At 37.8% G+C, this 72,089-nt stretch overlaps 5 protein-coding genes and 1 long non-coding RNA gene across 7 annotated transcripts; 3 read left to right on the forward strand and 3 right to left on the reverse strand.

Annotated features, from left to right (window-relative positions):
• Nucleotides 1–614: 614 nt before the first annotated feature.
• On the reverse strand, nt 615–1,175 carry LOC109185264. Its single transcript, XM_019335244.1, has one exon. The coding sequence runs from the start codon at nt 1,173–1,175 to the stop codon at nt 615–617; it is 561 nt and encodes a 186-aa protein (XP_019190789.1).
• Nucleotides 1,176–20,640: 19,465 nt separating this feature from the next.
• Nucleotides 20,641–22,222, forward strand: LOC109185265. The gene is made up of 5 exons (XM_019335245.1): nt 20,641–21,072; nt 21,234–21,425; nt 21,569–21,619; nt 21,695–21,808; nt 21,881–22,222. The coding sequence occupies exons 1-5, from the start codon at nt 20,641–20,643 to the stop codon at nt 22,220–22,222; spliced, it is 1,131 nt and encodes a 376-aa protein (XP_019190790.1).
• Nucleotides 22,223–31,618: 9,396 nt separating this feature from the next.
• LOC109185266 lies at nt 31,619–32,332 on the forward strand. Its single transcript, XM_019335246.1, has 3 exons — nt 31,619–31,784; nt 31,864–32,087; nt 32,240–32,332. The coding sequence occupies exons 1-3, from the start codon at nt 31,682–31,684 to the stop codon at nt 32,330–32,332; spliced, it is 420 nt and encodes a 139-aa protein (XP_019190791.1). The 5' UTR covers nt 31,619–31,681.
• Nucleotides 32,333–53,832: 21,500 nt separating this feature from the next.
• Nucleotides 53,833–55,927, forward strand: LOC109185399. The gene is made up of 2 exons (XR_002054974.1): nt 53,833–53,935; nt 55,377–55,927. It is a non-coding gene; the product is annotated as an uncharacterized LOC109185399 (long non-coding RNA).
• Nucleotides 55,928–56,208: 281 nt separating this feature from the next.
• LOC109185398 lies at nt 56,209–59,253 on the reverse strand. Of its 2 annotated transcripts, XM_019335410.1 has the most exons (3): nt 58,990–59,253; nt 56,836–57,378; nt 56,209–56,235 (listed from the first exon to the last, which is right to left on the reverse strand). In XM_019335410.1, exons 1-2 carry the CDS (start codon nt 59,135–59,137, stop codon nt 56,852–56,854), a joined length of 675 nt encoding a protein of 224 aa, XP_019190955.1. In that variant the 5' UTR covers nt 59,138–59,253; the 3' UTR covers nt 56,209–56,235; nt 56,836–56,851. The 2 variants fall into 2 exon arrangements, with proteins under 2 accessions (XP_019190955.1, XP_019190954.1); XM_019335409.1 differs by lacking the exon at nt 56,209–56,235 and having other exon boundaries at nt 56,777–57,378.
• A 6,863-nt stretch (nt 59,254–66,116) lies between these two features.
• On the reverse strand, nt 66,117–70,627 carry LOC109185176 (aluminum-activated malate transporter 12-like). Its single transcript, XM_019335158.1, has 6 exons — nt 70,291–70,627; nt 69,964–70,104; nt 69,222–69,494; nt 68,721–68,848; nt 67,587–67,730; nt 66,117–66,761 (listed from the first exon to the last, which is right to left on the reverse strand). Exons 1-6 carry the CDS (start codon nt 70,574–70,576, stop codon nt 66,174–66,176), a joined length of 1,560 nt encoding a protein of 519 aa, XP_019190703.1. The 5' UTR covers nt 70,577–70,627; the 3' UTR covers nt 66,117–66,173.
• Nucleotides 70,628–72,089: the final 1,462 nt, after the last annotated feature.

Consider the following 72,089-nt stretch of genomic DNA (forward strand, 5'->3'; position numbering starts at 1 on the left):
TACAACCTTGACTTTGGGTTGACTAGTCAATTACTAGTCCCCGACTATTGTATTTTCAGGAATTTAAGGAATTAAATTACCAATTGGTTTACCAGGACTATGTGGTCTAATGGTATCCGGGTTGGACTTCCATTTGGAAGATTATGAGTTCAAGCCTCAGTGGAGGCGTTATTGGTTCTTCGTGTTTCAGTAGGTTGAGAAAGTATATGAACAGATACTACAATGTAATAGAGCCAGTAACTTTCAAAAAAAAAAAAAATACCAATTGGTTTAGGATTAATCACTTAATCGAATTTTGGATTACGGGGTGCCACATCCTCTCCCCCTTCAAAGATGCTTCGTCCCCGAAGCTTGGGTACGACGAATTAAAACAAACGGTGAAATGAAACAACCATGTGACAAGAGTGCCAAGAATAATATCTTTTGGTCAAACCCAAAGGATTCACAAGACATCAAAGCAAGCAAGAAAGTATATCAGAACAAGGATTGGAGAAACGAAACCAACGGGGATATGATGAGCATATCAAACTCTAAACCAAACACCACTACCAACTTCTAACCAACAACCAAGAACTAACAACTAACTCAAAGCACCAACCAACAAAGCTAACTATTCAACTAAACAAACAAGCAAGAACAAGCACACAAGGCAAGCAACAAGCAACTAACAAACGGTAGGACAAGGTACCTGCCGAGAACAACTCTGGGTAACGCTCCCTCATGGTCGATTCCAACTCCCAAGTAGCTTCTTCTACACCGTGATGTGACCACCAAACCTTCACCATCTTCACCGACTTCCTACGCGTATCCCGGGTTTTAAAATCCAGGATCTTGTGTGGTCTTTCTTCATAAGTCATATCATCGTCCAAAGGAATCACTTCCGGTGGTAGAACATGTGTCGGGTCGTGAACGTATTTCTTAAGCTGAGATACGTGGAAGACATTATGGACTCGCTCCAACTCCATGGGTAGAGCCAACCGATAAGCTAGGTTCCCAACCCTCTCAAGTATCTCATAAGGTCCTATGAAACAGGGGCTTAGATTGCCCTTCCTTCCAAACCTCATCACTCCCCAGGTGGGAGATACTCTTAGCCAGACCTTATCTCCAACCGCGAACTCTACTTGCCTTCTTGCTCGGTCAGCGTAGGACTTTTGACGATCTTGTGCCGCTTTCATCCTACTCTGAATTTGTTTAACCTTTTATGCGGTGTCAAGCAAGAACTGCGGTCCCAAAACTACCGGATTGACCATATCCTCCCAGCACAACGGACTACGACAATTTTAACCGTAAAGAGCTTCATAAGGAGCCATGCGTATACTCGAGTGATAACTGTTGTTATAGGAGAACTCTATTAAGTCCAGGTGATCCTCCCATGATCCTTGAAAATCCAGCATGCATGCCCTCAACATATCCTTGATAGTCTGAATAGTCCTCTCTGTTTATCCGTCTGTGGCCGGATGGAAGGCGATACTGAGATTCAGCTTGGTCCCCAAGGCTACTTGTAAGGACTTCCAAAACTGTGACAAGAACCTTGGATCCCGATCGGAGACTATATCTTTTGGTACTCCATGATACTTCACTACTTGACTAACATAGGCTTGGGTCAACTGCGTCATTGTCCATGTTTCTTTCATCGCGATAAGGCGAGCGGTTTTGGTCAAGCGATCAACTATTACCCAGATTTTATCCTTACCGGAACGGGTTGCCGGCAAGCCTCCCACGAAGTCCATAGATATGGAGTTCCATTTTCCTTGTGGAACCTCCAATGGCTGTACTAAGCCTTTGACACTGCAACGTTCCGCTTTCACCTTTTGACAAGTCAAGCATCTGCCCACAAACTCCGCCACCTCCTTCTTCATGTTAGGCCACCAGAAAAGCTTCTTCACGTCTTTGTACAATTTGTCGCCTCCACGATGTACAGAATAGGGTGTATTATGGCCTTCTTCCAAAATCTGATGCTTCAACCGATCACAAGATGTAGGTACACATAGACGGCCCGCGTACCTCAACTCTCCGTCCGTGGACAACTCAAACGGTCCCCCCCCCCCTTCCTTTTTCCAGGTCATCTCTTGCCTTCATCAAGCTAGCATCCTTCCATTGTCCCGCTTTGATCTCCTCCAAAAGCGTAGGTATGACTCTTAGGTTGAAAAGACAGGTTTTCGACTCAACTTCACCTTGTTCCACCACTTCTAAGTTCATCCTTTGAAATTCCTTGCAAAGCTCGTCAGCCACTACCCAAATGGAACTAACGGCATGTTTGGTCTTTCTGCTCAGAGCGTCCGCCACAACATTTGCCTTCCCTTCCTGATATTGTATGTCCAAATCATAATCTTTAATGAGTTCCAACCACCGTCTTTGACGCATGTTGAGATCCTTTTGGGTGAAGATATACTTGAGGCTCTTATGGTCCGTAAAGATCTTGCAACGCACGCCATACAGATAATGCCTCCAAATCTTCAGGGCGAAAACTACGGCTGCCAACTCTAAATCATGCGTGGGGTAGTTCTCTTCATGTACTTTAAGCTGTCGCGATGCATAAGCTATCACTCTCCCATTTTTCATCAACACACAACCTAGTCCTTTCTTAGATGCATCACTGTATACCTCGAACTCCTCTGTCCCGGATGGTAAGATTAGTACCGGTGCGGTCGTGAGCCTCTCTTTCAACTCCCGGAACGCTAATTCGCAAGCTTGATTCCATTGGAAGGGCATATCCTTCTTTAACAGCTTTGTCAACGGTTGAGCCACCTTAGCGAAGTACAACACAAACCTTCGATAATAACCTGCTAAACCTAAGAAGCTTCTTACTTCCACCACGGTTCTCGGCACGGTCCACTCTTTCACCGCCCGAATCTTATCTGGATCCACCGATATACCTCTGCTGTCTATCACATGGCCCAAGAACGCTACGCTATCCTTCCAGAACTCACATTTCGAAAGCTTGGCATACAACTGCTTTTCCCTCAGAATCTGTAGTACTGTCCGAAGATGACCCACATGTTCTTCTTTATCCCGAGAATACACGAGGATGTCATCTATGAACACGATCACGAAGTCGTCGAGATGAGGCTTGAATACACGATTCATTAGGTCCATGAACACTGCTGGCGCGTTGGTTAACCCGAACGGCATTACTGTGAACTCGTAGTGGCCGTAGCGCGTTCGGAACGCCGTCTTAGGTATGTCCTGGTCTGCCACTTTCAACTGATGGTAACCTGATCTTAAGTCAATCTTGGAGAACACCCCGGCTCCTCGGAGTTGATCAAACAAGTCGTCGATCCGCGGTAGGGGATACTTGTTCTTGATTGTGACTTGATTCAGCTTGTGGTAGTCGATGCACAGCCTCATGCTCCCATCTTTCTTCTTCACAAACAGCACTGGCGCTCCCCACGGTGATGTACTCGCCCGGATGTAGCCTTTGTCTAACAGCTCTTGCAACTGAGTCTTCAACTCCTGCATCTCCTTGGGCGCTAAACGATAGGGAGCTTTAGATATAGGCGCTGTACCTGGTACAAGATCCACTGAGAATTCAACTTCTCTCGGAGGAGGCATTCCCGGAATCTCCTCAGGGAAGACATCAAGGAATTCACATACAACAGGTATGGTCTAAGCCACATCTCTTTTGGCCTCCAAGTTTTCAACTGAGCACAAGAAGATCTCGTGGCCCTTCTCCACGTACTTTTTCATCTTCATCATGGACACTAACTTGATCCCTGGTTCTTCTGTTGATCCTCGGTACGACACCCTCTTTCCACTTGGTCCTCTCAAAACCACTTTCTGTTCACCACACAAGATCTAGGCTCTGAACCGTCCTAGCCAGTCCATACCCAGGACCACATCTACCCCGTCCAGGCCGAACTGTATTAGATTACTAGAAAACTCTTCTCCGCCGATGGCTATCTTAACGTCTTTGAAGAGACAGTCACAAGCCTTAACTTCTCCAGATGCCACTTTGACACTTAGCTTCACCCCGACGCCTTCGGTTAGGCCCAACTTCTTCACGAGTCCCAGGGATATAAACGAGTTGGACGCCCCGGAATCGAACAAGATTACCGCTGGAACGGCATGCACCAAAAATGTTCCTATCACTACATCACTGTCCCCCGCCCGAGCCTCGCTTAGAATGAGGGTCCTCTCTTGGGTTAACTCTTCTGACAAACTCTGAGTCCCCAACCCACCACTTCTTCTTAGATCACGGAACGATGGCAAGGTAGCTGTGCTGGGGCTTATCCGAGTGGACGTGCCACTTCGAATCCATTGCTCGACTACACTAGGAGTGTTACGAACTCCTGTTGTTCTGGGTCTCTTGGTGACATCACTCACTTCTTCGAACGACACGATACGCCGACGAGGAGACATCGCAAAGCTTCTACAACAACAACACGGTTACCAAAAAGACAACAAACAGGCAAACGACTATAAACAACGCTCAGCTCACCGCGCAACCTATAGTCCTAAGCCTAACAGTTAGATTCTTAAGGTCACTTTAAGGTCTCAAATCATACTTAGCCACTTAGAAGTCTAGACTTTACCCACCTAGGCTCTGATACCAACTATAACACCCCCTAATTTCCATGCTAATTAAAGCCTTAAACATGCAGATATCTAAACAAAACATCAAACACAGCAGAAGACTGAAAAGGATTATATAAACTGGAAACGAAAGGGGTGCTATGCCACGCTCACCCAGAGGTGAACTCACAGGCTAACATCTGCATAAACCACAATCTAAAATCCATACATGTCCAAAGTACTAAAGTCTATCCTTGGCACACAGGCCATAACAACAAAACATGGGAGCTAAACTAGCCGGTTCTAGACCGCGCTCACGTCTATACATCACCTGAAAGAGACACATAAAAGATGGGACGACGCCCGGTCAGCGAATAATGCTGGTAACCCACTAATACATGTGAAATATCATACATAGATAAGATATATATACAAAATCATTTGCGAAACGGAATATGTATATATAAGTTCAAAACCAAGAGCAAAAGTCAACACAAGACTCTAAGCACTCACAATCAACAATACGGGAACACATCCCAAGACACAAGATGTAATAACGACTCACAAGAACGGCTCAAGGCATAATCTACCATCACACAGTAGATTAACAGCTGACATGCATAATTCAAGAGAATAAGGACACAACCAATGGCAACACATGCCTTTGTGACTACCCATCACGAATTGATATGCCTTCCTTATGCCCGGTTCCAACCTTATGGCTACTCCCAACCTTTTGTCTAGTTCCAACCTTTACCTCCAGGACCCCTGTACACCAAGTCCAACCTTTTCCCTCCGAGGACCGTCGTCCCCATCCGCCAACGACCGCCAACAAAATCACCAATTTCATAGTACACGAGGGTACCGATCACACACACGGCAACACATGCCTTGTCAACACATGCCTCCCAAGAAATACGTGAACCCGACACACAGGTCACAAACTCCATAATCACATCATAGCCACCACGAGGACCACTGCCGTACCTTGGTGACTAATGTCCCATACCACTAATCGTGCAATCCAGGTACAGCCACACACACCGCACCTCAACAAGAATCAATCAACGGATCACAACGAAGATATGAAACCATACTCAATCAAGGAATGGATCACAGTCCAACAACAACGATGATTAACACAAGTTATCATCAACAATAGGAAGGTACAAACAACACACACGCTAGCATTTAAACACCGAACTAGCATGCTTATCAAACGGGTAAACCAAACATAGTTCCGAAGAACACAAAAAGACTCGTCACGGTTCAACGAATCACAATGTTGAACACTTAGCACGATTCAAAGCACCAAAACCTACATAGATTCCTACCATATAGTTCTAGACATATGAAACATCAAGAAGACGCTCAAATAGTTCCACAAAAGAACATCAGAAAGTCAAAAGACCAAATACCGAGTCAAAAGAATCACGGGGAACAAATCCCCGAACAACACCAACATGTTCCCCTGCGGGTGGACCCACGGGTAGACCTCCACCCGTGGTTCCGCCCGCGGGTACACACCCACGACCACATGTACCCCGCGGGTGGGCGGCGGGTGGATGCCTACCCGCTGTTCCGCCCGCGGGTACGTACCTGTACACCAAAATAATCCCTTCGGGGATTTTCAACACCAAGCTCAAATTCAAGTCCAAAACATGCCAAATCTCACCAAATACAACAAAATGACATGAATCAAAGGAATAGCCAAGCAATGGCATACATGAACCCTAATAACAAGCTCTAGATATGCATTTTCATAAGACAATGCATAAACACTCAAATTTCATAGCAAAATCACATGTAGAATCCAAGAAATCATCACATAGGTAAGCAAAATAGATTTTGTAGAGCATGGGTTACCTCTTGTAGACAAAAACCTTCACTTAACACTTCACCAAGCTCCTAATAAGGCTCACCCTCCAAACCCACTTCAAGAACACACCAAAAGATCATAAAGATTCTATCTTTAAGAAAAGACACCTTAGAAAACACTAAAAACACAAGATGAACATAGATCTTATCCTCCAAGATGCTCAAAGGTATGAAAGGTAGAATCTTGAAGACAACCCTTGAAGATTTGACAAAGCTTCAACTTGGCTTGGAAGAAAAGCTATCTAACTTTTAGAGAGAAGGTAGAGCTAAAGTTTGGAAAGTGTAAGGAGAAAGAATGAGGAGTGTCTACTAGGTTAGCTTGCATTACTAACACAAGGTGAAATGTCATGAATACCCTTACTAAAATGAAGAGGTGTAAGGGAACAAGGGAATTCCTCACAAAGCTTAAGGTACAACCTTGACTTTGGGTTGACTAGTCAATTACTAGTCCCCGACTATTGTATTTTCAGGAATTTAAGGAATTAAATTACCAATTGGTTTAGGATTAATTACTTAATCAATCCCTTAATCGAATTTTGGATTACGGGGTGTCACACATATATTATCAGTACGTGTACGACACTGTTGTTATACCAGATTCAACCCTATATTTCCAACAATATTTATATTTTTGCATTCCGTAATTTATTTTCAATAGCTTTAGTTTGGTGCACGAACTTTAGTCATCTAGTGCAGTCCTGGTACAACTTACTACATGTATCCTGTGTTATCACATGAGAGTATTGTTTAACATGGACATTGAGGGTAAAATATAATATAACCAGTTTGAAACTTGGCATCATGTGGATCAAATAACAATAGCAATACCCAAATAGCCCATCATATATTGGTTGTCTAAGTAGCCCATAAAAATCATATATTAGCTAACTCGTGTATAAAATTCCTTCAAGCAATTACTCGATCTTCAAGTCGAGATAATATTTGGATTTCCCAAGCATTTCATTTCAAAATCTCCATCTTTAGTCATGAGCTAACATCATCAAGATCTTTAAGTATTTCAATGATGTTTATACCATCCATATTGACTAAGATAATAAATAAATAACTCCATTAGAAACTCTTTTAATGAGCTCATAATGACACATATTATACGCATATTTCTTCTTTAAGAAGAAAAATACTCAGTCAATCATCAATTGTTTCAAATCATATAAAGACCTTAATGCTTTTCATGTTGCGATTTTCACTTTTTCTCATTTTGAGAATTTTTAAATCCATCACGAATAATTTTTAAACAATATACCGTCCAATGACCCATAAGTAATTAAATATGAGATCATGACGTTCATCAATTGCATATTATTCACTGACAATGATGAGAGTTAGCGGAACTTAATGTCATTTGTTATGGGAGAATATAACATATCAAAATCAATTATGGGTCTCTGTGTAAACCCATGAGCTCCAACCCTCGCTTTATATCACACCACATCATTATTCTCTTTCATACCAACACCCACTCAATGGTGTGTACATATAATATAGAGAATACAATTTTAGTGTGCTGAACAACTATGCCTTAATTGCTTCTTTATATATTAAATAATAAATAATAAGGGCACTACACATGCCAAACTCTGGATCTAGATTAAACAGTTGTAAAGGCAATTTTGTTTTTGACAACATTTTTCATAAATTTCTCCCATATTTATAAAAATTCATGGCAATTTCAAAATCAACCAAATTATAGTCATTTCCCAAAAATATTAAAAACTAGTCATTTCGCATCCCAATATTATAATTATTTGGTGCACCACTGGGTTTTTCATCTTCTGGACGAATATCTTCAAGACATAATTAATCAATAGATATATATATTTGGCAGATATTAATTATCTACTGAACCTCCAAGTCATTCAAACTAGTATGTCGATTTAAAAACTAGAGATCTTTTCATATCATTAAATTTCTTGGCATTCAAATTTTCAAATCAAATTTTTGAATTTGAGTTCAAATCTTCCCCTAATGCCATGAAATGATCTTCATAAATTTATCTCCTTATCATGGGCTCTAGCCATTTATACAACAGATGGAGATTTATAACAAACATATTTGTATACCTAATTTTGCTTGATAGCCCGTAGAGTTACGCTATAGTGGTGACGTGGTGTTATAATAAAATAGATTGCACATTAATAAAAAAAAAAACACATATTAGAAAATGTTCAATTTTACACCACATACTAGATGTGAGCGGAAATATGCATGATATACACTATGCCATATTTTAATTTGATAAAAACAATAGTATTTAAAATTTGATGACCCCTAAAATAAATAGATAGTTTGGAAATTTTCATTTACACATGTTTCATAAAATACTCATGCAAATAGGGGAGACTACTGTTTGACATATATATAATGTCCAACAAGATTATTACAAATCTGACTTATCATATTTAACCCACAGTGACCCAATCACTCATGTTATAATTTAAAAGAATTTTGGTGTTTAAAATTTTTTAAAATATATCGCAACATCTTAAGCACTCAAAAATATATGCAATCATATATGTTCAAATAGAGAAAGCATACGTATTATAATGCCACTCAACAATTATGTGTAAGTTAAATACCAAATAAATGCAATGCAATAACATATATATTCTAATAGGAAAAAACATATTATAATGCTACTCAAATAATCATATGAAGGTTAAATGCCAAATAAATGCACAGATGGTGAGATCATTCATGATTTCTAAAATGTATTTTCTCAATTTATGAGAAGTCATCATCATCATCACATATCAAGGATGGCCTAACCGGTTGTGCCAAATCTTAAAATCATTCAAATCAATAAACTTTTAGTTTATAGTAAGATTAGCTTCAAAGATATTTATTCTTGTGCAATATAAACGGAGGAAAGAACATAGAATTTTTCCAACACATATTTCTTCCATGATATTGTCTTTTTGAAGGAATTCTTGATTCATTTCTTTTATAGTCTCAACATGATATCTGTTATTACGAATATCTTTAAAATTTAAATAAATTTATGTGAGACATTAGAGAGAACAATGCAATTAAATTTACAATGCATTATGTATTATAAATTTTGTTCCCACAACAAATAATATATTGGTTCTACTGGAGCCCTCAATCATTTTTGAATTGCCAAATATTGTCGTAACAAACTCCTCATTCTTTTTCAATGTGCAAAAATATTTTGGTGTGCCCAGGTGCGATTGTGCGGTTAAATTTGAGCCATTGATCTTGCTTAAATCAACGTCCAGGATTACCACAATTTAAAAAAAAAAAAAAAACACGATGGCAATTTGGTAATTTTTGCATCTAGATCAAATTTAATGTGCATGGGTTGTGTGCTTAATGTGAGTATTTGTTGAAACTTAAGATACGTGGTTTTCCTTCTTAAGGTGAGTGATTTTTGTGCTTAAGGTGCGTGGATTTTGTACTTAATGTGAGTAATTGTTGAAACTTATGCGTGATTTTCCTTCTTAAGCTGCGTTGTTTTCCTTCTTAAGGTGCATGATTTGTGTGCTTAAGGTGCGTCAGTTGTGTGAAACTTAAGGTGAGCCATTTTAAAATCTTAGGTGCGTGATTTGTGTTTTTAAGGTGCTTTGTTTTGTATTTAAGGTGCGTGGTTTGTGTACTTAAGGTGTGTGGTTTGTGTTTTTAAGGTGCTTTGTTTGTGTGCTTAAGGTACGTGGTTTGTGCATGTACATAAGGTGCCCCATTTTAATGCTTAAGGTGCATCAAGCGCACAACTGCACGGGAATCCTTCCCCGCACTTGAACCCATATATATGTATATATATATATATATATATATATATATATATAGTGAAAGGTTCCAGTGCGGTTGAATGCTTCCCGTGCGGTTGTGCGGTTGATTAATGTGCGTGAGATTTGTACTTAATGTGCGTGAGTGTGTAATGTTAATGTGCGTGAGTTTTGTACTTAAGATGTGTGAGTCTTTTGCCTAAGGTGCGTGAGTTGTGTGCTTAGTGTGCATGCGTGTGTTCTTCATCCACTGCTGTGAAAATTATGCGCATCCACTGCTGCATTTTCTTCTGTGTTTTGTTTCGAAGTGGTGGAGGAATAGATTTTGTCTTGTTTTGCTTTGCATACTGAGGGTCCTTTTGAGTTTTCTTACCACCCTCCTCAGTCTCCTTTGTTTCAGCCTCATTCACAATGTCTTTTATGCTCTCACAGATTGAAACATCTGTACATGAGTCTTTCTTTCCTTCTTTCTCAATCTTTTCTTTCTCTCCTGTACAGATAAAACATAAAATCAGAACAGCCATATGTGCGTTTACATATATCCATCCATTCACACACAATCAGAAAAGCTTCACCCACCCTCTCTTTCTGTTCTGCTTCTTTCTGAGCTCGTAATTCTGAACTCAACTCACGCACATTAAGCACAAATTTCAGGCACATTAAGAGCATCCACATCAATTGGAGATAATATGGGGAGAATGTAAGAGTGATTAGGAAAGAGAAAATGGGAGGGGAGGGAAGAAAAGGGAAAAAAAAAAAAAAAAAAAAAAAACTGAATTTAAAAACAAAAGTAATAATATTTAAATGCCTGTCACGGCGCGCCTGACGCGCCTAGCGGGCGCGTGCACTACACGCGCCCGCTGGGCGGCTATTTTGGCCTTCACGCTGTGCGTGAGAGAGTGGAACAATTGAAGGCATGGGTCCCACTTTCTGCCATTCTCCCCACTCTTGCAGGAGGGTCTCAACTTTCTCTCTCTACCCTCTCTCTCTTCCAAGTCATCAAATGTTGTACTATTCTCCCCACAATATGCATTGATGGTGATGCTCTAAGCACAATACTCAGGCACATTAAGTACAAAACTCACGCACATTAATATTACACACTCACGCATATTAAGTACAAATCTCAGGCACATTAAGCACAATACTCACGCACATTAAGTATAAAACCCACGCACATTAATCAACCGCACAACCGCACGGGAAGCCACAAATGCACATGATCCCTTCCCTATATATATATATATATATATATATATATATATATATATTTATAACATTTTTCAAGTTATTGCTCCTTTACCTTCTCCTCCTTCGTCCACTTTGTTTCAATAATAGGAACAATTTGAGACTTCTTAATCACTTTTTCTTGTGAAACTCTAATGTTTGAATAAGTATAATAAAGTCCGACGATTTTTCTTCTTGTCTTAGTTTTTCATTAGGGTCATTATATCAAATACGAAAGTTTGGACTGCTTAAAAATGTCGGAATATATCAATGGTTGAGCATTAGTTTTATAAATATTAGTACTAAAACGTTTCACTGATGAGAAGAGCATGTTCTCATTTGACATGTACACAATCTTTTCTAAAATAGTTTGTGTATATTTATGTAAACGATTGTATGCATTTATGTTGGTTCTCATGAGACGATGAGTTTTCATTTGATCATTAATCTTATATAGAATCCAAATCATAGGAGAACCACTTTCCATGTGAGAAATTTTGGACAAATCCAAACAATTGATCTGCAAAATCTGATAGATGAGAAATCAAGTAAACAAAAAGAGCGGTGTCATTTTTATAAATACTAGTATTTTCGCCCGTGCGATGCACGGGATAGATTTGTTATAATATATTAAAATTATTTGGATTGATATATAATTATTTAAATTAGAACATTAAATATTATACAGTGCAATTGAAGATATGTTTTGAATTATTTATGTGTTTTGATGTTATCATTGTTTGAATTTGAGCAAATAATTGCTCAAATTAATAGCTTATGTGTAGATGTACGCATGCGATGCTGTAACTTTGGAGATTTTATTTATCATTGTTTAGTATTTTTTTTAATAAATTAGGTAAATGTGTTCGTTCTCTAGCAACTCGGTTATAGGAATGAATTGCTATCTTAATTCATTTGTATGGAATATATATATTTTTGTTTAGATATATAGCAATTTTGCCATTTAAAAAAAAAACATAATATCAACGATTGTATTTACACATTATTGAAACCTGTTTGTAGATGACATCGGTTGTAGCAACGCAATCCTGTCCATCATCGTATAGAGCTAACACCTTCAGTCCATCAGGATAGGTGACTCAGGTGAAAATATATAATGGTAGAGTATTAGTCAATTAGCGATCCTTTTATATTTTAAGTCAATTAGTAATATCAAATTCATTTTCAGCAAATTATTCTTTTATATTTTTAGTCAATTAGAATATCATATGCAGTGATGTTTTTACCTAATTTTTGTTCAATTTTTAATTAATGATGTATAATATTATTATTGAAATATTTACGTTCCATTTTTAACTTATCTTTAATATTGTTTAAAATATGCATTTACTATTCATGATGTAGAATTATTATTGAAATATTTCCGTCAAATTTTAGTTTCCGTTCCATTTTTAATTAAAATGCAATGATCTAACCATTTTTTTTTCATATTAATCAATTATGGATCATTTTTTATTTGCAGTCAACTATTAATATTCATTTCTTTTTATATTTTCAGTCAATTTGTAATGCCATATTCATTTTCAGCCAATTATTCTCTTTTTTTTTCATTCAATTAGTCAATTAGAATATCATATGCAGTGATATTTTTACCTAATTTTCGTTCCATTTTTAATTGATGATGTAGAATATTATTATTGAAATATTCTGGTTTCATTTTTAATTTACCTTTACTATTGTTTAAAATATGCATTTACTATTGATGATGTAGAATATTATTATTTAAATATTTCCTTTTCATTTTTAATTTACTTTTACTTGATGATGTAGAATATTATTATTAAAATATTTTTGTTCTATTTTTAATTTTCATTTTATTGTTTAAAATTGTGAAAGATTTATGACATAATTGTGATTTGATGTATTATACTGTATAATATTATTGTGAAAAATTAAAGTGCAATGATCTGACCATTTCCTTTTCCATTTTAGTCAATTATGGATCATTTTTATTTTCAGTCAATTATTAATATTCATTTCCTTTTCCAATTAACCTAACTTCAATTCCTTTTTTTCATTTTTAATTTTCAGTAAATTATTAATATTCATTTCTTTTTCCAATTTACCTAATTTCCATTCCATTTTTAATTGATGATGTAGAATATTATTGTGAAATATTTATGTTCCTTTTCTTCATTCTTTTTTTTAAAAAAAAATTTACCTTTACCATTTACTATTGTTTGGACAGGAAATCAAGTAAATAGGATTTTGTTTTTAATTATAGTATAGATTTGACCGTGAGGTTGTAACATACATATATGATGAATTAGCTATATTATAAATTGTTTAAATTTGTTATATAGGGTATTATGTTACGTGAGAGCATTGAATGGGAAACAATATTACCAAGATTTTAGTTGATTTAATTTCTAATTTACATTTGCTTACAAAATAAGTTGTATTAAATTAGTTGGTGATAAACATCCAAAAATTCTACACGGTAATACCATACATAATATTACCAATTATGCTATTATGTTATCACCTAATTAATTAATGTCTTTTCTACACGGTATTATAAATATATAAAAAAAATACGGAGAATTTGCAAACAATAATGTTACCAAAAATATTATTATATTAAAGAATATAATTAATATATCTGGAAGATCATATAGGGAACTCTTTGATTCTAATCAATAAATAATTAGTTATATATACATTTAGCAGTACCAATGTTATTACTAATACTTTATATATATCTGCAGTATTGAACCTTTAATGTGAGATAAGAAAGAAATAATCAGTTAAATGATGTCTTTATTTGGATGCACTAAGACTATTACAATGCTCCATCACTTTGCAAACATGTACAACTTTGGCTTTATTTTATACTTTAAATTATACTTTGCTTATCCTTTAGATTTTAATGTATTATTTTAAGCTAATTTATTTATTAACATTAAAAATACATTTTAAAGTGTGACAATTTATACTAATAAATCATTTTAAAAAGTGGCAAAAGATGATTTTCTAATTTGTTGCCACTGCATCAATTTAAAAAAAAAAAAATTGTTGCTATTGTTTACCTCGATCATCTCATAAATATCCATAATTTTTATTAGAGGGGTCTAATCAACACATAAACTAAAAAAAATGACAATCATAAACAAAATATGTACAAAAATAAATGATAAAAACATTATGATAATGATTAAGACATAATAAATTTACATTTTCAAAAAATCACAAAACTCTGGAAATCCTGATTGAAAATGAACTGTGTATCAAGAGTTACATATCTTGACATAACTGGCTAATCAAAAACAACATTCATTACTTGTCCTTATTCAAACACTTTCAAATATAAAGAAAAATTAAAACACTTGTGTTTAGATTAACTCTTCGTATCATTCTTAACTCTACACAATTGCATAAGAACAACCATAGGATTTGCAAGGCCAAAATTTTTTTTTTAAAAAAAAAAGTTTCAACTCTTGGCCTTGGTATATGTTGATCCCACACTGTAGCTTTCAATTGATTGTCCCTATAAACAAATAAACTACGAAGTACTTAATAAAAAATACATATACAAAATACAATAAAAATAACAAAATTAGATAATTTACTTTGTACCAAGACTATGTGGTCTAATGGTACCCGGGTTGGACTTCCATTTGGAAGATTACGAGTTCAAGCCTTAGTGGAGGCGTTATTGGTTCTTTGTGTTTCAGTGGGTTGAGAAAGTATATGAACAGATACTACAATGTAATAGGGCCAGTAACATTCAAAAAAAGATAATTTACTTTGTATCCACGTACAATTAGAAAATCAATAAGTTAAGAAGGCTTCCCTGCAATTATTTTATCCAATGGGGAGTATATCTCAACGACCCTACCAATAACGTCAAACATGTTAATAAAAAAAAAAAAAGAGATGTAGATTAAAATTGTAAATGAAACTTACCAACGAATTGTTTATCATCTACAGACTTCAAAGATGAAAATGATTTCAATAAATAAATTTGTCTAGAAAAGTTTTCATTTTTTTTAATATTATTTAACCAAAGTAGCATAGTGAAATTACAACATAAAATAATGAGTGCATTTTGTGAAAATATACGAATTACTTATCACCATAAAATTTTTAATGGCATAAACTTTTCATTGTTTGAAAAGCTTACAGTACTTACCAACATGTTCCCTTGGTATATGAGCATGAAGTTCCCTACAATGAAGTAAAAAAGAAAATTGTTATTTTACAATTTATTTTTGCAGTATAGGAAGCAGCTTTGTAATACATCTTTTTCCCAATTTCATATACAACACGAGTTCTAGAAAAAAGCAAAATCGAAAAAAAATACCATTTGATAGGAAAATATGCACTCTCTAGATTTTATGAAATCATTCCCTTTTTTCTCTATGGGACTTCATATAGGTGCACACCAATCACCATCTAATAGCTCTGAAAGTCTTCAATGGAGAAATATCCTAGGCACGAATAAACATTGGAGTCGTATAAAAAATCAAAATTGAAAAAAAAAAATACCTCTTGATCGTGAAACATGCACTCTCTAGATTTTATGGATTCACTCCCCTTTTTCTATGTGACTTCATATAGGAGCGCACCAATTGCAGTCTAATAGCTCTGCAAGTCTTCAATGGAGAAATATCCTGGGCAAGAATAAACATTGAAGCCGTAATAGTTGTATGTTAGTATACATATCTATATCTCTATATATAATTACTCAATATAAAAGAATGAATAAATGAATATAAGGAAAAAATATTATCAATTAATAGATTTACCAATTAGGTTAATACGTGAATATGGAAACAATATTATCAATTAATAAATTTTAATTAATTTCTATTTTACATTTGGTTACCAAATAACTTTTACTACAAACGTTTGGGCGGGAAAATGAAATAGGAGGATTTTACTTTTATATATATATAGATTATAAATTTTTAAAATGAGCGGGGTCATTTTCATAAATATTACTTCATACAAAGTTTTGTTTATTTTCAACCGTTATATCTACTACATCAATAGTTCGAATTTATCCGTAAATTTTCATATGGGGCATGGTTCTCACCTGATTATGGACCTTCGTTAAATACTACAAGTTATAATTAAAATAAAATTTAATAAAATAGATTTGACGTAATAAGCTGTGGTACGTATAGATAGAAAAGCAAAAGATATATTACACCACACTACTTTTGACCTAACTTGCGTGCAAATGTTAATAAGCTCTGATCCTCTCAAATTGAAACAGAACTTTCCGAAAGTCATTCCGATCTCCTCAATCGAGGTGAAGTCAAATTATATTGAATGAGAAACTTGTGAAATGCTATGCAACTTTTTATTTAAAATGAGGTGATAGAAATGAGGAAATTAGGTCAAGTGGGACATTAGCTAGATAGGGTTACCTTATTGTTTAGTCAACTACGCTAGTCTTTCTTTAAACCTTGTCTCCTCATAAAAGAATAGGTTGCCTCATTTTTACAAACTCATGATGATGGCTTAAAGGAATATCAAATCTAGCTAGGTATAATGTCACTTAAATTGCATCTTATTTGCAGCTCCTATGATATGTAATCTTTGAGACTATGTGTAGCATACACTTGGACTAATGGTATGGATTGCTTTCAGTTTGAGTAAAAACAAAAAATTAAATAAATGAAGTAGATGATATGTGGAAGATTGGAGTAGAATAGAAATATAGAAGGGACGGGGAGAGAGAGATTAGAGTGGAAGGAAGTGGAAAGACAAAATAATACAATAATATTTGATAGTTGAACCAGTCACCGAGGTAAAATTTGTCACAAGAGACTAAGGATTAGGGGATTAAATCTCACCAATGACAGTATGAGAACATTGATACAAATGAGGAGGCTCTTTGTGCACAATGAACAAATATTTAGTCTTTATTGATCATCAGAGAGTTACCATGATTTACTTCTCCACGTACAATCTTGTCAGTGAGTCACATGACTTACCGCTCCACAATTATGTCGGACCGTCATGTGTGGGGTGGCTAAGATGGCCTCCACCTTTTGTCACAATAATATGTATATTTCCTTAATACCTTTGATCAGTACATGTAGGCGAAGATTATAACACTTATCAAAGAACTAATTACAACACGCGCATTGCGCGAATAGTCTAATGCTCAATGTATATTTTTAAATTAATGTTTCAGAATTTATCAAAGTATCATTTGGTATCCTGGCATATATCAATGCAAGATTATCAAATTTTTCATAAAAGTAAATATTTCAAGAATGTATAACTATGACCTGTGGTATAATTTTTCATAAAATTAACTGGTGCAATAACAGTTTTAGAGGGAAACACACTCACTGGATAGTACCCTAACATAATTTTTACAACACAAAACACTGTTAATTGGCGTGATTCATGCTTCCCCTCTCTTGTTGCCATTTCCACCATAAATGAATTATTGATTTAATCTAGTGTCCCCTGGTTTGCTTCACTACAATTTTATTGCCTTGGCGCAGTGCACCTTCAAAAATAGAACAAAATCATCCTTCCCAAAAAGACAATGATAATAGGCATAGTTTCTCATGTGTGTTGAATATATACTCTAAATTTAATTGACCAAAGTTCATGTCAAATTTTATATTGATTGGGATGGGGTTTAAACCTAAGACCTTCCTTATGAAAATCAATAAGTTAAAGAATAATTATAAATAGTTAACAGAATATTCAGTTACTAAAGTTTACACTGACAGAATGCATTGATATTTTAAAAAAGTAAATGATATAATAAAAGGTCGGGTAAAGTAGGAAAAATAATAAAAAAATACTGAAATCAAATAATATAAATTATTTATTTTAACAAATAATTACACCAACATTTTTAATTCCTGTTAGGAACTTAACTTTATTGGCTCTTATTAGGTTTGTATGTATGTAGATTAAGTGAGTAGAGAGTCAACTACAAAATAGAATCAAATAGCAACTCCAATTACAATAAATACATAAAGAAATGGTAATCAACATTTTTTACTTTCTTTCATTTGGTGTAGGCACATTCACAATATCAAACATTGATAGAATTTGATTGAAAATTACGTTAAGGGTAACATTTCTGTGAGATCGTCTTACGAATCTTTATTCGTGAGATATGTCGGAACGGATCAGGTCAATATGCAAATGTAATACTAAATCAAGAATAAAATGTCCTTTACTTATAAGGGAAAACGTAATACTTTTGAGGAGAAATGTAATACTTTTATATTTTGATGTAAAAGTATTACTTTTTTCATCAAAAGTATTTATATTTTCCCTTATAAGTAATGTTACACTTATAAAACAAATTGTAATACTTTTGATGAAAAATGTAATACTTTTACATTTTGATGTAAAAGTATTACTTTTTTTTTTATCAAAAGTATTACATTTTCCCATATAAGTAATAACTATTTTATTCCTAATTTAATTAGTATTACACTTACTAGTATAAGTATTACATTTCATCTTGACCCGACCCATCTCACGAAAGTCTCAATCGTTATGCTGTGCAACCGTGTGTACCATGCATGGTGCACACGGTTGCAAAACGACGTCGTTTCTTTTTTATTTTATTTTTTTAAATCTCATTCGGATTGTCATTAACGGCGTTAGGCGGTTTCCTTTCGTATTCAAACAGTAGGATATATTCATAATTTCATAACTATATATCCAGAATTACATAACTATATATTCATAATTTGACAACAGAACATTCAGAAATAATAACTACACATTCATAATTTCATATCCATATATTCATAATTTCACAACTAGACATTCATAATTACATAACTCCATATTCAGAATTCTTAAAGTGCTTGTTCACAGAGAACTATATCCATAATTGCATAACTACACATCCATAATTTCAAAACTATATATCCATAATTTCAAATCTATATATCCATAACTTCATAACTATATATCCATAACTTCATAACTATATAAACATAACTTCACAACTATATATCCATAACTTCATAACTATATATTCAGACTTGCATAACTATATATTCATAATTACACGTCGATTGGAGTTTTTGTAAAATAAAATAATAATAATAATAATAATAATAATAATAATAATAATAATAATAATAATAATAATAATAATAATAATAATAATAATAATAATAAAATTAAAAAAATTTATTATTTAATTGGTGGAGTTAAACGGTGCTACTAATGGCACTGTTACTCCATCATAATAAAATGGTGCCATTTTGCAACCGTGTGCACCATTGCCCAGCATAATTTGCGCGAAAGTCTCATTCAAGCTTTTGCCTTATGTTAATAGTCTAGAAGCATAAAGCAATCAATGGATTTTGGACAAGTTGATCATCCAATCCTCTCCGAGTTTTTTCCCATTTTGGTCCCTTGACTATGGCTCATTCTCAATTTTGCATTCCGACTTATAATTGCACCCAATGTGGTCCCTTGACTTTTGAAAATTACCCCAAATTCGTCCTCCATTACATTTTCCATCCTTTGGGCGTTAAATAGGAGGGAATTTTGGTCCTTTCATTGCCACCGCGCCTTCCCCAACTGTCGATTCCCTCCTAAAATTCACGGATTATACCCCTTTTATGCAATTAGCAAAAACCTCAAACCCTAGAATCTAAAATTCACAAAATTGACGAAGGAGAAAATTGACGAAGGAGAAGGAGACTACGACGACTCGCCGAAGGTCTGGATGGGGCGCCGGAGGTCTGGGAGTGCTACATTGCCAATATATGGTACGCAAACTTTTATTTATGGGTGCAGTATTGCGTTTTGAAATATTCCATGTGTTTTGCAAAGTTTACAGTAGTATTCCACCTTTACTTTGTACTTTCAGTAGTGGAAACACTTTCTTACTTTGTGTATATGTGGTTACATTGTCTGAGTGTGAATGTGAGGCGTATATATGGTTGATTAACGATGGGTTGTGGAGGGGACCATCAGACAGAATATATAGAAATGTGTGTTTGCCTTTTTTGTTGGGTAACTGTGTAAATGTTTGCATAATAGGGTGCTGGGGGGACCACTGGAGAGTAGTGTTTGGTCTCTGTTTGTAAAATATAGTGTGTGGGGACCATTGTGTTGATTTTTTGTTGTTGTATATTGAAGTGCAAGTCTTATCTATTGTATATGTGTTTTATAATCCATGTTTATAGTTTCTGTGTGTAAAAATAAAATTTGTTTTTGTAATCATTCAGATGACATTGATGAAAATAGATTTACACTTAAGCTCAAGCATGGTGGTAAAATATTAATGACTGAGCCAGTAACATATGTCGGAGGTCATGTAGATTATTTTGACTACATGGATATTGATGAATGGGGGTTTATGGCTTTACAAGACAAAGTCATAGAGTTAGGCTACACAATGAGTGAATGTAAGGTATATACTGTTGTGGGTGAAGGTTTAATTGAGGTCATTTCAGATAGTGAAGCCTGGGATTTAATTGATTTTAGTGATAAGGAAAGGGAAGTAGAAGTGTGGATCAACATTGGAGGGTTAAATAATGAAGCTGAGACTGATGTTGAAGTGGGAGAAGATTCTGATTATGAAGCTGAAACTGAGGTTGAAGTGGGAGGAGATTCTGATTATGAAGCTCAGGGTGAGGTTGAAGTGGAAGAAGATCCTGACTATGAAGATGATGGTGAAGAAGAATTGCGTAGTCTAGGTGAGGACGATATTCAGGTGAGCAACACACTGTAGATTTGGCCAGAAGAACATGCTCATGCAGAAAATGGGATTTGACTGGACTCCCTTGCAGACATGGCATTTGTGCAATCTGGATGAAGAGACACAATGTGTTAGACTATGTACATAACTGCTACAATGTGGAAACATACTTGAAGGTGTATGAATTAGGCATTAATCCAATGGCTGGACCAAATGAGTGGCCTCATTCTCTTTTAGAAGCACCCTTGCCACCTGAATACAAATCAAAACCTAGGAGGCCAAGGAAACTGAGGTTGAGAGGAGCTGATGAAGCCAAGGAAAAAAAGAAAATCACAAAGGATGGCGTCCATATGTCTAGAAGTCATGTGGTATTACATTGCACATTCTGTAAACAAAGAGGCCACAATAGTAGGAGATGCCCACTGAAACCTATAAGTATTACATTACATTCTAGTTTTAGTTATAATTTTTTGCATGTATTACATTAACTTGTAAGTTGTTACTCTTGTAGAGAAACCCTCAGGCACAAAGAAACCCTCAGGCACAAGATTCCAGAGCAGAAGTATACCATTACATTCTAGTTTTAGTTACAATTTTTCCATGTATTACATTTACTTAATGTGTTTTATGTTTGTAGAGAAACCCTCAGCCACAAAGAAACCCTCAACCACAAAGAAACCAGCCACAAAGCAGCACAACAAATCAAGATGCAAGAACAGATGAGGTTGATGTACCAGCAGCCATGTTTGATGTAAGTTTTAACTTAGTAACATACCTTTCATACAAAATGCTTGTTTTACCTAACATGATTACTTTCATACAGATTCCTATTCAAGATGCAAGCTCAGAATTAGTTCAACATGATTACCAAGTAGAGATTGAGGTTGAAGCACATGAAGAGATGACATTACCTACTGTTCAAGAAGAAGTTACTGCTGTTCAAGAGGAAGTTACTGCTGTTCAAGATCAAGTTGTTACTGTTGTACAAGAGCAAGTTAGTACTGCACCTCCACCTGCCCCTCTCAGAAGGCAAAAGACCCTTGGTTTAACAAAGAAAAAACAAAAAGTTGCTCAGCCACAAGGGAGGAAGTATAAAACAAGGTCTTCGTCTTCTTTGACTACGAAATTCAAGAACACAGCCTCCGAACCAATCGAGATTGAATAAGGCCTTCAATTTATGTGAAAACTGATTGTAGTTGTTTTGGATTGTTCTAATTCTACTTGTTTTGGATAATGCAAACTGATTGTGGGTAATACTCCCTTTAGCATTGTCTTTTGGTGATTGTGGGTAAACTGATTGTAAAGCTTCTGTTTTTTTAATAGTCTACCATTAATGAAGTTTATCATTTTGCTAAGTTCCAGTTCCAGTTCATTTGTTTACAGTTGCATATTGTTTACATTTTCCAGTTTCATTTCCAGTGCCTTTTCATTTGCTAAGTTCCAGTTCATTTCCTAAGTTCCTGTTCCAGTTCACTTGTTTACAGTTGCTTATTGCTAAGTTCCAGTTCCAATTTCATTTGCATTCTAAAAACTAAACACAATTCCAGCAAAGTAAACTTCCATTCATAAACAAGTGCCACAACAAACAAAGTACACATCATGCTATAGGGAGTCTACAACTATTACTCCCAGTTTCAACAGCTTTGTGGTACAAGTAAACCATACTAAATGCTACAACAATTACTACAAACGGTTTAATCCTAAACCTAAAGCCTCCTTTTTTGCCACAATTACAATTACAATTACAATTACTTCCACGACCAACAGAGGGCACTGCCATTGCTTTTAACCTCTCAATCTCCTCATCTTTTCTATTCATGCTTCTTAATAAGCCGGGAATAATCTTCTTCGCACGTGAACACATGGGAGGATCGAACCATTCCTTGAATCCACATCCGACACCATCCTATCAACAAATTCAAAAATTCTTACAACAAGTAATAATTGAGAAATTTGTAACAAAAATTTCAACCTGAAATGCTCCTTACACAAACCCAAAACCTCCGCCCGGGATTTTCGCTACTCCAAGAGGTTTGAATGCTCCATTCGCTGCCACAATTGCATATACGCGTAGGGATTGCATCGCCGTAGTGGTACCTCTGTCTTGGCGAAGATGATGACGATGAATAAGAAACCTTGGTGTTTTGCCTCCACTGTGTTGACATCGTACGCAAGAGAGGAAGAAGAAATCAAAGTAATCTAGGGTTCTTGGTGTTTTTTTTGCTCAGCCGTGAAGAAGAAACGAATATGTAAAGGGGATGGCAGTTGGGGAAGGCGCGGTGGCAATGAAAGGACCAAAATGCCCTCCTATTTAACGCCCAAAGGATGGAAAATGTAACGGAGGACGAATTTGGGGTAATTTTCAAAAGTCAAGGAACCACATTGGGTGCAATTATAAGTCAGAATGCAAAATTGAGAATGAGCCATAGTCAAGGGACCAAAATGGGAAAAAACTCAATCCTCTCCGAAGTCCAACTCCTAATAGTCATCAAAATGCAAATAATACCATTCTCTCCACCCAATCAAATATAGCTAAGTTTTAATTTGAAATTTCAATGAATTATATTATATTCAACTACAACAAGAATAACAATATAAATTTAGGGGTATATTCAACCATGATGATTTTTGTAAACTTTCAAAGTGATGATTTTTTTTTATTTAAAACAAATGTGATGAATTTTTATACATTTTAAACAACTTTCATAGAATCTTTCTAGATTTTTATAAATTTTGTACAACTCCATAAAAATCTTATATCACAAATTCTTATAACCTTTTATTAACTTTTACAAACTTTTTTATTTTAAAAATTTTACAGAATTCATTAAAACTCTAAATTAAATGCACCGTACCTTACAAATTTTCACTTATTTATATTGATGCTTATTAATTATATAATTTTATTGCAAGAAATTTTATAATATATCATATATTTTTAAAGATCTTAAATAAATGTATGTATTCCAATTCAGAATAAATTAAATTTGGTTGCCACAAAAATGAGTTAATTCCAGCGGGTAGAGGTCTCTTGTCTCTGATGGTAATTTCAAATTTAGTTTCAGATTATCGATTTTGTCATTTAACACCGTAGATTTTCATATTTTGGACACTTTTGGTCCTTCTAATGAATTTTCTTGTGAAACCCTATTTTACGCAACAATATTTTCATCTCTTCAATTTTTTTTTCAATGAGTTAATTTCAGCGAAGGTTCCTTATCTTTGGTGGCATTTCTAAATTTATTCCTAGACAATCTTTTTTGTCATTTAACACCCAAACTATTATATTTTGGACACTTTTGGTCCTTCCGATGACTTTTTTCCAGTGAAACCTTATTTTGGAAAAGGATATTTTATGATCACAAAGAATAGGCTTCTTTCTTTTTCTTTTTCCTTTTTTTTTTCTCTATAGCTATAGTAGATGATTCATAGAATCATGAACTAAAACAATAGCGGTCAAACTAAAGCCGACCGGGTGATGACATCCTGAGCTTTCCAATTGTGTTGCAAAATGATTCCCCGCACATGGAGGTCCTCATCACGTCCTCGGTATTGCCATTGACAAAGGACGATTTTGGGTCGGGTTGAAAGAGATGAAGACAAGAATCGGGGTGAAGGAGATGGTGCAATCTAGGACTGAAGAGAAAAAAAAAAAAAAAAAAAAAAAAAAAAAAACTAGGATGGCACAAAAAACCGGAAAAAAGAAATTGAAGAGACGAAAATGCGTTGCATAAAATAGGGTTTCAACTGAGAAAGTCATCGGAAGGACCAAAAGTGTTCAAAATATGATAGTCTATGTTGTTAAATAAATGGAAAAATCGATTGTTTGGAACTAAATTTGGAATTGTCACCAAAGACAAGGGACCTCCGTTGTAATTAACTCATTGGAAAAATAAAAAATAAAATTGAAGAGATAAAAATATCTTTGCCCAAAATAGGATTTCACCAGAAAAGTTATCGAAAGGACCAAAAGTGTCCAAAATATGATAGTCTAAGGTGTTAAATGACAAAAACAATAGTCTAAAACTAAATTTAAAATTGTCACCAAAGAGTCAAAGACAATTGACCTCTATTGGAATTAACTCCTACAAAAATAGAGTATACTATAAATTTAAAGACAATATCAGTTCCATGCTAAGAATTAAAACATTTATTTTGTTAGGACAGATATTTTATAAATACCTATTATTTTTATTTTTATTTTCTTTAACACCTTTTATGATATATCGTATATTTTGATCGATATTATATAAATTTATGTATTGTAATTGAATAAAGATTCAAATTTGATTGCCACAAAATCAATGTATTATAAATTTTTTTTGAAAGTCAATGTATTATAAATTTAAATGCAATATTATATCACTTTTCAGATAATGATATAAAATTATGAATCTACAATATAGAAATTATAGATTACTCCTGTGTTCATCATGCGCATGGTGAACACGTATCTACAGCATAACGCTCCCACACGATACTGTGTGGATCATATTCCACATAATAACTTGCCCATTTTACAAATGACCAATCGTTATATCCTACACCACGGCGCGCGTAGCATTGTGCGTCGCGCGCCTCCCAAAACGACATCGTTTTAGGAGGCGCGGTAGGAAGTTGTTGTGATTATGTATATTTGTTGATACAATTATGTATTTTTTATTATGTACATTTTTTATACAATTATGTACATTTTTTTTTATACAATTATGTACATCCGAATAAGGAAATTGATGTATATTATGTTAAGAGTTGATGTGTATTATGTTAAAAGTTTATGTTTATTATGTATTATGTTAGATTATGTGTATTATGTTTTAAAAAACAGTATGTATATTTTGTTATATAATTATGTACATTCATGTATACAATTATGTACATTCATGTATAACATTATGTACATTTTTGAACATGAGATTTTTTTTAGGGAAAATTAACCGCCAAACACTGGGTAGCGAAATTTCAAAAAAAAAAAAAAAAAAACATCTGAAATGACGTCGTTTTGCATTTGGGTGCACAATGCAACGCGCGCTGTGGTGCAGGATATAAATTGCCACAAATGAACAATCATTATTGTTTGGACCATATTTTGTCTATTGTAAAATAATGTACATTTAGTACAAAAATAATGTATATTCAGTACAAAAATAATGTACATTATATTCAGGGGATGTACATTATTTTTGTTCTGAGTGTACATTATATTGTATAATGTACATTCAGTACAAAAATAATATACATTTAGTATATTAAAAATGTAAATTTTGTTATGGTCCACGTAACATTGCGTAGACCATGGTCCATACAATAATTTGCCACAAATTACATGGTGGGCTCTTGTATGTTAACTTGGATGGTTGCGTCTCGTGGCCTGATATCAGAAAATTTGGGTCAAAACTTTTATAGCATATTAAGGCCTCTTTTCCCTAATTCAAATCTAGTCCAATTTGACAACTTAAAATGAGTTGTCAATTTAGGCAAATTATCATGGGATATCGTCCACCTTGTACTATGGGGCAAATTGTGTGGACCATGGTGTAAAACGTTGTTATTTTAATGTGTTCTGTGTACATGTTAGAATAATGAACATTTTAGGATAAGATAATATATTTTCTGAGTTAGAATAATATATTTTATATGTGTTAGAAACTTAGAATAATAAAATTTTTAGGATAAGATAATGTATTTTATGAGTTAGAGCAATGTACTTTGTGTGTTAGAATAATAAATTTTTTGGGGTAAAATAATGTATTTTATGAGTTAAAATAATGTACTTTATGCGTTAGAATAATATATTTTATGAATTAGAATCATGTACATTATGTGTTTTTGGATAGTGATCCACACAGCTATATATTAGAATAATGCTAAATTGCCACTAGAATGAATATTCTGTATAATAATATCATGACTCTTCTAGAACTCACATGAGCTGAATTTTGTCAATATATATGCTTTGTCAAATATTCTTAAACATACCCATTTATCATTTGTGCAACAAAAGTTTTATTGTCCTCATATAAGACATTGAAAGTAAAATATAACATAACCAGTTTGGGACTTGACATATCAAACTATTTATAGCCAGTACCCAAGTAACCTATCAAAATCATATCTTGGTCTCTAGCATAAATGCTAAAAATCTTTTGTACCTTGAAAATACAAAGGATGTGCTAAACATTATTCTACTATTCCATTGTAAGAGGAACATTAAATAATGTTGCTTGCAATTTCACCGCAAATACAAAATCAGGCCTGATGTGATTATAGAACTTATGGTCCTATAGTAATGCTCCAACGACAATGAAGTAATGAACTTTTAGTCTTTAAGGTATCCCCATTATCCGCTTCGAGTGTAAATAGTTTCTTATCCACTTCAAGAGATTATTGGATAATCATTAGTATGATAAGTAAATGATACTTATTCATATAAAATATGTCAAAGGTATTTTTCGAGATAGACTAACTGATTTATAAAATTCCTTCAAGAAGATGCTCGATCTCCAGGTCGAGACAATACTTGGTTTCCCTAAATCTTTCATTTCAAGCTCCATCTTTAGGCATGAGTTAATATCATCAAACTCTTTATGCATTTCAATCGTATTTATATCATAAACATAAACTGAGGTAATAAATAAATAACTCTATGAGCAACTCTTAATGAGCACATAATGACACATATTATTTGCATATAATCATTCTTCATGAGGAAAAACACTCGGTCAACTATCAACTATTTAAGTCATATAAAGACCTTTGTAATTCAATACCATACATGTTACAATTTTTATTTTCTCTCATTTCAGAAATATTAAATCTATCAGAAACTTTATTCTAATAAATATTAGCGTCTAATGACCCATTAGTATGCAGTCATGACATTTATAAACTACATATCTAAATTTATTATTTATTGCCAATGATGTTGTAACACCCCCGACTTTCGGCCTATTTTAAAACATTTTAAGCTTACGAAATATAAATAAGTCTATCATTAATACCGAATAAAGCGGAAGCTAAACATAATAGTTGAGGGATATTATGCCACATCTAAGCTGAGAACTTAGATGCACAGGCTACTAAATAACTAATCACAATCCATAAACAACATTTGTATAACATCGTGGCTCACAGGCCGTCAAACTAAAGCTAATACTAACTAAGACTAGGGACCACGGCTCCATCTAGCGCGCTCTCGTACAACTAGTCTGTACCTGAAAAACATACGGTGTAGCAACCGTTAGCGAATAATGTTAAGTAACTCACTCCCACGCGTTGAGTACAATAATAAATATAGATATAAGAAAACCATTTTGAGACTTGGGAATACATAAATATAGTCCTAACAACTCTAGCTTTAAAATCAAAACATTGCCTCGTAGGAGGATACACTCATCAACATAACCAGACTCATGACATATCATTAGCATTGACACGATAAGACAACATTAAGATACAAGAATACAAACCATGACCACATGACACGTCTATGTTCCAACCTTATACCAAGTTCCAACCTTTACACCGCTCCATCCTTATATCAGTTCCAACTTTTACCTCCGAGACAACCTGTACACCAGTCCAACCTTATCCCTCCGGAGCAATGCTCCCCGCCTGCTTTTCCGCCTACTTGTCCGCCGATCTCAGCACATGCAGTGCCATAATCATAATTGCACCGCAGCGCAATAACATAAGCACACGCAGTGCCATAACATAGGTACCACAGCACCATAACATAAGCACACGCAGTGCCGTAACATAATTGCACCGCAGCGCAATAACATAAGCACACGCAGTGCCATAACATAGGTACCACAGCACAGTAATATAAGCACACGCAGTGCCATAACATAAGCACTCGCAGTGCATACCACCAATTTTAGCACGCAGCTCGTTACCGCCAGCTTTAATTCATCATCATGGACATCAACACAACATTCAAAACTCAACAATAGCTTCATCAAGGGATGATCAGGGAAGGGTACAACATACGTACAAACTCACAACGACAAGTGACATCAAGACAACCATACGACTCATAAGGAACATCATAGACCATACTTTGAACCAACGAGATACAGGTTTAGACGACATGCATAATTCAAGACTCACAAATCCTATTACGGTACTTAGGACATCGTTCTAGACTTAAAAACATCAAAGAAGACACTTCGGGACACGGGGATCGACCAAACGAAAGCCAACCGACCACCGCGCGCCGGGTACCAGCGGGTGGTACGGCGGGTGGACAACCACCCGCCGGAAAACGTTACTGTTCGAACGGGTGGAACGGCGGGTGGTCGTCCACCCGCCGGAAAACGTTACTGTTCCAGCGGGTGGAACGGCGGGTGGTCATCTACCCGCCGGCCGGCCGCCGGAAAACACCGCCCTTCCAGCGGGTGGTCAGGTGGGGGTTCATCCCCCGCCGACTACCCGCTGGAACAACACCCAATGGGAGTTTTCCCACTTCGGGAATTAATCAAACTTGCCCAATTTCAAGTCCAAACACATCAAAACTCACATCAACAATAATAGGGACTTGAATGCATAGAATAACCCAAAGAATAACATTATTGAACCCTAAGCACAAGCTCTAAACATGCATAAACACAAGAATATGCATATAATCACTCAAGAACATCAAGAACATCAAGAAATCGCAATATATCAAAGAAAATAGGTTTTGTAAAACATGGGTTACTTCCTTCGCTTAGCAAACCAAAAGCAAAGCCAACCTTAGGCTAGGCTCAACTTATAAGCCAATCTACCATAGGAACCTGTGAATCAAATCATACTTTGCTTATTTAACAAAACTAAATGACTAAAACTATCTTAACCTATGTGGGATTCAAACCCTAGCAAAACCCCTAATATTAAACACACCTTGTCATTAAGCTAATGTCTCCCTGTTAACTCTTATGGTCCGTTTGGTTCACGGAATAGACTGGGAATGGCATAGCATTCCCAGTAACAGACCTATTCTTCTGTTTGGTAACAATGTGTATTACTAGGAATACTGTTCCTAGTAATAGGCTATTACCTCAGATGAGGTAATAGCTAATACCAGGGCCCCCCCTGGTATTAACTTATTCCTAAGTCCTCAGGAATAGAATATTTTTTTTTTTCAATTTTAACCTTATCTTTCTCGCCGTTCTCTCCCTACGTATCATTCTATCCTTCCCGATTCCTTCATCATCATCATCGATTTCTTCATCGTCAACATCAAAATCAAACAAGTTTTCCAACCAGATCAAATTAAAGCATCATCAACATCAAAATCAAGCAAATCTTTCTGCGACATCAAAGGTAAATTTTCAGAATTTTATTTTTTACCAATTAAATATTTAATTATATATTTAATATATATATATATATATATATATATATATATATATATATATATATATATATATATACACTGCTGCGGCGAGCCGCAGCAGTAATTTATATATATATATATACACTGCTGCGACCTCGCCGCAGCAGCAGTAATATATATATATATATATATATATATATATATATATATATATATATATATATATATATATATATATATATATACACACACACACACTGCTGCGGCGCGGAGGGTTCCGCAGCCGCAGCAGTTTTGTTTAATGTTGTTTTTTTTTTTTTTTTTTATTATATTATTAATGTAATTATCACAAAATTTAGTTTATTGTTTATTGTTTATTGTTTATTATTTTTTTTTTTAGTTTAGTTTAGTTTATTGTTTATTGTTTTTTTTTTTTTTTTGCTGAAAAGTGTTATTGTTTATTTGGTTTTGTTTTTTGTCATAGCAATGTTATTGTTTATTTTTTTTTACCGTAATGTTATTATAATCTGTATAAGTTATTGTAAGTTTTAAATTAAATTTGCAGTTATGGCTCGATTGCGTTTAATAACTCGTACTGAAAGAATGAAAAGATGTGTAGCTGTATTGCGTGTATGGTTGGATATGTGTGCTTCTGTGAGTTTATTGTTTATCATGATGATGTCAACCTTGACAATTTTGTGTTCTAATAAAAAACGAGTGAAATCTTATATTATAAATACTTTAGGGTCTCGAGAATATATGTTACGAACTGTGTATTCGTGTGATGAAAAATGCATATCTCAACTTAGGATGAATCGACATGCTTTTGTGAAGTTGTGTGCAATGTTACAAACTATAGGAGGGTTAAGGCCAACAAGAAATATGCTTGTTGATGAGCAAGTAGCAATATTTTTACATATTATTGCTCATCACGTAAAAAATAGGATCATTCAAAATAATTTTCAAAGGTCGGGGGAAACTATTAGTCGATACTTTAATATAGTATCGAATGCTGTTTTGAAACTCCGAAATCATTTATTCAAAGATTCTGAACCAGTTCCAGCTACCTCTACAGATCATAGATGGAAATGGTTTAAGGTAGTTAAACATATCCCTACAGTTGAGTTATAAGTTTAATTACAATGTGAATATATATTTAATAATATTTGATATTATTTCTAGAATTGCCTAGGCGCTTTAGATGGAACTTTCATTAGAATACAAGTGTCACCGGAAGATAAACCTAGATATCGATCTCGCAAGGGTGAAATTGCAACAAATGTATTAGGTGTATGTACACCTAATATGCAATTTGTGTATGTTCTTCCGGGATGGGAAGGATCTGTAGCAGACAGTAGAGTTCTTCGGGATGCATTATCTAGAAGACATCCACTTAAGGTCCCTAATGGTAAGCATTATAATATTACATTCCAATTATCATGTAATATAATATGCATTCGTATTAAACTATAAACTTATGTTTCTAGGTTGTTACTACTTAGTTGACGGAGGATATGCTAATAGTGAGGGATTTTTGGCACCATTTAGAGGTCAAAGATACCACTTAAATGAATGGCGTCAAGGTCATCAACCGACAACTCCTCAAGAATTCTTTAATATGAAACATGCAGCTGCTCGTAATGTCATAGAACGCTGTTTTGGATTATTGAAAATGAGATGGGCTATACTTAGAAGCCCATCATTTTATCCTGTTAGAATACATAATAGAATTATACTTGCATGTTGTTTGCTGCATAATTTTATTAGAAATGAGATGGAATACTAATAAGCAATACAATGTCAGAGGTTGGTAAGAATCTGTCTGATGGTCTTCAATATGATCGTGATATGGATATGTTTCAGAAGCTTGAACGTGCATTAAAAGAGGTTGATGGTTTACAAATGATGAAATGGACCTTGTTTCGTTTAAGCTCACTGATCATCCTAATAAAGTAGCTTTCTTTCTCAGTCTTGATCCTGATCGAAGACTACAATGGATCAGAAGATTCCTTGCTATCAATTAATCATTTTATGAACATTGTAACTTGCATTGGATTGTTTTGAGTATTTTGTTAAAAATAACATATGTTATGCTTCTTTTGAATATTGTTAAATGTTCTTTACAAAAGTTTGTTATTTATATGACTATTTTGTTTTGAGTATTAATCACTTGATATGACGATGATGATGATGATATATAATAGTTGTTGTAATAATAATAATAATAATAATAATAATAATAATAATAATAATAATAATAATAATAATAATAATAATAATTGATGGTTTTTGGGTTTTCGGGCCCAAGGAGGTCCAACACAACCTTTCAGCTGGAGGATACACCTTTCACAAAAAGTCTAAATTTCAATGAAACCCGATGCTAATAATACTTTGTATTCCCTCTCCGGGTTCTCCCCCCCCCCCCCCCCCCCTCTTACAAGGGTGGAGGAGCCCTTTTATAGTGGCTCCTCCCTCACTGACTTAAAGGCCCATAATGGCCGACTTCAAGGCTGCTTTCAAGGTGCCGAGCCGTTGAGTGACGTTACTGGGTCTACCAACGGCTCTTTCTAGCTTGTAACCAGCGGACCGAGTCCGGCCTTTAATGCCTCAACGGTTCCTCGTCTTAACTTCTTCGGAGGCTCCCTCAACGGCTCTCTGCACTGAGTCTTTCTCTGGGTTGGGCCCGGACCGACTCCTCGTCTCCGGCCCATGCTCAGGTTGGGTCGTCCTTCATAGCCCTGGCCTGGGCCTTCCATTTGGGCCTGGGCCGACTCCTGGACTCGGCCCACTCACTCTCCAGGCCTGCCTCGTGTCAGCCCATCCTTCTCTCTGGTCTTTCCTCTTTGGGCCCTCTTTTCTTGGGCCGGTGTTCTCACCCCATCAACTAGTCCCTCACTTTTCCGCACCCGGTCCACCAACCTGGGTTTGGAAAAGTAGTAACCGTCTCCTTATCCGGCTCACCGCATCCACGCCTTGAATGACTCATGAATAGCCCAGATTATCCGCTATCTCCCGGATCTCGCGGGACCGTTCAAATCTGCTCGACTTGGCCTACCTCCTATAAATGTCCTTAGCTGCTCTTCACCTTACTCACTAACTCCTCATGGGTCGCTCACCATTGAAAGGGAAACGAATTGACTTCGGGTCGCCCTGGCGCCCGTTGCCCTCAAAACGGACTCGGCCCGAAAGGGAGCCCAAGAAGAAGGCTCCTCGTCCAGCCCCCCAAAGATCTCCTGTTGGCGCTGCCTCTTCGGCTCTTCGTCCGCCGACTCCTGCTCGACGTGAAGCCGCTCCGTCTTCTCGCCCTTCTCCCCCTCCGGCGACCGCTCGAGTGACTTCCCCGGGTGGAACCGTCGTTGATGTACCTGTCCCGGAGCAACTGACCTTCTGTATGACCTTCTCCATCCCTCTGGACGACCTGGATGGTCCAATTACGGGGCTGATGAACGAGGAAGATTACGTCCGCTACCAGGAGATGTACCCGGACGATGAAGAACTGATCGTGCCACCACTCATGCCGGCCTTCTGGGACTCGCTTTGCCCATCCCCTCCTGGACCATCGGGAGGGTTCTTCGGGAGCAACTCCTCTTCGCCGGGCGAGTGATCACGTAGGCCGGGGTTGGCCTTATATTCTAGGGGGGTAGTCTTCTAGGAGCATTTGCTTACTCTCGCTGTAATAAGCTCCATGTAACCTACACCTCCTCTTATTATAATAAAACACCCTTTGCACTCTGCTTCTTCTTTCGTGTTGTTAGTGCATTCGTCCGGCTGAATGGTTGAGGAGTCGGCCATCATGTCGAGTCCTCCCTTCGTTTGACACCTGTAAGGCATTCCGCCTCCTAGGGCGAGTCAGGCTTTTCAGTCTAGCGTGCGAATCTCCCCCTTCCCGAGCTAATTTGATGGGATTAATCTCTGACAGAGATTCGCACCGCCCATACGTCAGTTATGATTCCCTCCGTGATTTGCGCCTGGGTTATCGCCCCCTCGAGGCTCTATATAAGGGCTCTTGGTGGCTCTATGTTTCTCATCATTCCTCATTTCAAAACTTCAAGCCATGAGCTTCAGAGACGGTGATCGCCGCTGGTCTATTCGCAACAAGGAGCACGCCCGGCTGGAGGAGCTCCGGCAGAAAAGGGCGGCTGATAGAGGGCACCTGGTGGGCGACTCCAACTCTGACCCTATCGTGGTGCCTCCCGACATGCTTGACCCGATGATCGTAGAGCCGGATGACGCCGAGATGGAACCTGTGGTGGAGGACCCGGAACCGGAGGAGGACATAGAGTGGGAGGCTCCTCCGCTTTTTGGCATAGCTATGTCGCCGAGTGCTCTGGAAAGGCCCCTGCGGATGATAGTTGATGGGAAGCCCGGAGTGTATCTGGATGAACTGCCCGAGCCCGAGCCTGAGCCGAGTCCTTTGCCCTTCCGTCCCCACTACTTCCTGGAGGGTCCGCAGCCGGTGCGTCATGCGAAGGAGAAAGAAGCTAAGCCCTAGGCCCGTCTTTTCCTTGTAATGTGTGTGGCCGAGTCCCCGGCCTTGTACTCCCTGTTTCATGGAATAAAATCATGTTTTTATGTTCGACTCTTGGTTTCGCATGTCTTTTGGCCGACCCCCGGTTATCATGACCGGCTCTTAGAATTTGTCCGACTGATCCCCTTAGGCGAGGGACTCGCCGAATCCATCAGCCGACCTCGTGACCAGAAACTTGTCCGGGCCCTTCAGTTGGCCGGACCCAGCCGGGTCCTTTCTAGAAACTTCCAGCATGATCTTGGTGGGCCCCCATGGCTTCGGCCTTGATGGGCTTTCGGCTTAGCAGGCCGGGTCACAGCTATCCAGCCTCGGTCTAGGGTAGACGCGCCGCTTGCAGGCTAGCCCTAGACCTGAACCGTCGCCCCGTCTATCGAGGCATTAAATGCGGCGTCCTTTCGATGTCTTGTCGCCTCCGATTCCTCCACTGAGGAGGCGCCGCGTGGCGGCTTCCCGGGCTTCCCCTTTCCTTTAAATGGCTCCTCTCCTCTATTCTTCTTCTTCAAGTTTCCACCCAAGCTTCTTTGCTCTTTCATCGTCTTCCCAGCCTCAACTCAGATCTGTAAGTAATGTCTTCCTCCTCTTATTCTTCTTCCACCCGCCGTCAGTCTTTTGACAATCCGGCGGGGACCTCGCCGTCGTCCTCTTCTTCTTCCTCTGTTGTCCGCCGTCTGGAAATGCCGGCAGGCTTCCAGGCGGTGTCTTCTTCTTCTTTTCCAACCCCTTCTTCTTCTGGGGCGGCCACTCCGATGAGCCCAGCCCCGCTAAGCACGGTGGCGGCTCTGCCGGACGGCGTCGAACGGCCGCGAGGCAAATTCGACTCGATAGTCAGGCCGTCCGGTCTCCCGTCGAGTGCCACGGCAGCGGACCTTGATATGGCCCGTTTTTTGCTTGGCCCTTCGGCCCTGGTTGTCGCGGCGGAGGGTCGGCCCATCCATAACCCGCCGGAGGGTTTTGTGGGCATTCACCTGCATTCGGTCGCATTCGGCTTCCGAGTGCCTCCTCACCCATTTCTTTCACTTCTTTTCCGGCACTATAACCTGGTCCCGGGCCAGTTAGTGCCCAATTCGCACCGCCTTCTTACCAGCTTCATTAACCTCTCCCATTGGTGGCAGTGCGAGCTGGATCTAGACTTGTTCCGGTTCCTCTTTACCGTGAACAAAGTCGGCTCTCACTCGCCTGGCTTCGTTCAAGTCGCCGCCCGTCCGGGGCGGCAACTTTTCGAGGGGTTATCCGACTCGATCAAAGAGTGGAAGCCTCTTTACTTTTTCGTCCGACCCCGCTCTTCTTCCTTCTCTTTTCCGACCCTGTGGCCGGCGACTCTCTTCAAGCCTTGCTCTCGGCATGCCGTCTTTACGGAAGATGCTGTCCAGGGCGGCGAGTTCTTGAAGAGCCTGGGGCCGTACTCGGTCAAGTATTGGTCCCGGGTCCGGGCCATGGCCAAGCATGGCCTACTGCCGGAGGGCGCGGCCACCATTGGTAGCGTCTTTTTTACCCCGTTCTCAACTCACTCCTACTTCTTTATTTTTTATTTTAACTCGAAGCGCTCACAACTATGCGGTTTTCTTGCAGGTCCGTACGATTCTGACTCCTCCAGCTCCGACGAGGCCGTTGCACCGACTCCAGAGATGGCGGACAGGGCTGAAAAGATGAGGCGTCGCTTGACGCAGCGTTCCACCGGTGCCGCCGCCGCTTCTTCCTCTCAGCCGTCGCCGTTGATTCGGCCGGCTCCTCCATCCTCTCACAACGTGGTCGATCTCACGCCATCGCCCGTGGTGTCGCCCACTCGGCAGCCACCTCCTCCTTCGACTGAGAGCCCAAGCTCCAAGCGCCCTGCCGAGCACACGGAGGGGCCGACTCCGAAAAAGATCAAGCTGTGCCACGAGGTGGATGCCGATGCCCAAATCTGGATGGGCGCCACCTCGGTCCGCAAGTGGTGTGCCGACGTTCTCCTGCCTAATGACGTGGCGGCGACGCAAGCTTTGGGGGACGGGTATATCATCGAGGCCTCGCTTCGCCAATCTTACCGCGTAAGTGTCACTGACTCGGCTCCTATTCTCCGCTCTTTCTTTTCCTTGTCTGACTCGTGACAACTGCGCAGAACCTCACCTTTCAGATGGAGATGGGCAAGCGGCTCCAGAACTTTAGGACCGAGATGCGGTCCATGGTTCTCAAGCTGCGCCAAACAGAGGAGGCTTTCCTGGAAGAGCAGGCGAAGCACCTCAAGATGGTGGAGGTGCACAACTCCGAGCTGCTGAGGATTACCTGTCAATGGGAGGAGGAGAGGGATAAGGTGGCAACGATCGCCGCGACCTCCGTCGAAGATTACAAGAAGTCGGCGGCCTTCGAGGCGGATGTGAGAGCGGCGGTGGAGGTAGCCAAGGAGTGGCTGGCGACCCCAGAAGGCGACGAGTTCCTTCTGGATCTGGGCGAACGCGATTACCGCCTTGGTTTCCGCGAGGCGCAGACAGAGATCCACGCCACGTTGCTGGCTCGCGACTCCTCGTTCACTCCCGAGGGCTGGGGCCTCAAGCCGGTGTTGGATGTTGAAGGGCCGGCAGCGCCTGCTGATCCGTCGACTCTTCCCACGGCGACGCCCCCAGAGCTTATCGAGTCCTCTCCTCAGGCGGAGGACCCTTCTTCTGTTCCCCTAGCTGGACCAACGGCAGGGGCGCAAGTTGAAGGGGTCGACGTCGACACCCCATCCCCAGTAGCTTAGGGCTTTTTAAGATAGCCCTTTTTTTGTAAAGGCTGGCCTCCTTTTCGGCCTTATTTTAATGAAAAAAGCTCTCCCTTCTTTCGCACTTCGTTTTCGAATTCTTTTAATACTGACAAATCTCTAAGGCTTCGAGCCTTTCTCCCTTACCTCCTAATTCTCCCTTGCCGAGTCCTTCAATCGAGGCGACTCCCTGGGCTTTCTCTTGGAAACGACTAAGGGTCTAGGCCCTTGTTTCCTAACTCTTTCTCGCCGAGTCCCTCAGTCAAGGCGACTCTTTAGGCTTTTCCTTTCTCAGAAATGGTTTAGGGTCAGTGCCCCGTTGTTTCTATATATACTCGCCGAGTCCCTCAGTCGAAGCGACTCCTTCTGGCTTTTTCTCGGAAACGACTAAGGGTCTGGGCCCTTGTTTCCTAACTCTTTCTTGCCGAGTCCCTCAGTCGAGGCGACTCTTTAGGCTTTTCCTTTCTCAGAAACGGTTTAGGGTCAGTGCCCCGTTATTTCTATATATACTCGCCGAGTCCCTCAGTCGAGGCGACTCCTTCTGGCTTTTTCTCGGAAACGACTAAGGGTCTGGGCCCTTGTTTCCTAACTCTTTCTCACCGAGTCCCTCAGTCGAGGCGACTCTTTAGGCTTTTCATTTCTCAGAAACGGTTTAGGGTCAGTGCCCCGTTGTTTCTATATATACTCGGCGAGGCCCTCAGTCGAGGCGACTCCTTCTGGCTTTTTCTCGGAAACGACTAAGGGTCTGGGCCCTTGTTTCCTAACTCTTTCTCGCCGAGTCCCTCAATCGAGGCGACTCTTTAGGCTTTTTCTTTCTCAGAAACGGTTTAGGGTCAGTGCCCCGTTGTTTCTATATATACTCGCCGAGTCCCTCAGTCGAGGCGACTCCTTCTGGCTTTTTCTCGGAAACGACTAAGGGTCTGGGCCCTTGTTTCCTAACTCTTTCTCGCCGAGTCCCTCAGTTGAGGCGACTCTTTAGGCTTTTCCTTTCTCAGAAACGGTTTAGGGTCAGTGCCCCGTTGTTTCTATATATACTCGCCGAGTCCCTCAGTCGAGGCGACTCCTTCTGGCTTTTTCTCAGAAACGACTAAGGGTCTGGGCCCTTGTTTCCTAACTCTTTCTCGCCGAGTCCCTCAATCGAGGCGACTCTTTAGGCTTTTTCTTTCTCAGAAACGGTTTAGGGTCAGTGCCCCGTTGTTTCTATATATACTCGCCGAGTCCCTCAGTCGAGGCGACTCCTTCTGGCTTTTTCTCGGAAACGACTAAGGGTCTGGGCCCTTGTTTCCTAACTCTTTCTCGCCGAGTCCCTCAATCGAGGCGACTCTTTAGGCTTTTTCTTTCTCAGAAATGGTTTAGGGTCAGTGCCCCGTTGTTTCTATATATACTCGCCGAGTCCCTCAGTCGAGGCGACTCCTTCTGGCTTTTTCTCGGAAACGACTAAGGGTCTGGGCCCTTGTTTCCTAACTCTTTCTCGCCGAGTCCCTCAGTTGAGGCGACTCTTTAGGCTTTTCCTTTCTCAAAAACGGTTTAGGGTCAGTGCCCCGTTGTTTCTATATATACTCGCCGAGTCCCTGGGACGATTAGCTGTAACCCATGTGCTTTATTTAGATTTTTGGAATCCTCGAGCCCGTACTCGGCCTATCCTTTTCTACTGATAGAACCTTTTCAAATGAGTGACGTTCCATATGCGATCTATGGGCTTGCCTTTCATAGTCTCTAACTTGTAGGTTCCGGCTTGGACCACCGCTGCAATACGGTATGGCCCCTCCCACTTAACCGCAAACTTGCCTCCTTCGGTGGGCTGACTGGCTTGTCGATCGCGTAACACGAGGTCGCCAACCTGGAAGGTTCGCGGGCGAGTCCTACGGTCGCGATATCTTTTCACCGCCTGCTGGTACTCAACCGTCCATGCACTCGCGGCTTCCCTCCTTTCCTCTAGGAAATTTTTCTCGATCCGCAGATTCTCTTCGTTCGCTGCATCCGAGTAGGTGCGAACCCGGCGGGTGGGCTCGACCACTTCGACGGGAACCTTGGCCTCGAAGTCGTATGCGAGCGAGAACGGGCTCTCCCCCGTCGCTCGCCGCTGGGTAGTGCGATAAGCCCATAGGACTCGGTCAAGCTCGTCCGCCCAATTTCCTCGGATGTCTTCGAGCTTCTTCCGGATCCCATCGACCAACGTTCGATTCACATTCTCGACCTGCCCATTGGCTTGTGGGTACGTCACCGATACCTTGCTATGCTTGATATCGTGTCGGCGGCAGAAGTCAGCGAAGGCCTGGCAGTCAAACTGTCGCCCGTTGTCGCTGACGATGTGCTCGGGCAGGCCGAAGCGACAGATCACCTTTTTCCACAGAAAACGTCGACATTGGTACTCGGTGATGGTAGCCAATGGTTCTGTCTCGACCCATTTGGTGAAGTAGTCGATAGCCACGACGCAAAACTTCAGACCTCCCGGGGCGACGGGCAATGGTCCCAACAAGTCTATTCCCCACTTGGCGAAGGGGATGGCAGTGGTGACCGGTGTATAAAAGGTGGTCGGCCGGGTGTCTTTCCTGGCGAATGCTTGGCAAACGCCGCACTTGGACATCCATTCGATACAGTCTCGCATCATGGTCGGCCAGTAATACCCTTGAACGACTAACTTCCGGGTGAGCGTGTGGGCGCCCTGGTGCGCGGCACAAATGCCTCTATGAGCTTCGTCCATTATTTTCTCGGCCTCAGGTCTAAGCAGGCACTTTAGTAAGGGTCCTCCGAACGACTGTTTATATAGCTGCCCGTCGATGATCTGGAAGGAATGGGCTTTCCGCCGAACTCTAGCGGCGACTCCTTGGTCACTTGGTAACTCGCCCGTCTCCTTGAATCGCCGGATGTCTTCCATCCAAAACATCTCAGGGTTTTTCTCCCGATCCCATTCCTCGATATTTACTTGCTGGACTTCCAGTGGTGTCTCTTCAACACTCGGCCGATTTAACTCCTCCTTCTGGCAAATTTTTATCAGGTGGTCCGGTACCCCTTCCAGGGCAATTTTGGACAATATGTCGGCTTCCATGTTGTCCGCTCGGGATATGTACTCTATCTCGTAAGCCCCGAACTCTTTTAACATCTCAACTGCACGCTCTTTGTATAGTACCATCCTTGCATTCTTAGTTTCACACGTACCCGAGATCTGTCCGACTACCAGTCTGGAGTCAGTCTTGATTCGCAGCCGCTCGACTCCCAGGGCCTTGGCGAGTCGGAGGTCGTTTAATACTGCTTCATACTCGGCCTCGTTATTTTATGTCGAGAACAAGTATCTCAGAGCGTAATATAGCCGGAATCCTTCCGGAGTGATGAGCATGACACCGCCTCCACAGTGCTGTCGACTCGATGCTCCATCCGCGTGCATTTCCCACCACTCGCCCGAGCAGCTCTCCGGGGCGTGTTCCTTTTCTTCCTCACTTGCTGTACATTCGACCAGGAAGTCGGCCAAGGCTTGACCTTTAATGGAAGGCCGGGGTTGGTACTCAATCCCATACTGAGTCAACTCTACGGCCCATTTTACAAGTCGGCCGGAGGACAAGGGGTTTCTTAGCACGCTCCCGAGCGGCTGGTCTGTCAGAACTCGGACGGTATGGGCTTGGAAATAAGGTGCCAGCTTGCGCACGGTGACTACCAATGCATACACAATCTTTTCCAGAGCGGTGTACTGCGTCTCAGCGGCCTTCAGCGAGCGGCTTACGTAATAAACCGGGTGCTGGACTCGGTCCTCCTCTCGGACCAATACCGAACTCACCGCTTTGGCCGAGGCGGCGAGGTACAAGAATAAGGGCTCGCCCACCTGGGGGGTAGACAGCACTGGGGGCGTTGAAAGGTACTGTTTCAACTCCTCGAACGATTGTTGGCATTCGGCAGTCCAAGCGAATCCCTCCTTCTTCTTCATGGCTTCGAAGAAAGGCACGGTCTTATCTGCCGCTTTGCTCAGGAAGCGGCTAAAGGCGGCCAACCGACCAGTCAATCGTTGTAGGTCCTTGACGGTGGTAGGAGGCTGCATGTCGATGATGGCCTGTACTTTCTCCGGATTAGGCTCAATGCCTCGTTTGGTGACCATGTAGCCCAAGAATTTGCCACCTTGGACGGCGAACGCGCACTTTTTGGGGTTCAGCCGAAGGTTGTGTTTTATCATTACCTTGCAGCAGTCGCCCAGGTCCTCCGCATGCTTGTCCTCCTCCCGGCTCTTGACGAGCATATCGTCAACGTACGCGGCCATCGATTTCCCAAGCAGGTGTTGGAACAGCCGGGCGACCATTCGGGTGTACGTAGCCCCGGCATTTTTAAGTCCGAAGGGCATGACTCGGTAACAGTAAACTCCGTCCGGTGTCAGGAAGGCGGTCTTCTCCTCATCCGCCGGGTGCATAAATATTTGGTGGTACCCTCTGAGGCGTCCATGAAACTCAGTAGTGCCGACCCGGCCGTTTCGTCGACTAACTGGTCGATCCGAGGTAGGGGAAACGGGTCTTTCGGGCAAGCCTTATTAAGATCGGTGTAATCCACGCACATTCGCCACGCCGGGGGCTTGGGTACGAGGACCACATTTGCCAACCACTCTGGGTACTTAACCTCGCGGACGTGCCCGGCCGCTAGTAGCGTGCTAACTTCCTTCTTCACAAATTCCCTCCGGTCGTTGGCCAGGTATCGTTTCTTCTATACGACCGGTCGGTGCTCCGGATCCACGGCGAGTCGGTGTGATATAACCGACCGATCGACGCCGGGCATATCCTCCGGGCCCCAGGCGAAAACCAATCGATGTTCCTGGAGCACTCTCACGATTTCCCCCCTTAGTTTCTCAGGAAGACCGGCCCCAATTCTCACCCGCCTACTAGGCTGTGTGGGGTCAATCTCGACTTCCTCTAGCTCGACGGCCGGCTCAGGGCGAGGTATCACCGTTTTCTTAGGGGGCCTCTCGGTAATCTCGTGGACCTGCATCTCACGTTTGCCCATCCCTCTACATGCTTGTAAATAACAGTCGCGGGCGACCTTGCGATCGCAACGTACCGTTCCTATTCCGTTCGGCGTGCGAAACTTCAAGCACAGGTGTTCGATGGAGATTAGGGCTCCGAGGTCCTCCAAACCCGGACGGCAGAGTATGGCGTTATGTGAGCAGGCCAGATTTACCACGATAAACTTCATGCTTAACTTCTGTACATCCGGGTAACTGCCAATCTCCACGGGAAGGGTGATCGACCCTTCCGCCTCCACCGAGTCCCCGGTGAAGCCGGCGAGAGGGGTTTTGACAGGATTCAGCTGCTCTCGGGTTAGCCCCATTTTGGTGAAGGTTTCCAGGTATAGCACATTGACGCTACTCCCGGTGTCAACCAGGATTTGGCGAACAACTACACCATTGATGTCCATAGCGATGACCAACGCATCTCGATGCGGGGTCTCTCCGGCTGGCAGGTCCCTATCGGTGAACACGATGGGTTCTCGGCATACCTTTTTGGAGCTCTCTTCGCGACCGTAAACCGTCCCGACATACAATTGCCGAGCCCAGGCTTTTCTGGTGTTTGCCGAGTCGCCGCCCTTTGGTCCGCCGACTATCATGTTGATAACCGGCTTCTGGCGCCATTGGGCTTCGTCCTCTTCGGAAGCCGGCTGCTTACCTCGGCTGTTCTCTGCGTCGGCGGCAAGTCCCTCATCTCCTCGACTAGCCGACCTTCGCCTCCATTGATTAGGGGGCGGGGTCCCTTGCAGTCTCCTCACTTGTTACGCGGTCGTCGATCGGTGGAGGCGGAGGTGGGGCGACTGCTTGTATTTCGTGGACCGGCCGCTCCGGAACCGATCAATAGGCGTGGACGACGGGGCGGTCGTACGGTCGCCTAACTTCGGGTCGCCGGGCCACATCCAAACGCCTTTCCTTCGTCTCGGCCCGCGTCCTTTTCCCGCTGGCGGACCCGCCGACCTCGCGTTGTCGTTTATGCTTCATGGCCTGCTCCGTGTTGGCTCTCTTGTTGGCCATCTGGATAGCTTCCGCGTACGTTGCCGGGCGATTGTCCCTTAGGTCTCGGTACAGCTGGCCGGACCGCAAAGACTCGATGAAGAAAGTGAGTGCCGTTTGGTCCTCCACTTCCTCTATCGACTGGATCTCCTTTTGCCAGCGGGCTAAATAGGTTTTTAAGGACTCGCCCTCGTCCTGGTGGATGTCGCCTAAGTGCGTCAGGTCCTTCTGTGGCTTGATGTTGGCGGCGTAGTGGCTCATGAAGCGATCTGCCAGCTCCTCGAAACTGTGAATCGTCCCTGGGGGTTGCGCCACGAGCCACCTCTGCGCGGACCCCTTTAGCGTGGGTAAGAAGGCGCGGCACATGACCGGGTCCCGTACCCCTAAAACTTGCATCTTAGCTTGGTAGCTCAGTAGGTGTTCTCGCGGGTCGCCCGACCCGTCGAACGTGGCTTGCTCCGGGAACTTGAAGTCGCCCGGTATCTTGAAGGCCATGATCTCGGCCGAGAAGGGTAACGCGGTCAGCAGCGTTCGGCCAGGGGCCTTGGCTTTTCCTTCCACCTGTTCTTTTAGATTTCGTACTTCCTGGGCTAAATTTGCCACCTCGACCCTCTCTTGGGTGCGGTTTCCTGTCGATTCCGTGCTCTCGCCGACCTCTGACTCGACAGGTTGATCATGGTCGTGGGCGGGCTGCTCTAAGCGGCGAGCCACCGTCCGGGTTTTCCTTGCACGGTTACGCTCACGCGCGCTCTGTCGACCGTGAGTTTCTAACGGGGCGCGAGGGGGTTCTCTTCGTCCCAGCCGTTCTCTCGCCGACCGTCGTTCAACACCCGGACCCAACCGAGAATGAACGGACTGGACCGGTTGACTCTCAGCACGGCGGGTGGATTGTCGATTGTCTGGCCTTCGCGACGGTTGGGGGTCTCGTTGCGGTATCCGAGTAGCGGATTGCTCCCGTATTCCCCGGCTCGCCTCGGCGAAAGCACGTCCAATCGCTTGTAGCTGATCCGGGGTGAGCTGCACCGCGGCTGGTTGTGGATTTATCCGCGGAGTCGGCGGCGGTGTCGCGTCGTTTTCCCGGCTTCGGGCGTTTCTTCGATTCAACTGATCTCTTAGGTCGGCTCCTAGCCCATTATCGTGTTGACTCAACTGCTCTTGGCTTCCTGTCATGGTAAAGCTTTTCGATTTCTCGCAACTAGGGTTCTTCTCGACGTTCTCTCGGACTTGCTTTGCTCAGAAGGCACGCGACTCTTTGTTTCGATCGCCACAGACGGCGCCAGTGATGGTTTTTGGGTTTTCGGGCCCAAGGAGGTCCAACACAACCTTTCAGCTGGAGGATACACCTTTCACAAAAAGTCTAAATTTCAATGAAATGCGATGCTAATAATACTTTGTATTCCCTCTCCGGGTTCCCCCCCCCCCCCTCTTACAAGGGTGGAGGAGCCCTTTTATAGTGGCTCCTCCCTCACTGACTTAAAGGCCCATAATGGCCGACTTCAAGGCTGCTTTCAAGGTGCCGAGCCGTTGAGTGACGTTACGGGGTCTACCAACGGCTCTTTCTAGCTTGTAACCGGCGGACCGAGTCCGGCCTTTAATGCCTCAACGGTTCCTCGTCTTAACTTCTTCGGAGGCTCCCTCAACGGCTCTCTGCACTGAGTCTTTCTCTGGGTTGGGCCCGAACCGACTCCTCGTCTCCGGCCCATGCTCAGGTTGGGTCGTCCTTCATAGCCCTGGCCTGGGCCTTCCATTTGGGCCTGGGCCGACTCCTGGACTCGGCCCACGCACTCTCCAGGCCTGCCTCGTGTCAGCCCATCCTTCTCTCTGGTCTTTCCTCTTTGGGCCCTCTTTTCTTGGGCCGGGGTTCTCACCCCATCAATAATAATAATAATAATAATAATAATAATAATAATAATAATAATAATAATAATAATAATAATAATAATAATAATAATAATAATAATAGTTTTTGTACAAGGGCATTTATGTCTTTTAAACATATATTCTATTCCTATTCCTTAACCAACCAAACATTGGAATACAGTTCCCAATGTCTATTCCTTTAGCGAACCAAACAACAGAATACAATTCCTATTCTATTCCTTGCCTATTCTATTCCCTATGGAATAGCATTCCTATTCCCTCCAAATTCATTCCGTGAACCAAACGGCCCGTTAATCATCAATAATCTACTAACCAATCTAATTATCAACCAAAAAGATAATAAAGAAGCAGCTAACTTCGGTTAAGGCAAGATTTAAAACCAAGGTCCTCTCCTTACCACACCAAAGCCCTAACCATCACGCCACCTTAACTCAATAGTCCATAAACCATATTACTATCCTAATGATGGTCATTATCTCACCAGCATGCAGCATCATCATCTTCATCATGCCCAACATCACCAACATATTAACAGTATCCATACTTCATATTATCCCCATGCATGCTAATCATCACTACCCAATCCCAGACATCTTCAGCAACAACAACAATAACATCTTACCTTCATCACTGCCGAACACCGCCACCGTTTTGTTTCGCCGAAGAGGTCCGAGACTACCGCTGTCCATCGTCCGCCGCCGACGAGAGGAGTTGTTGCCACCAAGTGGAAGTCTCGCCGGAAAAACTTCGTCACCGCTTCCCTTCTGCCGTTCGCCCGTTCGTTGCTGCCGGAGAAAACGCCCACGTCTATTGACGCTAGAAGCTGCTTGCTGCCGGAGCTTCTACCGTTGGCCGAGAAGAAGAAACGGGAAGGGGGGGGTTTGGTTGCCGATGATCAAGAGAGGGCGAGAGACTGGAGGGAGAGAGGGCTAGAAGATACGAAGGAGGCTTGGTCTGGGTGTATGAAGAAGGATGTGAGGCTGCTGGTTGTCTACGTACATGCATATGTATATATGCTACCTAGGATCTATATATATATATATATATATATATATATATATATATATATATATATATACTTCCCATACAGTCAGCGGCATACACCATTAGAATGCATAAATGCACCATACGTGTTCAAGAATACACCAGAATGAAATGTCAAAAAATGCACTACACAAAAAATACACCACACATAATGATGTATTTTCGAACACTGTGTAGTGCATTTATGCATACCTAATGGTGTATGCCGCACTGATCGCACGGGAAGACCTATTTTTACAGGAACCTGACCATATATATATATATATATATATATATATATATATATATATATATATATATATATATATATATATATATATATATATATATATACTAGTTTTTTACGCGCACTGCGCGATTAGGATAATGCCCAATGTTTTTCTTAAATAAGTATTTAAAACATATCAAGGCAAGATTATATTGGAATTGTTCATGCATAGATAATTGAATGTTGAATTTGCATATTTAAATTGGTAATTCTAAGTTTACAAATGAAGATAATATAGTCAAGATTGATTATAATTGTCAATAAAATAATTGTATGCATATGATTGAAACCAAATACAGGACATAAGGGAGAACAAATAAAAATTAAAGCATAAAATATTAAATAGATACTAATATTGTTTGAGGAGATTTCGGCAGTAGGATTTGTGGTTAGAGTTCTATTAATATTTTAATATTAGAATTAGATTAATGTTGTAGTTATAATTCTATATTAGACTTTAATATTAGAATTAGACTAACGGTGAATTAACGGTACTTAATGGAAAAGTTAACAGATCGGATAATCATATAATTAAAGATAAATAAGAAAATATCAAGAAAAAATTAAAATCTGATCTGAACAATCTGAACTATTCATTTGATTTAATAATTTGACGGTCATTGTTTCTAACCAATGTTTATAATTAAATAAATATTTGAAAGTATATCAATGCAAGATTATATGTGAGAAATTCAACATAAGTAATTTAATGTCTAATTTGTTTATTTAAATATGTAATTCATAGTATATGAATACAATGTAATATAGGAGATTCATTATAATTGTTACTAAACTTTTTTTAAATAGTAACCAAGTATTTTTGTTGCAAAGGGTTCTAATATATTTAATGAATGCACATATATACAAGATCAATGAATGAATCAACGCTACCAGTCCTTTAGGTGTTTTGCTAAGTGTTCATTTAGTTCAACCATTATTGTTGAATAAATTATTATGGATAAAGAAATTTCTAATTTAAGGAATTTAGTTGTAGTAAAATTTAAATTTTTTAATTATAATGTAACCCAAATATATTGGACAATTGGAAAATATGATGTAACCCAAAGATCAAAATGCTAAAGAAAGTGTTTTGGTTATTTTTGAAGCAACAATTTATTCCAAACCACTGAAAATACAAACATTGCAATTTACAATATTTTCACTTAGAGTTTTTGAGAATGATTTCCCCAAAACACATCTATATTTTATTTTTTTTTTAAAAATATTATTAAAACAGTTATTATTATTATTATTATTATTATTATTATTATTATTATTATTATTATTATTATTATTATTATTATTATTATTATTATTATTATTATTATTATTATACCATAGGTCATTTTAAATGTTAATTTAAACATCTAATTTTTTTAAATATCTTTTTACCTACCGTTGATATAATTCGCTGGTCAAATCCGGTAATATAATCCGCTAATGCTAACCGCTAACTGCTGATTGTCAAACAAGGACATTGCCAGGTAGTTTCTCACCTCAATTTGTTGTGTGATTTGAATACTCTCTTTGTCAACAAATCACTCAAGTAGTTAATATGATTGGCTTTATTAATTTAAATTTTTTAAATTTTTTCATGGTATTAATAAAATACTTGGTAAATAAATATATAGCATTATTTTGTATTATAACTTTGATATTTAATTAAAAAATAGTGCACAAAAAAGATAATAGACAATGTAGTGAATATAATCAATTGATGAATTTGAATGTAAAGACTTTTTACATTGGAGAAAAATAAAGACAATATAACTAATGAAATTATTTCTCTTAATTTATTTATTGATAATGAATAAATTTTTTTTAATAAAAACATTGTAGGGACAATGTAGCGAATATAATCAATTGATGAATTTGAATTTTGAATGTAAAGAATTTTTATATTGGAGAAAAATAAAGACAATATAACCAATGAAATTATTTCTCCTATTTATTTATTGATAATGAATAATTTTTTTTTTTTTTTGAATAAAGACATTGTAGACACATAATTCTAAATTAAAGAAATGCATATGTATTATTTTTTGTTGTAGCTACTAAATTATTATTTATTTTAATTTAATAAGAGTAAAATAGAGTACTAATTATGCCAACTTTGATTAGGATGAAGTTCGAACCTAAGACCTTTCTTATTGAAATGAATGAGTAAGTTAACGGTGAACTAACAGAAATTAACGGAAAAGATAATATTTAACGGAAAAGTTAACGGATAATCATATTCATTAAGGATAAATTAGGAAATCTCAAGGAAAAATTAAAATATGATCGATCTGAGCCATTCATTTGATTAAAAAATTTGACCGCCATTTTTTCTACCCATTATAGGCCTAACTCTCTTGGGCTCTTATTAGTATATAGTAGATATAATCTAATTACGGTAGAATTTTCATCCTAGAGTATTGGGTTGGGTCAAATGGTTTGGCCTTATAATAATAAGTAGACTTTCGATAATTAATTTTATTTGGGCTAAATAATATTTATTGGGCATATAGAATATATATACATATATTGGGCTTAATATTTGGGTATTTAAAAATCATAGTTTATATAATAATTAACCAACGCCCATAGTAACATATTTAGGTTTATATTTATATATTTGTTAGCAAAATATTTTATTATAAGTAAATAGTTCTATTTGAAAAATATTTATATCTAATATAAATATTTAGGAAAATACAGGGTGTTACAGATGTTAAGTAGCAAAACTTTATGTCAACTATTGTGGGAGAGTGTAATTGATTAAAATAATTCTGGGTCTCTACGTAAACTATTGGGCTACAAATCTCGCTTTATATCACATTACCTCATTATTCTTATTTTTCTTTAATACAGACACCAATTTATAACCTACATGGTTAACATTCAATGGTATACGTGTTATAAAGAGAATACATTTATTGTAGCGAGCTAAGCTATGGCTTAACTGTTCCTTTATATATTAAATAGTCAAGGCACTTCTGGTGCCTAGCTTTTGATCCAGATTATCATATAACGAGATCAATTAAATACAATTGTGTTGTCGACAACTATAATCTTTTATGTAAATTTCTCTCATATTTATAAAAAGGTTCATGTCAATTTCTAAGTCAACTAGATTCTAGCCATTTATCAAATATATTTAGATCTAGTCATTTTACATCCCAGTATTATGATTATTTGGTGCACTTATAAATTTATTGGGGGTTTACGCCTTCTGGATGAATGTCTTAGAACATAATTCTTTAAGAGATTTCAACAGTAACAAAGTTCTTTTACTATATTTAACTTTCTGCGAATTTTTATCTTTTACACCGAAGGTCTCCTACTCTTCTGACGTCAAGGAGCATTGGTAGATATATTTGGTCCAATTTGAGGACGGTATATGAGATTGAGCCACTTTGTTATGATGATCAGTATGACCAATAGACATGTTTTGCAGATTATTTGCTAAAAGTTGCAAATTGATTATCTTCTAAACTTCTAGTTCAGTCTCACTAGTATGTGGATTTAAATACTAAATATCTTTTCATTTCATAAAATTTCTCGACATTCTATTAAATTTGGGCTCATATCGATCTGAGATGGATTATAGAACACAAGCTCAAGTTGAATTCGTGTTTACGGGATCTATTAAACATCGTAGGGATTGTAATCCAAATGAGTGCTGCTTCACAATTGAAATAAGCATATTAAAATTCTAATATGAGATTTCTCCCATTGATCCGTCCCTGTTTGGTATAGGGTGCTTCCTGAGATTATATTATTAAGTGAAATTGAATATGATGTAGCAGAAGAACTTGTGAAGAAATCTCCATCAATACACCGGAGTCCAACAATCGTTGTATTGTCAAGTTGCGTAAGCTGAAGGGGAGGTTTGATCATTTCGGAGATTAGCATCACCATTCTCAAAATAATCATTCACCGAGAATGAAGAGACATTTGTACTGATAACGTGTTGTAAATGAAGAGATGGAAGATGACGAGGATAAGAATGGTAGGAAGGTTTATCTTTTTAGTTCTAAACTTTGGTCCGACAAGATTAAACAATTTTAGGGTTAGGGTGAAAATATTTTAATTAGATAAGCTAGGTAGCTCAAACGGGTAAGTTCAATAGCCCTAGTCATTTAAGACTATTCTTGTGGTCTAGCAACACCAAGTTGCTCTCTAGTATGGAAGGTTGTGGGTTCAAGCCTCGGTGGAGGCGATAGCAGATACTGCATTATTGAAACTTATTTAGTTATTATATGTTAATTTGAAAAGATACTTTGTTGAAACTTATTTAGTTGTTACATGTTAATTTGAAAATGTCAAAAGTTTTAATTATTTATTATATGTTAACAAGTATTTTCACCCGTGCGATGCACGGAATAGAATTGTTGTAATATATTAAGAATATTTAAATCGATATATAATTATTTAAGAGTTAATTTCACCAGAGGTCGCTTATCTTTCCTGACAATTTCAAATTTAGTCTCAGACTATCGTTATTAATTATTACGTTTTATTCTATGTTATAATTCTTACGTTAATATTCTTACTATTATTATTAACACTTAATTACTTTTAGAAAATATTATTACCACATATATTATTATATTATTATTATTAGTTTCCTTTCAACTTCTGTTATTATATAATGGCCGTGAAGGACAATAATAATATAATCATAATTAAATATTCTTGTATTGTATTCCGTGTCTTTCAAAAAAAAAAAGTATTCCGTGAGTCACAATAATAATATAACAATAATTAAATATTTTGCTATTCTATATTCTTCTAGGATTTTTATTACCATCATTAATTATTCTCTAATTTACCATAATTAAATAATTTAACCAATTAGAAAGAAAGATTATTAAATAAAGCATGAGACAATTTTTTAATTAAAAACTTTAAAAATTCATTAATAAAACATAAGGTTCTCATAGTTTTTTCTTAGAAACTATTTAATGAAGCATTTGTTTTGAGAAATTGGTGGGTCAAACCGCCTACGGCAGTTTGCGGTGAATAGATCTCGAAAAAATACACGATTTTAAATTTTTTTTTTTTTGTAAAAAACGGACAACTGAATCAAAAGTTATGCATTGCCGAAGTTTTGACACTTTACAACTTTAAAAAAAAAAAAAAAAAAAAAAAAAAAATCAATCGCCGGTTCAGCCGGCTAGGCGGTCGCGGAGGAGGATTTTAACTCAGAATTATTGTACGAATGAAAAAGTAGAAATCAATATATTTTATTAGGAAGAGAGATTTTTTGGGAATTGGATTGTACGAATGGAAAAATAGAAATCAATATATTTTATTAGGAAGAGAGATTTTTTGGGAATTGGGCGGGAAGTTAAAGTTCAGGATTTTGTTTTTATATATAGTATAGATAGATTATAATATGAATTATATTACACTATTTTATAATATTAGAATAGAATTTTAACACAGAGTTATTGTACGAATGGAAAAGTAGAAATCAATATATTTTATTAGGAAGAGAGATTTTTTAAGAATTGGGCGGGAAGTTAAAGTTCAAGATTTTGTTTTTATATATAAGCCCTGTTTGGTAAAATGACTGTTAGCTGATTGTGTTAATTAGATGGTATAAATAGTTAATAACATTAGCTGATTGTAGAAAAGTGTTTGGTAAATTAGCTGTTAGCTGATAGCTGTTTGGTATAATTTCTTTTCTCAAAAAGCTAATTGAAAAAGTTGCTTGGAGTAGCTTTTTGAAGTTTAGCCTTTTGGAGTTTCAAAAAGCTAATTAACCAAACATTTATATTGATATTTTAACTAAATCAAACAATTAATAGTGGTCAAATAAGTCAAAATTGGCCTATAGGTCAATTTTTTATCAAACAGGGCCATAGTATAGATTATAATAATAATTGTATTACACTATTTTATAATATTATAATAATATTTTAATCCAGAATTATTGTACAAATGGAAAAGTACAAATAAATATATTTTATTAGGAAGAGAGATTTTTTAGGAATTGGGCGGGAAGTTAAAGTTCAGGATTTTGTTTTTATATATAGTATAGATATAGATTATAATAGGAATTATATTACATTATTTTATAATATTAGAATAGAATTTTAACCCAGAGTTATTGTACGAATAGAAAAGTAGAAATCAATATATTTTATTAGGAAGAGAGATTTTTTAGGAATTGGACGGGAAGTTAAAGTTCAGGATTTTGTTTTTATATATAGTATAGATAGATTATAATAGGAATTGTATTACACTATTTTATAATATCAGAATAGAATTTTAACCCAGTGTTATTGTACAAATGGAAAAGTAGAAATCAATATATTTTATTAGGAAGAGAGATTTTTTAGGAATTAGGTGGGAAGTTAAAGTTCAGGATTTTGTTTTTATATATAGTATAGAATTGAAAATGTCAAAAGTTTTAATTGAGTCTGATCGACCAACAACTTGAGAGTTTCACATTAATACTTCCTCTGTCCCATTTTATGTGTCCTACTTATTATTCATCGGTCAAATCAACTCTTTCTTATTTGTTTATTTTATTTAGTATTTTTTTACTTATTTTTTAAATTTATTAGTTTTTGTGTTTAATAGTACTTTTAGTGTAGTTTCTAAATATATAAATTTTGTATACTAATACTAAACTTAATATTATAAAAAATTGAATTAAAAATAACTTCAGTCAAGTTTCGTGAACCGAACCAGACACATACAATTGGACGGAGGGAGTAAGTCTAAATATTTTTTTTTTTAAATAATAAACATAGCATCTGTTGGTCAGTTGAATCACCGTGATTTTCCATCCATAAGCCGTCGGGTCGAAATGTAGAAACGCTTAAGGTAAGTGATTTTACCGTTTGTCACAAGATTATTCTGGCGAAGCTGGATCACCTAAAAAATTTTTTTTTAAACAATGAAATTCCCTTCTACCTACCTATAATTTACTATGAAAAAGTAAAGAATGGTAAAAGTTATAAGAAATTTCAACGGGCAGAGTTGGGACACAAATTTACGGAAGAATCTGGAATGACACGGTCAAGAGTCAAAATCGTATCTCCTGACGAATTAGATATTTCCATGCACTTTTAGTTTATTACATTGACGAAAGAAAACGCGGATTTGATCCAACGCCATTGTCCCAACGCCGTATTAAAAAACCGACCCGTAAGGTATTCTCTCTCTCCTCTCTCTTCTCCCTTCTCTGATTTTCTTCTCTTAATCTAACTTGAGATTCCGTCATTTCGTTTTGGTCTATGGTTTTCTGTCAATAATCAACTTGAATTGGGGAAAAATATATCAACCATGTGAGGTTTGATGTTGCGTTTGGGTTAACAGAGAGAAAAAGTTGAAATAAAAAAGAAAGGATTAGAGAATGGTTTTCGGACTGTTGAGAAAATCTTGAAATGGAGATTATATTCCGGTAGCAACTTTGTAAGGCTTTATGTTGCGTTTAGGTTAACAGAGATTGAAAAGAAGAACTAAGATTTCTCTGTAAGGCTTGTAATGGAGATGTTTTGTATTCCGGTAGCGTTCCCGGGAAAATTTCTCTGTATTTCATGTATTTAAGTTTTGTTTGTTCCTTTATTAATTTATTTCCATGTGATTTTGGGATGTTACTCTGTCGTGAGGATTAGACCTGTTACAAAGCCCTGCGGGAGAGATTGTAATTGAAACTCTGACTGTTTTTTAGAGTAATTGTTTGAATTTCTAATCATATGTTTGGACTACCTCCTCAGATATATAGTTTTCATTGATTTCATTTTATTGGAATTGTATGGTAGGCTTGTTGGTTTCTTCTGTGATTTTTTATGGCATTTGAAGCATCATCTTGATTTTGTTTTAAACCTATTGTTTTGTAAGATTCTGATCCAAATATGCTAATTGAAATAGTCTAGACAAGGAAAGTGAAGCTCTGGTGTTGTGAGGAGTCTGAAAAATGCTACTTAGGCCAGTCAGTTTATTTAATATGAGAATCTTATTCTACATAGTTATGAGGAAGAGATGATCAAATTTGATAGAAATTGGGTGAGAAACTGGTGCGGTATGTGTTGACCAGTGTGGCAAAAGCCTACTGCTTCCTCATCACTGAGGATCGGCCACAGTGGCATGTCTTGCCTATAATTGGCCGGCTCAAACCAAGATGGCTGGGATTCGAACTCATGACCTTGTGGTTACAAGTTTGTATCCTTAGCCATCTTGGCTAACCCCAGGGAGCACCATTATTGTTTTTGGGTGTGGGGATACAACACATTATTCAGCTCAAACTTTTCTAGTATCCATGTCTCTACTGCCTACATGGCTACATTGACCAAATTTTGTTTAGAACACAATGTAGCAAACCTGGGGTGCTGCCTGGTAGCATTGTTGAAGTGTTACATTTTATAAGTTCTAATGATTGTTTAGTAACTCATTAGTGGTTGACCATTGTCAATCTCTGAACACTTCAGATATTCTGATATTCACTGCGCTTTATGTTTGCCAACTGCAAATTATGCATAGCCATGTCTGATCTTACTATTGCCCATAATCTTGTGACGTTTCTTGAACTAATCCATACTACCTGGCAATGATTTACATTGAATAAATGATTGGAACTGTCTTTTACTGCAGCCACTTTTTAAACACTAGGAGGACATCTGCATTATATGGATAGAGGACTACTTGGGCAGGAGGCAGCACGGGAGTTGCTCATTGCCATCTCCAACTCTCAACCAGAAAAAGTTGAATCAGATCAGGAATCAGATCAGGCTGAAAGTTCAAACGGTTGGGAAGCTGGTGCAGTGATTAATGGGGACAGAACTGAGCTCTTCAGGTCTCAACTGATTTCAATTTCGTATCCCCGGGCTCCAAATCCTCCAAATGATGGGCCTGTGTGCAATGGCCATGCATGATTGATATGATGGGAGCTAATGTCTGCTATGGATGACTGTCAATGAAGCATTTCCATTTCCATTTCCATTTCTGTTGTAGCATCTTGAACTTTCTCATGCTCTAGTTATGCTGACCAGAAAGGCGAATACCAAAATGTAGTATTGAACTTGCATGTGGATGGATACTTGTAACTTTGTCCATTGTCTCACATAATTCTGTTGATGTCATTTGTATGTTACAGTGCACCATATTTCTCTTGTTAAATCCTTACAGATTCCAGTATAGTTTTTGAGGATATGTAAACCTTTTGAAATTTACTTCTAAGGTTGTGCAAGTAAACTTTAGATTCACTTCTAAGATAGTGATTATTCTATGATATAGGTCATGTTTGGTAACATAGTTAGCTTATCATTCAATTTTAATTGGTTTGACCACTATTAGCTATTTGACTTAATTAAATAACCAATATATGTGTTTGATTAATTAATTTTTTATAATAACTTATTGCTCCAAAACGTTAAAATTCAAAATATTGCTAAGTAATTTTTCGATCAACTTTTTGAAAAAGTCATTTTGCATATGATCAGCTAACAATTAATTTACCAAACATTTTTTTACAACTAGTTTATGTTTTTTTTTTGGTGGATAAAGAGAGGCTAAGCCTCAAGAATTATCTAACTCTACAGATGAGAGCTCCTCCAGCGTTCCGGGCTAAGAGATCAACCAACCCTTCCGTGGCTTCAGTGAACACAAAGGTTCCCCAGTCATTCTCTAGGGTCAAATTACCTAAGAAATCTTTACAGCAATTCCCTTCTCGAAAGACGTGAGAGAAAAGGATACCATCCAACTTCATCACCATGTCCATGCAGTCCTGTAGTAAGGTGCCATGAGTATTATCTGAATCTTGTTACCATTCATTAAGTCAATAATGTTATCAACTAATTAAACTTACTAATCCAATCAGTCAACCGCTATCAACTAACAACTATTTACCAAACACCCTCGCAGTGTTTGTGCTACACTTTATAGCATCTATTTTTCTACTGGAGTAATCAATAACTTACTAGGAAGAATTGATTCAAACATTTACCCTTGTTTCCCCAGCCACATTTCCAAACAAACAATACTTGGTATTACCCAAAATTCATGTACAAATAATTGATAGACTTATAAGCAAAGTATTGGAATCTCATTTCATTATATATATGCATGAATCAATACAGGCTTGCAATTTGAGGACTACAAAACACCAATACTTCATCAAGACTGGCCTTAGACTCATCCCCAAACAATGACTCCTTCCCATCTGCCCTCTTCTTATAAGACAGCCCCAATCTTGACTTAGCTTGCCTCAAGTCCCCAATCCCTGAATTTGTGTCCGGCCCTGCAAACCCTCCCATCACCGGAGCCAATGGCGGTCCGATGAGCAGCCCGTCGGCACCGAACTGCGGGCCGCCACGCGCGTAGTCGAAGAGGGCGGCGCCACTGCCCCCAACCTTGGGTAAGACTATGGGGTCATCATCATGGGTGTCATTTTGTGGCCAGTAGAAGAGAAAAGCATAAAAAGTATCATAGTAATCATCTGTGCTTCTGTAGCCCTCAGGGTTGAATGCCCCAAACTTGAAGGAGTTGTTTGTGTAGCCAATGATGACACATGGCCCCTTGAAGTCACAGTTTTGGTGGAAATCAGTGGCACTAAATCCATCGGTTGATGCCTGATAGCAGCATTTCAACTCCCTCCCTGCTTACACTAACATATTCAGATTATGCAAACGGATGGGATTAATCAAATTAAGATCAATTAACTAGTCTAATACTTTTTTTAGGTGTAACCCAGGGTTTCTGTTAGGATCAAATGCCCAACTTTATCACCTGGCAGGGTACTGAACTTGCCCCATTTTCAACCATCCCCTAGCCACATATCACTTGTTAAAATTAATTAAGCGTTAACAATTACACAAAAATTTATAGCTCAAATCAAAGATGCAATTTTTTTTTGAAAGGATCAAAGACGCAATTTTATTTTCTTGTATACCGCCACCACATTTTCGAGAGACAAGATGCTGGATTTGTTCTTTCAATGGCCTCAACCCAACAGTCCCAGAACGTTATGTTGTGCAACCGTGTGCACCATGCAAGGTGCACACGGTTTCAAATTCATAATTTCTATATTATAGATTTATAATTTCTATACTATAAATTCATAATTTCTATACTGTAGATTCATAAAATCTATAATGTAGATTCATAATTTCTAAAATGTAGATTCATAATTTAAATGCAGTAGATTCATAATTTCTATACTGCAGATTCATAATTTTAGTACTGTAGATTCATAATTTCTAAATTGTATAGTTATCAAATTATGAACATGTAGTTCTGTGATTTGTGAATACAGAGTTCAACAATTGGGAATATGAACATTGAAAATTATGAACATAGAGTTTTGTAATTGTGAATATAGAGTTCAATAATTATGAATATAAAGTTCAAAAATTATGAATATATAGCTTTATAATTATGAACATATAGTTCAGTAATTATGAACATAGAATACAGCGCACCATACATGGTGCACACAGTTGCACAGCATAATTTGCTCAACAATCCCCTAGCCACTAATGAGTCACTAATTGTTGGACTTGGCCCTTTACGGGCAACCACTCAACAGTTTTCACCATCATACACAGATATTAATCCCTTTGCTGAATTGTAAGCACCTCTAACGGTATGACAACCAGAGAATTAACTAGTCTAATATGATATTGGCCCTGTTTAGTAAAATAGTTAGCGCATTAGCCAATTTTGATTTTTTTGACCACTATTAACTGTTTGACTTAGTTATACAACCAATATGAGTATTTGATTAATTAGTTTTTCATAACAGCTTATTACTCCAAAACACTAAAATTCAAAAAGCGGCTCAAAGCAGCTTTTTTTAATAAGCTTTTTGAGAAAGTCATTTTGTATGTAATCAGCTATCTGCTAACAATTAATTTACCAAATATCTTTCTACCATCACTATCAACTAGTCAAACTCGCTAACCCAATCAGCTAACATGTATTTACCAAACACCCCATTATAAACTCATTTTCAACACTCCCGGTTAGGCCATTGCAATTGAAACCTCCTTAAAGCAAAAACTGACAGAACTTAAAAAGCACAAATCTCTAGACTAAACAATTGGGTAATTGGTGGGATTACATACCGTTAGGACTATAAATTTAATTTTTCAGTATGCTACACTCTTAGCCAATAATTACAACCAAAAAATTAAAATAGTTGAGCTAATATATATTATGCCTCAAATCCAATATCATCACTCTGCAGATTGGGTTGTGAACTACGCACCTTTCAAGAAAGTTTTGGTGAGAAGAGAAGGTGGGAAGGGGAGGTCAATGTTATGGTACTTAGGAGGCTGTGGCTTGTCTTCAGTTTTGCGTCTTCCAAAATCCCAATTGAACAAACTGTGTGGAGAGTTGAGTAATCGAGTAGCCATCTGCACATGGAACTATGCTTCATTGCTTGCCACTCACTTTCATGTATTAACAACCTCACATACATGTATCTCAAATAAAGACTCAACTCATAATTGAACCATATAGCATTTGCCTTATCCATTAGTTTCCATATATCATTTGGGCCTTATCCTTAGCTTGTCACTCGTGGGGATACATTCATACATTACAATAGTTATTGGGTGGACCATCCTCCACACAGCTGTGTGGACTACGGTCTAAAAACAACGTCATTTTGCGTAATTTTTTTTTCACGTGACCCACTACAACATACATTTTTATAACTTATAATGTACATTATTTTAAAGCATAATGTACATTATTCTAAATCACAATGTACATTATCCTAACTCATAAAGTACATTATCTTATACCAGAAGTTTCATTATTCTAACACATAATTACAGTATTCTAATTCATAATGTGCATTATTCTAATTCATAAAATTCAACGACGTCGTTTTGGACCGTGGTCCACCCAGTTATGTGGACCACGGTCAACAAAATAATTTGCTCATACATTACTTGCAATCGTTATACCTTTGATAATGTCCACCTTGCATTCTGGACTTGATCAAAAAATTATATGTATGCAATTAATATATTATGTGTCTGCATATTATGTGCTTGTAATTAACATATTATGGACATGTAATTAATATATTATGTGTCTTCTACTTATTTACATGCATATAATCTGTTAACACTAAACACATAATTGGTCCTGTTTGGTAAAATAGTTAGCCTATAAGTCAATTTTGGTTTATTTGATCACTCTTAGCTGTTTGACTTGGTTAAACAATCAATATGAGTGTTTGATTAAGAGTTAATCAACGATTTGGTCCCTCAATTATTAGCGAACTGTCAATGTAGTGCCTCAATTGCTTATTCATCGATTTGGTCCCCGAAAACAATTATTTTTAGTCGATTTAGTCCATCCGGTCGTCGATTTGGTCCCCGAAAATAATTATTTTTAGTCAATTTAGTCCTTCGGCCGTTGACGGAAGACGGCATGAGGGACTAAATCGACTAAAAATAATTGTTTTCATGGACCAAATCGATGAATAAGCGATTGAGGGACTACATTGACAATTCGCTAATAATTGAGGGACCAAATCGTTCATTAACTCTTTGATTAATTAGTTTTTTGTAACAACTTATTGCTCCAAAATGCTAAAATTCAAAAAGCTGCTCAAAGTAGTTTTTTCGATCAGCTTTTTGAGAAAGTCATTTTGTATGTAATTAGCTAACAGCTAATTTACCAAACACTTTTCTACAATCAGCTAATAATATCAACTAGTCAAACCAACTAACTCAATCAGCTAACAGCCATTTACCAAACACTCCCAAATATATCACTGCAAACACATAATTTAATTATCTGAATATCATTTTAGATCAAGATCCACAATAAAATGTGAATTCTGATATATGATATAATTGTCAAAGAGCCTCGATGGAGGCGATTATTGATGTAGTAAATTGTATATGTGGGTATCCCCTTTCTTATCTACTATACTAATAAGAGCCCAAGAGAGTTAGGCCTATAATGGGTAGAAAAAATGGCGGTCAAATTTTTTAATCAAATGAATGGCTCAGATTGATCAGATTTTAATTTTGCTTTTAGATTTCCTAATTTATCCTTAATGAATATGATTATCCGTTAACTTTTCCGTTAAATATTATCTTTTCCGTTAATTTCTGTTAATTCACCGTTAACTTACTCATTGATTTCAATAAGATAAGAAAGGTCTTAGGTTCGAACCCCATCCCAATCAAAGTTGGCATAATTAGTATTCTATTTTACTCTTATTAAATTAAAAATAATAATTTAGTAGCTACAACAAAAAATAATACATATGAATTTCTTTAATTTAGAATTATGTGTCTACAATGTCTTTATTCAAAAAAAAAATTATTCATTATCAATAAATTAAATAAGAGAAATAATTTCATTAGTTATATTGTCTTTATTTTTCTCCAATATAAAAATTCTTTACATTCAAACTACCTCGCAATGTCCTTGTTTGGCAATCAGCAGTTAGCTCTTCAATATTAGTATATATTTAATATTTTATGCCCTAATTTTTATTTGTTTTCCCTTATGTCCCGTATTTGGTTTCAACCAAACCTATACAATTATTTTATTAACAGTTATAATCAATCTTGAGTATATTATATTGCATTTGTAAACTTAGAATTGTCTATTTAAATATGTAAATTTAACATTCAATTATCTATGCATGAACAATTCCAATATAATCTTGCCTTGATATACTTTAAAGTACTTATTTAAAAAAAAAAAAAAAAAACATTGGGCATTATCCCAATCGCGCAATGCGCGTAAAAAACTAGTCTTATAATAAAGATGATATAATTGTCAGACTTGTCCCGTGGGCCTGCTTTTCCAATTCAAAAACAATTATATTACACTTATTCTTAGTTTTTGTTTGGGATAAAGTGCAAATAAGCCACTGGATTATTTAGAAAACAGCAATTAAGCCACCAAAATCAATAACCTCCAAATAAGCCATTAAACCTGGAAAAAATGAGCAATTAACATTTTTAACAAGTTAACTATAGGTTTTTGTTGACTGGATTGTCAAATATTTATTTCATTTATGTTTTTGTTTATTATAATCCACCTACATAGTAATATATTTTAAAGTAATTATAATCAAAATAGTTTTATCTTGTCTAGATATAATTTATTTATTTATTTATTATTTTTTAAACAGAAGATCCAGTTAAAATAATAATAAATAAATAAATCAAATATCGACAAGACAAAAACCCCTAAACCCTAAACTCTAAACTGCAAAAAATTGACCACCGTCATACTAAAATAGAATCCACCACACTGCCCCATAGAATGCACACATTTACTACTAGCAATGCATAACTTTTACTATAGGAGTGCACAAAGGTATCATACGATACACCACACCTAGCGCCCCAATGCATAGCTCAACGGCCTATGATGCACCCCCTCCTAAAATCATCTCCAATAAATAAATGATGATGAGAAGATTTATCAACAAACCTAATCGAGCGCATACTCTAACAAACATGAAGCCATGTCGACCATGTCAAGCAGTCATCACCGGCGCCAGAAAAAACCAAAAGAAAAACGAAGGAAAATGACAATAAAAATTTCCTAAATCATGGTTATAATGGCCTAAAATCACACAGCATAATCTATAAGGAAACTGAGTGGAAAACTACCTAAATTCCCCTAACACGATAAATAAATAAATAAGGGTTAGAACAAAATATAGTACTTGTAGTCCTTGTGGAATACGACACTCATTACTCAATCTTCTATACTCAAAAATGATAAGTACACTTGCCTAATCAAATATGTATAAATGCAAATCGAGTACAATGCCTCCTTGAAAAATGAGTCGCTAACGAAGTTATAGGAATTTAAGGTTAGACTGGAGGCTGACAAAAGGATTTGGTACTCAGTCGTATCGCGCTTCCTTGAAAATGGAATCGGTAACGATGTTAGAAAGACTTTAAGACTTGACTAGAGGTCTAGAAAAGGAGTCAAAGCACAATCTTATCGCGCCTCCTTGTCAAAAGAACCAACAACGAAGTTAGAAAGAATTTAATGTTTGATTGGATACTTGAAAAAGGAGTCGACGCTCAGTCTTACCGCACCTCCTTGAAAAAAGGAGTCGGTAATGAAGTTATAAGGGCTTGAAGTTTGATTGGAAGCCTGGAAAATGAGTCACCACTCAATCTTACTATGCCTCTTTGAAAAAAGGAGTTATTTACGAAGTTAGAAAGAATTTTAAGGTTTTACTAGAAGCCTGAAAAAGGAGTCAGGGGTCAATTTTACCGCCCGCGCCTCATTAAAAAAGAAGTCGATAATGAAGTTATATGGGTTTGAGATTTGACTGGAGGCTTGAAAAAGGAGTTGGGGTTTAGTCTTACCGTACCTCCTTGAAAAATGAGTTGGTAATGAAGTTATAAGAATTTATGGCCCGTTTGGTTCACGGAATATGCCAGGAATGGCATAGCATTCCCAGTAATAGGCATATTCCTTTGTTTGGTAACCATTTCTATTACCAGGAATGATATTCCTGGTAATAGCCTATTACCTCAAATAAGGTAATAGCTATTACTAGGGCCCCCCTGGTATTAGCCTATTACTGAACGCTCAGGAATAGATTTTAGAATCTATTTTCTTTTTTTACCACTTTCTTTAACCTAATTTTTTTTTATCCTATATATAAATTTATCCTATTTCACCACCGTCGTCGCCACCACCACCACTACCACCCCAGCACCACCACCACCACCACCACCGCACCACCACCACCACCACCACCACCATCACATATTTTTATAAGGGTATTTATGTTTTTTAAAACATATTTCATTTCTATTCCTTAAATCAACCAAACAATGTAATATAATTCCTAAAGTCTATTCCTTCCGCGAACCAAATAATATAATACAATTCCTATTCTATTCCTTGCCTATTCCATTCCTTATGGAATAGCATTCCTATTACCTCAAAATTCATTCCGTGAACCAAACGTGTTGTTAAGGTTTGACTAGAGTTCTAAAAAAAGAGTTGGCGTTCAGTCTTATTGTGCCTTATTAGAAAGGAGTCTAGCTCAGTGTTACCGCACCTCCTTTTAAAAGGAGTTGGTGAAGAAGTATGAAGGGATTTAACGTTTGACTGGAAGTTTGAAAAATGAGTCCAACGCTCAGTCTGACTGCGTTTCCTCGAAAAATGAGTCTGTAATGAAATTATAAGGGTTTGAGGCTTATTAGAGGCTTGAAAAAGTAGTTGACACTCAGTCTTACTATGCTTCCTTGAAAAAAAAAAAGATAACAAATTTAGAATGAATTTAAGGTTTGACAGGTAGTGTGAAAAATGAGTTGGTGCTCAGTTTTACAGCGCCTCCTTGAAAAAGAAGTCAGTAACAAAGTTATAAAGGTTTGAGATTTGATTGGAGGCTTGAAAAAAGAGTAGACGCTTAGTCTTACCGCACCTACTTGAAAAAGAAGTCGGTAACAAAGTTATAAGAATTTAAGGTTTGACTAGAGGCCTAAAAAAGGAGTCAATACTCAGTCTTACCACTCGTCTTTGAAAAGGGAGCCGATAACAAAGTTAGAAAAAATTTAAGGGTTGACTAGAAGTTTTAAAAATGAGTCGCCGCTCAATCTTACTGCAGTTCATTGAAAAATGAGTCAGTAATGAAGTTATAATAAGGGTTTGAATTTGACTAGAGGACTGAAAGAGGAATTGGTACTCATTCTTACTATGCCTCCTTGAAAACAAAAGGAGTCGCTGCTCAATTTTATGGCACCTCCTTGGAAAAGGAGCTGAGGCGAAACAAAATCACGGCGAATTGAGGATAAATAAGTCAGTTGATTACTTTCCCACGACATCAACTCAACGAGCTAAAAGAAAGTGAGGAATTAGATGATGGATCGGGGATAAGCATACCTAGTGGCAGCTAATAGTTGGCGAAAGTGGTCGATCAGGTGATCAGTCGACCATGTATTTTGTAGTAGGCAGCTACCAGTCAAGTATAATTAATGTTCTCTCCTAATGATGATGTCGTAGTTATGGACGGTTACGCCAGTTATATATTTCATAATAATTGGGTGTAATTAGGGTGTGCAAAATGAGAACATTAACGGATCGTTTGGGTTGCATAAAATACCCATCTAGGGCACTTTGCAAGGGTTCCGACATCATTTCAGTAATAAGATTTTCTTGCTTTTGATTTCTTTTCTCTCTTTAATCATTTTTCATTTATTTACGCTTTTTTTGGCTCGCCGACTAAGTACCTGTTAATCATAAAATATACACTAAGTATACTAGGAGATAGTGTAATTATGTATTGAAAAATATAATATTACTTTTTCTTCTAAATTTACATTATAATGTTTATCTCTTACATTACAACCGTCATAAATTGATCATTCCACCATTGATGGGATATGAACCCAAAGACCGAAAGAATAACGATGCTAGGCGGAATAACGAGGAAGAAGGGACGAGACGCAGGGCTGGTAGGAAGAATTGGAGAACGGGTTGACCCGAGAAGGTAGAGAATGCATGGCTAAAGGTGAGGCGAGTTAATATGAGTAGTGAGACCAATCAAGGAGTGGTCAAACCAATCAAGAAGGACTCAGATCAACCGAGGAGTCAATCGGATTACATCAATTACCCGGTTAGGTGAAGAAGACGAACGACACTTTAAGGCAGGAGGAACCGAGCGAATGAATGAGCCAGGCAGATGAAGGAACCAGGCTGACAAAGCCGAGTGGGTGAGGAGCTAGGCAGAAGGAATCGAGCGAATGCAAGAACCAAGCAGACAGAGGAGTTAGGTAGAAGGAACCGAGTGGATGAAATAGCTGAGTTAAGAAGGCCGAGTGGTGGAAGGAGTCGGGAGAGCGTGACCGAAACAGGAAGAATCCAAGTGATCCGAGGTGTTAGGCCGTTAATGAGCAATTAAAGAGGATTTACTTGCAATAATGAGGCATACCGTTGAGAGAGATGATGAGCCAACAGTGATTAATTGTCACTTGCTATTATTAGTCTTAATTAGTTCATTTAATGCATTAATGAGTGACCGAGTGCAATGTTCACCTTGACCAACCTATATAAGAGGCATGCGAAGGCACTATAGAACGAGTTAAGCATTCTAAATATACACACGAGAGTTAGAGAGCACTTTGTCATATTTCCGGCAACCCCTTGTATTTTTCAGTTGTGTTGACCTACCAATAAACTGCCCTGAAAGTCTAGAAACCAACACATAAATTAATAAATGAATCTACTTAGTAATAAAAATTTTAAAAGGAATCTACTTAGTACGTAATTAAATATTAAAAAATCAATAATTTAATTTATTGATATGCATATTTAAGAAAGAAATGCAACACCAGTACGTGTGCCGTCTTATATATTTATCAGAGAAGATGAAGAAATAAGTGCAAATTTAGATTTTCTTATCTTATATACGCACATATATAGGACATAGCCATATCAATCTCCTGCATGGGGGGGCAACTGGTTAGGTAAAGGGACTTTGGTGGGTTTCTCACATTTAACACCAATCATACTATCTTCATCCCCACCATCAAACTCCTTGAAATGGGCGATCTTCCCAAGCTCCTCCACCTCCTCAATCACCATCTCCAGCCTCGCCACCAGCTCCACCAGCAGCGACGCGAACGCCGCGAACGGCAGCGCCTCCGAGAAGTTCAACGACGTGAAGGCGATTTTGCTCAGCGTCGGCCGCACCTTCCTCTCCTCTTCTTTCTCCCGGGACCCTCCCTTCTTCGACCGCCAGTCCATCAGCGCCGACGTGTCCGTCTTTACGCTCGGCAGCGACGACGACTTCTTGTGCTGCTCCCTGGCCTTGCTGTTGCGGCTGCCGAGGAAGAGGCGTGGCTGGGACTTGATGGCGGCGTTCAGGTCTTGCAGGGCTTCGTGGAGGTGGTCGGAGAGAATCTCCGGCGAACAGTGGCGGCGGTTGCGGATGCTGTCGCCGAGCTCCTTTAGCGCTTTGGACACTTCTCCGGCGAGGCGCATGCATGGGTCTTTGAAAAGTGCGCGGATGGATTGGGGAGTCTGAAATCATTTTTAATTAAGAACAAAATGTATTAATTTAAAAAGTAATTAATTTAAAAGCTTGTGTAAGGCTGTCTCAGTATCCTTATCCGTGAAGCTTATTGGGTCAAGATAATTGGAGCATTATGCTGTGTAACTGTGTACACCATTTACAAAAATACCGTCGTTTTGAGGTCCAATTAAAAAAAAAAATTAATTTCAATTGCCGTTAACGGCTATGTTGTGCATAACTTAAACTATACATCCATAACTTCATAACTATACATTCAAAATTGCATAACTACATATCCATAACTTCATAACTATACATTCAGAATATGAAATTATAACTTCATAACTATACATTCAGATTGCATGCATAACTACACATCCATAACTTCATAACTATACATTCAGAATTGCATAACTATACATCCATAACTTCATAACTATACATTTAGAATTGTATGCATAACTACACATCCATAACTTCATAATTATACATTCAGAATTGCATAACTACAATTGTGAGATGGTATAGTCACTTATTTAAATATTAAAATTACTAAAAATATCATTAAAAATTAAAGATAATTTTATAATAATATCAATACGTACTACTAGAAATAGAAAGGCGTGTATATATATATATATATATATATATATATATATATATATATATATATATATATATATATATATATATATATATATATATATATCTGATCTCAAAAAAAGAAAATTTCTATTTTATTTTAAATTGTTGTACCTTTATATATTCTAATAATCATATAGTATTTGTTTTATATAAAACAATAATGAGTGGATTAATGATAATATATATACCTGAATTTCAGTTTGCAAACAACCATGAAGAGCCACAACAGTATACCCAAAATGGCGAAGAACCGCTCCTAACTTAACATATCGTTGCCATGGAAACTTGTAACAGTGCAATGAATGCCTTGGCTCCCAGCTTGCATATAATGCCTGTACGTTAATATATATTTTTACAATGTAACCCACGATAGTTTTAATTGGCGGATCCAGATATATAATTATAAAGAGAAAATGACATTTTTTTTTTCCCTAAGTTATATATTTCTAACATTTTTTCTCCTGAGTTATTCATGTATCTACATTTGTCCTTTAAATTATGTTAAAAGTGATAAATTTTTTCTATTTTTATGTTAGATGGACATTTTACCCTTAAAATTAAGTATTTCATTTATTTTTCTTTTTCAACAAATTATTGCTTATATATGGATGACCACGGTTCGGTTCGAACCTAAACACTAGGACAAATCTGGTTACGATTTCCCAGAATTGTGAACGGAATCAAAGCGCAGTCATATCTACTTATATGTGGAATTAGAATAAATGTGAAAAAGATCAAACACTATAGGTAAATCATAAATCGGTTCGATTTGATTCCAGTTTTGATTTTGAACCGCCAAGTCAAAATATATTTATTTATTTATTTATGTAAATTATATTTCTTATTTTTAAAATAGTCTAAATTTAAAAATTATTTTATTTTATTTTATTTTTGCTCTAAATTGTAACCAAATCCGTCTCTACTATTTCGGTTCAATTGTTACCGTGTCCAATTAGGTTAGTTCGAATCAAACGGTACTCATCCCTACATATAAGCAATAATTAGTTAGAGAAAAAAATATAAATGAAATACTTATTTTTAAGTGTAAAGATGTCCATTTAACAGTTAACATAACTAAGGGGACAAATATAGATACATGAATAACTCAGGAGGGAAAAAGTGCTATAAGCATATAACTCAGATGAAAAAAAGTGTCATTTTCCTAATTATAAATTATGAAAAGACACAACTATTATGTAGTGTGATGATACTTCTGTTACTATTCTAAATGAGTGGTTATAAAATCTGCCACCACCAAGTATAGAACAGATACCACATTGTAAAGAATCATGAATATTAAAAAAAAAATGGAGTCAGCGTACCAGATTTTCATCAGAGGACTTGGAGTCCAACACATCCTTGTAGCCCTTGCCGGTTAGGTCCTCCGAGTCAAGTGATTCAGTCTCGCCTATTTCTTTCTTCTCATCACTAAAATACCCCTTCACACATTCTGTAAAAGTAGTTGAAATTTTAGGATCAAGAGCAGAGACTTGGCCCATTACTCGTCTTGGTCAATTATTGTGTGCATCATAGTCCACACAGTGGTATGTGAATCATAAAAAGTACATTTTTAATATACTAAAAATACATTATTTGTATACTGAAAGTACATTATATAAAATAATGTATTTTTAGTATTCAAATAATGTATTTTTTCTGAATACAATATACATTTTTAATATACTAAAAGTATATTATTTGTGCATTGAATGTACATTATTTGATAGTATTGTTCACACAATATGCAGTGTGTATGACACATGAAGTAAAAGAAAATGAAGTGAACATGCATATATGCACATGAGATGGAATAAATTAAAGACCTTGAATGGATTTGGCTAAGCCATCGAACTTGTGAGCGGTGGAGTTATGGAGGTCTTCTCCAGACCAAATAGGGAAGATGAATAAGCTCATAAGCAAACAGATAGCACAGCCCATGGCTATGGTGTAAAACCGCTGGTCCGCCATTTTCAAGATGTTCTCCACGCGATAACTCGAAACCGTGATCAAGTTGAAGGTCAACACGAATATCACCACCCCATAGTCGTAGTTTTTCTTTATGTATGGCAAAAATCTCATGTACGTTCCTATACTTCCTGCACACACACACATATATATAGGCAACATTATATTATTTCACTGTTTAGTAATATAGTTAGCTTATCAGTCAATTTTGACTTATTTAACCATTATTAATTGTTTGACTTGGTTAAACAATCAATATGAGTGCTTTGTTAATAAGCTTTTTGTAACAGTTTATTGTTCTAAAATACACTAAAATTCAAAAAGCTGCTTTTTCGATAAGCTTTTTGAGAAAATAAATTATACTCTTAAAAAGTCATTTTTCATGTAATCAGCTGTTCTATCAGTTAACAGTTAATTTACCAAACATCTTTTTACAATCCAGCTAATGCTATCAGCTATTCAAACTTACTAACCCAATTCGCTAACAGTTATTTGTCAAACACCATTTATATATATATATATATATATATATATATATTTAGCAATGTCAATTAGGGTTTGATCGAGAAGGATTAAGGGCAGGTAATTAATTAAGGTTACCTATTAGGAAAACTGCTGCTCCAATAAGAATAGCTCGAAAAATTCGATCAGATTCTGTCGTAACGTACTGAATGAAGAGGGCCAACGACCCAGCCACCAACGTTCCCAGTCCTCTATTCAATCCTTTGTACAATGTTGCCCCTACACGTACGAACAATATTATTTCCAAAACAAATTAAATGTCGTAAATGAATGAATAATTAAGAGTTTTTTTTTTACAGAGGAGCGAACCGCTAAGTCCAGCATTCTCCCTCTAAAAACGGTAATAGCTGCTTTAAAAAATAATAATAAAATTATGTATTCGCTACTAATTATGATAAATAGTACCTGCAGTGAATTCAAGAACGACGACCACAGTCATGACAGCCCACATAGCGTTCTGCCCAACTTCCTTGAACAATGGCTCTATCAAATACAACAAAGACACCAACGTTAACGCCACCCCCACTTTGATCGCATGAATCGCTCTCCTCGGATCTTCCCGTCCCACGTTCCAAAACCTCTTCCACATCGCCGCCGGCACCCTCTTCGCTCTCTCCGCCAAAACCTTGCCGCGTTTCTCCATCGCCTCAACCCTCTCCGACGCCATCATTTCGCCGCACCACCACCTCATTGCCACGTAAACAAAATTAAACCAACTCAATTATATATCACCAAATAATATAATAATTTGCGTTGCCAGACCATTCAACCGTGAGAGATTTCAAAAAAAAAAAAAAAAAAAAAAATTAAGGGATTTTTGTGAATAATTCATGTTCCACCCTTACTTATATGCCTTGAATATATTATTTGGTATGGTTTTTTTGTTTTTCTGTGTTTTAGACGGGTCAGTTCTGGACATATTCCATTCATGAAATTTTTGGTTTGGTTGTGGTTAATTATTCCTTTTGTGCGCTTTGCCATTTCCCCTTCACTAGTAGACATTAGCATTTGTTTACTACTGTTTTGGGGTTTGGAATTGTTTGCTCATGATGTTTTTTTTCTAGGTTTATTCGAAAATTGTGGTTAATTAACCTAATTCCTAGAGGTGGCATATAGTCGTATGATGATTCATTAATTAGTGCCCTGTCTTATTTATCCAATAAGTACGTGCATCAATATGTAAATCTCTTTGTTCAAAAACTACTTGCATTCAAAATCTCTAAACAAGGACAATATGTGTTTTGATCTATTCCTATAGACTATAGTTAAAATAAAAAATTAAAAAAATAAAATAAAAACATCTTCAAAACCTGCCTTTTTGACTGATCTGCCGCCGTTATATTGATCGGCGTCTTGGTTGTCGTCGACCTGCGTCTTGATCGGCCGTCGGTGCCTCGATTCTCTCCGTTTCTATCGCTGGCGGCGGCCACAATCTTCGTCGTCGCCAGTGCTTCGTCGTCGGCGGGTCAGTGGATGTTGCGTCGTCGTAGACGCTGCGCCACAGAGCTGGAATTTTGCAGGCAAATACGTTTTAGACAAAGGTTTTTATTTTTTTATTTGCTTGGACTTGGATTTTTGGGCCGTTTGGCCAGAAGGTTTTTTTTGGCAAATTATATCGTGCACCGCGTTTCAAAACGATGTCGTTTTGTTTAATGAAAAGAAATGGTGTCTGTTTCGTGCTGTTTTCCGTCGTTCCATAAAAAGTAACTCTGTTATCAGTTTAATTTTGTATACACTTCAGTTTCAGTTCAACACAACTGCAGTTCCATTTCGACATAACTACAGTTTCATTCGATATTTATACACTCAAATATGTGAAAATGTTATTTAATTTTATTTTATATACACTATAGTTTCATTAAAACACAATTACATGATCATTCCGATATAACTACAGCTTCATTGCACAATATACACTTAAATATGTGAAATGTTATTCAGTTTCATTTTATATACACTGCAGTTTCATTTCACCACAACTACAATATCATTTTGATATAGCTGCAGTTTCATTTGATAATATAAAAATAATATGTGAGGCAGTGTCGATTTAGATACACTAGTGTCGGTTTAGATACACTGTAGTTTCAGTTGGTAATTAACTTACTAAAAAATGCGCCCTCCGTTAACATTAACGGCGCGCCGTTTCTTTATTATTTAAAAAAACGGCGACGTTGTGCACCGAGGTCCACGATATAACGACT

The sequence above is a fragment of the Ipomoea nil genome, unplaced genomic scaffold, assembly GCF_001879475.1.
Source record: "Ipomoea nil cultivar Tokyo-kokei standard unplaced genomic scaffold, Asagao_1.1 scaffold1317, whole genome shotgun sequence".
NCBI classification, from domain to species: Eukaryota; Viridiplantae; Streptophyta; class Magnoliopsida; order Solanales; family Convolvulaceae; genus Ipomoea; species Ipomoea nil.

What these genes read in the sequence shown, in the direction of transcription:
- LOC109185266 (XM_019335246.1), top strand. Translation starts at nt 31,682, where the DNA reads ATGCAATTTGTGTATGTTCTTCCGGGATGGGAAGGATCTGTAGCAGAC. An exon ending in TCCACTTAAGGTCCCTAATG is followed by an intron (nt 31,785 to 31,863) that starts GTAAGCATTATA and finishes TTATGTTTCTAG; the next exon opens with GTTGTTACTACTTAGTTGAC. An exon ending in GAAGCCCATCATTTTATCCT is followed by an intron (nt 32,088 to 32,239) that starts GTTAGAATACAT and finishes GATATGTTTCAG; the next exon opens with AAGCTTGAACGTGCATTAAA.
- LOC109185265 (XM_019335245.1), top strand. Translation starts at nt 20,641, where the DNA reads ATGACTGAGCCAGTAACATATGTCGGAGGTCATGTAGATTATTTTGAC. An exon ending in ATATGTCTAGAAGTCATGTG is followed by an intron (nt 21,426 to 21,568) that starts GTATTACATTGC and finishes TTACTCTTGTAG; the next exon opens with AGAAACCCTCAGGCACAAAG. An exon ending in TACCAGCAGCCATGTTTGAT is followed by an intron (nt 21,809 to 21,880) that starts GTAAGTTTTAAC and finishes ACTTTCATACAG; the next exon opens with ATTCCTATTCAAGATGCAAG.
- LOC109185176 (XM_019335158.1), bottom strand. Translation starts at nt 70,576, where the DNA reads ATGAGGTGGTGGTGCGGCGAAATGATGGCGTCGGAGAGGGTTGAGGCG. An exon ending in AGCAGCAGTTTTCCTAATAG is followed by an intron (nt 69,495 to 69,963) that starts GTAACCTTAATT and finishes GTGTGTGTGCAG; the next exon opens with GAAGTATAGGAACGTACATG. An exon ending in AGTCCTCTGATGAAAATCTG is followed by an intron (nt 67,731 to 68,720) that starts GTACGCTGACTC and finishes ATTAACGTACAG; the next exon opens with GCATTATATGCAAGCTGGGA.
- LOC109185398 (XM_019335410.1), bottom strand. Translation starts at nt 59,137, where the DNA reads ATGGCTACTCGATTACTCAACTCTCCACACAGTTTGTTCAATTGGGAT. An exon ending in CACCAAAACTTTCTTGAAAG is followed by an intron (nt 57,379 to 58,989) that starts GTGCGTAGTTCA and finishes TAGTGTAAGCAG; the next exon opens with GGAGGGAGTTGAAATGCTGC.
- LOC109185264 (XM_019335244.1), bottom strand. Translation starts at nt 1,175, where the DNA reads ATGAAAGCGGCACAAGATCGTCAAAAGTCCTACGCTGACCGAGCAAGA.